The following is a 72,089-nucleotide window of genomic DNA, read 5'->3' as shown; positions in this document are numbered from 1 at the left end:
AACCACTGAGGTCTCCCACTGTTAGTATGCTTTTATGAATGTCTACATGTTCTTCCTCTATATATCTATATATCCATCTCTATAGTAAACTCACACATACACCTGCTTACAAAATCAAAATCCTCCTATAATTAGGAGACGCAGATGCTGTGGTTCTGCTTCTGTGCACCACAAGGTTAAGGCTGTACGCGTTTCACAAAATGACATTTTTAATTATTATTTTTAATTTTTTGGTTCTGCATTCTCTGGTGTGTTTTTTTACAAAATCCATGTCAGATGGAAACAGACGAGTTGATTGATGTCAGTTTTGTATGAGTTGGGTTTGGGAGTTCCCCCCCTCCATTTAACCATACCTGAAAAGCAGGCCTAAGCTGTGGCTTTATTCATCAGCTTTGTGCGGGCAGCTGAATTGTGTCAACTCCCACAAATGGTGCCTGGTTTCCGGCAGATGTCCCAGATGCGAGGCTCTTGTATTCCACCACAAAAAACAGTTGTATAAAATATTATGCTCTCTCTAAGCTGTCAATAGAACTGCTTTCAACTCAGCTGTGTGTTTTTTTTAAAAAAAATAAAATTCAAGGAAGCTTCCCAAATGATTTGTGGCTTTTGTCCACTAAATCTTTTCTGTTTGTGGTACAGCAAAATGCCTCTTTGTTTAAAAAAGAAAAAGATAAGGGGATGTATTTTTCTAATGGCTCATCATTAAAATTCAGCTGCCCGCACAAATGCTATTAATAATTCCTACAGCATTTGAGCCTGCAAAAACCCTTTCCCGGGTCTTCACATTTACAGGGTCTCAGCTCTGGACCTAGTGAATGGTTTGAAGGCACGGCACCTGGGGTTGGACCCAATGCTGCCCTTGTGTGGGTGGCCCAGGAATGAGCATTTCTGCTTGTTTCACTACTTGCCCCTGGAAGCACTGCATCATGGTAGATGCGGCACACATGCTGGCGTGCTTGGGCCAGCCATGCAATGATGGCATTGGTTTAAATACTGAAACAAAGCAGATTTTCACTTTTAAGTTTCCCAGGTGGGAGACTAATTGGAAGGGAATCTCTCAAAGTTTATGAAGATTTGGGGAAGGAAAAAAAAGGGGGTAATAAGTAAGGTTAGCCCTCAGAGATTCCAGTGGTACTGGGGTATATATCCCACCAGCAGGAACTAAGAAATAGTCATTTGATCAAGGAGTGATAACCACATAGCTAGATCCAATCTTAGCACATTTCAGGCTGTGGTACCTTGACAGGCAGTGCCCGAATTCCATCTTACTTTGGTCTCCATTGGAAAGTAGGGCAGGATCTACACTACTGCTTTATCACTTTTATAGTGGTATTGGCAACTGTTGGGGCCCATGATACATTCCATATGCCATTTTTAAACTGCTTTCAAAGTGTTATATCTTGATTGGTGTAGATCTGGCCTAGATTTTACATTCTTAGCTCGGTTTGCCACTCCTTGTCTTAGAGCTTCTCTAAATTAAGGAAAAATCCCACATCCTTACTGGGCTTACTTCTTCTAGATCTTTCTGGGTGTACAATGAGCTCCTTTAGACAATGAACACATGATTTGAAATTGAAAACTTCCCTTCTCAGCAATGCTCTACATGTTCAATAAAACGCTGCCATATATCGGCTGAATTATATGGCACCAATGTGTCGCCATTAACTTTTAATACAGCTTATCTCCAATCTTTTTGAAAGCGGGATAAAGGGGGGAAAGCTCTGAATACATCCTGGAGGTTGCTAATGTTGTGTAAAGGAACTGCAAACTTCCATGACTGGCCAATCACAAGTGTGCAATAAAAGCCTTATGTAGAAATGCTCTTAAAGGGGGCTGTTGTGTCTTTCACAGAATCATAGAAGGGAACTAGAAGGCCCTCAAATCCAATTTAGGGTCACCAGATTATCAGCCTTTCTTCACCCTCACTGCAACGCACAGACCAACATACACAGTCTAGACCATTGTATGCCACAAGCCAAGATCAAGTACATTGTAGAAAAGGCATCTGCAGATTAAACTGCCATTCAATGCAAATGAGTCAAACCTCTTTGCACAGGTAGCAACAGGAGCTTCTGGAACTGAAAGGGAAACTTTCCTAATTGAATGAACTAATGCAATGCAGTGAGCTGTACCCATGATTGTGACTGGCTGTTCGCACATTTGGCTACCATGCCAAAAGTCCTCTCTTTCTCCACTTGCAAAATACGTGGCAATAACTTTGGTTCTGCAATGTTGGATATCAATGAAGCACTGTGATAATCAGCATGACATCATGGGAGCCTGTTGTGTTTTGTTATGAAGCTGGTTTAATAAATGAACTGGCTGCAGGGCTTTCTAATTTGTTCTTTGTAAACAAGAACATCAGCATCAAGGCTACAGTCCTGTACATGCCCGGCGTTCTGTTCCAATGCTGCATTAGCAGAACATGCAGAATTGTGATTGAGGTTTCTATTCTAGATGAAGAGCAAAAGAGCACCATTTGTAATGCATCTGTACCTGCCTCTGTGGCAGTATAAAAACACTATGCAAGAGGAAATATATTTAAAAGGCACTGTATATGGCAGAGTCAATTGTTTGAGATAGGCTAGATCTGATAGCTCATTGCTACAGTCAGGGCTGGGTAACATACGGCTTTCCAGATCTTTGGGCCTACAAATCCCATCATTCCCCACCATTGACTCTGCCCTATTCAGTGAGCTTATTATGACCCTTTAAACATATTTGACACCGGGCAGTTGCAAAGGTACCTGAGAAGAAAGACTTCTTTGCCATAGTCACCATAACAGATTAGGGTTCTCATCTGTGTTTGGTCACATTCGTTTCTTCTGCCATTTGTGCTGGATTCATTTCATTTCATTGTTCCCTCAGAAATCTAAGGCGATGCCCAAACTCTACATAGGATTGGAATACTAGTTCCATTAGAATCAATTCAGCTTATTTTCTAGTAAATGCCCTTAATGCTAGTGTGTAAAAGTACGAAGCTGTATATAGACACCAACTGTACTTTATTGCTGGGTATGGATGGGGTGAATCTTTGTACATAAAACATTCTTTTTCATAGAATGTTGCAATATTTGAAACGGAGGCCTTTAAAACATGTAGGTACAATTGCATTCCCCCCCCCCCCCGCTGTTTTGTTGAAACATATAATTTTAAAAAATGTTTTAAAATTGTGGTTAGGCTAATGGGAGTTGCAGTCCAACAGCATCTGAAGGATCAGTCATTTCCCATCCTGTAGGAATAATCATTTGGGAGTTGACTTACCCTTCATGTATTTTTCCAATAGGAAGTGGCCCTTGGTCCATCTGCCCAGTACTGTCAACACTGACTCGCAACAGCTCTCCAGCGTTTCAGGCAGGATTTCTTCCTAGCCCTTTCTGGAGATGATGGGAATTGAACTGGGACCTTCAGCATACAAAGCAGATGCTCTTCCATTGAGTTACAGACCCAACCATTTCATCTAAGTTAGTGGAAACCACCACATCTTGTAGTGAATCTAAAAATAATTGTGACTTAAGAAGCATAACAAAGGTTATTCCTTACTTCAGGGGTAATGTGTAGCTCTCTGAATATTTGTGTCTGCAACTCCCCTCACCCTTCACCATTGACTATGAGCTTTTCCAGACAAATGTTTTATAGCATGCTCATGACTGGCCTCTCACAGTTGTTCGCAGGTCATTTTGGCGATGCAGTGATCCTCCTGCATGTCTCCTGCTCATCTCTCGCTCCTTCCACCATTTATTTCATTATAACATAATCCTCAGAAAATGCGACTCCTCTGAGCTATAGCGAAATTGCTCGCTATTTCCTGCCATGTGCAGGAGACACTTTGCTCTGAAATGACCACTACAGGGTGCTGTCCCACATGTATGCTGCTTGCTTCTCCTTTCTCCCCTGATTTCCCCCCATCTGAAAGAGCTTTATGTGGCTAGGGCTCCTGGGAGCTGCCACATGTTGCCTGCCCAGCTCTTCCTTACTTTCTTAAGAATTGCAAAGAAAATGGTAATGTTTCTTCTTTCACTAGGCAGATAAAAGTCCCCCATATTTATCAGCTGGAAATAGCATGTATTCAGGGAAGATTTTTCCATCTACAAACTGTATTCCTGTGATTATTCAAAATCCTTTTATTACTATTAATCACTAAACTAATATGTATGTCTAATTATCCTAATGAGATTGAAGTAGCTGTAATATCAGTAACCACCATATTTTCAATTACTCCAACCCATTTATTTTCTTATTTGGTACTATCTCTCCCAAAAAAGTAATAGATGTCAGTAGATGTCAGAGGTCCAGGCCTATCTAGTGAGGGCAGAGATGAGTTGGAATATCTGTAACCAACCACAGCATAATGGACTTAGGTCTAGATGTGGCCTATATGTGATTAACCAGCTATTTCTGGCACAGGGTGAGTCATATGAGTAACTCACATGAGTGAGTCATCCATTCTGACCTTTTGTTCATAAATTCACAAATGGACAGGTTGCATTAATGTATTCCATATTTTCATGGCACTAGAATCAGAAGGCTGGAGGCATACCCTCAAAGTGGCAGCTATTTTTCTCTGGCCACTACACTTCACTTGGAGGCTCAACAAAGACCTAGTTTAGATGTAAACTCCCAGTCTAACACATCATAGTTTGTTGGAACAGAAATGAGCAATAAGTGCAAGGACCCCACTCTCCATTCCTCACATGTGTTTGGGTTCAGATAAGACTTCTTGGCTTGTTAAACCACAGTTTCTTGTGATGTCTGAACTGGGAAATGATAGTTTAAGCATTCCCTTAAATACAATCCCGTATGTAGGATTTAAACCACAGTTTCCTGGTTTGGATCTCACGGGAAACTAGTTTACAAACCAAGAAACCTCTGATGCTGGTTACATGTGTGGAGGAGGGATGCTTAGGTTTGCTGCTCATTCCTATGACTGGTTGGACTGGGAGCATTACACCTGATCCCAACTACAGCATCACATCTTTAAGAAGCATTGTTACACCTTACATGGGCAGTAAGGTACATGGGTAGCACCTCTTTCTGTATTACCCCTCTCCCAGTATACCGCAATTATTAAGTAAAACCATGCTCCAGATACATTTGCTTTCTGTGGTTAACAATAACAAGGAACAGGACCTTTTAGATGATGGCACCTTTCATGTGGAAACCACTCCATGGAGATGCTTGCCAAATCAGCTTTAAAGAAGTCATACAGAAACTTTCTTGATGTGGCAGTTTTATTTTGGATTTCTGCTGCCAACTGTGGTTGTACAGCAATTTATTTGGTCTCTAGAATTATTAATATATATTTTATCGTTACTTTATTGTCTTGTTTTTATAGCTCTTTTTTGTGGACGGCCCTGACAGCCCTGGATGACAGTAGGGCAATTACAAACACAAAATTACATCAAATCTATTGGACATTGTACAGGTGCACATGGCAGACATTGTGCAAATTTAAGACACAATCTAGCCAAATTTAAGCACTTTCTGTTGTCTCACCAAAATCAATGGCAATGTTGACTTTGGCTGGATTGTGTCCTGAGTGTTTATTACTTTTAGCTTTCTTTAGAAAAACCTAGCATACTAGTCTGGAAGAGAAGCCTGGTACCAGCACATACTTGAGCAAGCACCATGGGCCTATGGTTCTGGCAGGGCCCACCACTACTGCTATTGCCTCTCCTGCCACCATTGGTGTTGCTGGGTGGTGGCAGCCACGTCCACTACTCTTGTTGCTGCTGTGCTACCACCAACCACCTGCTTTTACCCACTGCCTGGTGGAACTTGGGGCAAGCCTGAAAGGACCCATGGGCCCCGGAGCCTGAGCTCACCAGTTCTGCTTTCTTAATTTCACTGCCCCTGCCTCAATATACATATGTCAGGGGTAGTGAGTTCAGGTGCATGGGCCTGCTTGGAGAACAGTTTAGTGCCACTGCAGTGGCTGTGCATCCACCACAAGATTCTGTTCGGACCCAAATTTGGCAATGCAGAAAATAGCACAATATGTCTCAGACTGATTCTGAGGCTGACTGGGTTTCTGTGGTCCTCCAAATCAAAATTGCTAATGAAATGTTGGGAGGATTCAGCTTCAGCTTCGTTCTGCTTTGGAGAAGTCCCACTGATCCAGACGCCTTCCAAATCTTTCCTGAATCAGCTCGATTTGGTACAGGATTCCACTGAATCCAAAGTGAATCCTGAATGAGCAGGCTCTCCTCATGCCAACTAGTAAACCAAAGGCAGCTTGCCCCGAAATGGTGGAGTTGGGCCTCAAGAGATGCACAAAGCTGATTGGGCCACCAAGAGGGATCAAAAAGTGAACTGAAACTATTGGTGTGACACAAGTCTTCTATTCATAGAATCATAGAATCATAGAATAGCAGAGTTGGAAGGGGCCTACAAGGCCATCGAGTCCAACCCCCTGCTCAATGCAGGAATCCACCCTAAAGCATCCCCAACAGATGCTTGTCCAGCTGCCTCTTGAATGCCTCTAGTGTGGGAGAGCCCACAACCTCCCTAGGTAACTGATTCCATTGTCACACTGCTCTAACAGTCAGGAAGTTTTTCCTGATGTCCAGCTGGAATCTGGCTTCCTTTAACTTGAGCCCGTTATTCCGTGTCCTGTACTCTGGGAGGATCGAGAAGAGATCCTGGCCCTCCTCTGTGTGACAACCTTTTAAGTATTTGAAGAGTGCTCTCATGTCTCCCCTCAATCTTCTCTTCTCCAGGCTAAACATGGCCAGTTCTTTCAGTCTCTCTTCATAGGGCTTTGTTTCCAGACCCCTGATCATCCTGGTTGCCCTCCTCTGAACACGCTCCAGCTTGTCTGCGTCCTTCTTGAATTGTGGAGCCCAGAACTGGACGCAATACTCTAGATGAGGCCTAACCAGGGCCGAATAGAGAGGAACCAGTACCTCACGTGATTTGGAAGCTATACTTCTATTAATGCAGCCCAAAATAGCATTTACCTTTCTTGCAGCCATATCGCACTGTTGGCTCATATTCAGCTTGCGATCTACAACAATTCCAAGATCCTTCTCGTTTGTAGTGTTGCTGAGCCAAGTATCCCCCATCTTGTAACTGTGCCTTTGGTTTCAATTTCCCAAATGTAGAACTTGGCATTTATCCCTATTAAATTTCATTCTGTTGTTTTCAGCCCAGCACTCCAGCCTATCAAGATCACTTTGAAGTTTGTTTCTGTATTCCAGGGTATTAGCTATCCCACCCAATTTTGTGTCATCTGCAAATTTGATCAGCGTTCCCTGCACCTCCTTGTCCAAATCATTAATAAAAATGTTGAAGAGCACTGGGCCCAGGACTGAGCCCTGCGGTACTCCACTCGTTACCGCTCCCCAGTTTGAGAAGGTTCCATTGATAAGTACTCTTTGAGTCCGATTCTGTAGCCAACTGTGAATTCACCTAATAGCCCACTTTTAGCTAGTTTGTTAATCAGAATGTCATGTGGTACTTTGTCAAAAGCTTTGCTGAAGTCAAGATATATGATGTCCACAGTGTTCCCACGGTCCACAAGGGAGGTTACCTTATCAAAAAATGAGATCAAATTTGTCTGACAGGACTTGTTCTTGACAAATCCATGTTGGCTTCTAGTGATCACCGCATTGATTTCAAGGTGTTTACAGATTGACTTCTTTATAATCTGCTCCAGAATTTTCCCAGGGATGGATGTCAGACTGACTGGTCTGTAGTTCCCAGGTTCCTCCTTTTTGCCCTTTTTGAAGATAGGGACAACGTTAGCCCTCCTCCAGTCATCCGGCACCTCACCCGTCTTCCATGATTTTGCAAAGATAATAGACAAAGGTTCTGAGAGTTCTTCCACTAGGTCCTTCATTACTCTAGAATGCAGTTCATCGGGCCCTGGAGATTTGAACTCATTCAAGGAAATTAGGTGTTCTTTGACCATTTGTTTATCAATCTCAAACTGTAATCCTGCCCCCTCAACTTCTGCTTCACTTTTTCCAGGGGGGTCATAGACTCGCTTTTGAGAGAAGACTGAGGCAAAGTAGGAATTGAGCACTTCAGCCTTTTCTTTGTCGTCTGTTATCAATTTGCCATCCTCGTTAAGCAGTTGAACCACCATGTCTTTCCTCTGTCTTTTACTACTCACGTATCTGAAGAAAGCCTTTTTATTGCTTTTAGCATCCCTGGCTAATCTCAGCTCATTCTGAGCTTTAGCCTTCCTGACGCCATTTTGGCACTTCTGCGCCACTTGTCTGTACTCTTCTTTTGTAGCTTGGCCTTCCTTCCACTTCCTATATGTATCCCTTTTTGTTTTCAGGTCATCTCTAAGCTTTTTGTGGAGCCACATTGGTTTCCTCTGTTGTCTTCTATCTTTTCTCCTTGTTGGAATTGTTTGTAACTGTGCCTTTAAAATTTCCTTTTTAAAATACTCCCACCCATCCTGCACTCCTTTTCTCATTAGGCCCATTTGCCACGGGACCTTACTTATCATAGTTCTGAGTTTATTAAAATCAGCTTTCCTAAAATCCAGAGTGCATGTATGGCTACACTCAACTTTTGTCTCCTTCATAATCAAGAATTCAAGTATGACGTGGTCACTTTCCCCCAGAGTTCCCGTAACTGCCACTTTATCCACTAAGTCATCCCTATTGGTCAATATCAAGTCAAGGATTGCCGATCCTCTAGTTCCTTCCTCCACTTTCTGTAGGAGAAAGTTATCACCCACACATGTCAGGAATTTCTTGGAAGGGCCACTTTTGGCAGTATTGGTCTCCCAACAGATATCAGGGTAATTGAAGTCCCCCATCACTACTACATCACACTTCCTTGAAACACTGGCAATTTGTTTCTCAAAAGTTTCATCCTCATCTTCTCCTTGATTGGGTGGTCGGTAGTAGACTCCGATTATCATGTTCTTTTTATTCCTTGCCCCATTTATTTTAATCCAGATGCTCTCGATGGGGCTCCCAGTCTGATCCGCCTGTATTTCTGTGCAGGGATAGGTATTTTTAACATATAGTGCAACTCCACCTCCCTTTCTATTTCTTCTGTTCTTTTTGAACAAGTTGTATCCTTCAATTGCTATATTCCAGTCATGGGAGTCATCCCACCAAGTTTCAGTTATACCTATCAAGTTGTATTTGCCTTCATGTAATAAGAGTTCAAGTTCATTCTGTTTGTTTCCCATGCTCTGGGCATTAGTATATAGACATCGGAGATCATGTGTTTTATAGTCTGGCTTTGTTCCTACCTTGTTGCAGACACTATTTTGGGACTCTGTTGGAGCTGTTCTCTGTACTGTGGTGCATTGGCCTTCATCCATTGTTGCCTCAAAATTTACGTCTCCCACCCCCGCAAGATTCAGTTTAAAGCCCTCCTGATGAAGTTCTTCATGCTGTGGCCGAACTCATTCTTTCCAGCCCTTGTGAGGTGCAACCCAACCCTTGCTAGCAGTCCATGTTCCAAGTAGCGTAGCCCGTGGTCCCAGAATCCAAAATTCTCACATCGGCACCACCTTCGTAGCCAGTCGTTCATCCGGAGTATTTTTCTTTACCTTTCTAATCCTCTTCCAAGAACCGGGAGGATGGATGAGAAAACTACCTGGGTCCCAAAGTTCTTCAGTTTCCTTCCCAGAGCTTCATAGTCTGAAATGATTTCTTCGGAGCTCTGCTTGGCGACATCATTTGTTCCCACATGGATGAGAAGAAAGGGGTATGTGTCCGTGGACTTTATGAGTTTCGGTAACCCTTCAGTCACATCTCTAATCTGTGCTCCAGGGAGACAGCACACCTAGCGAGTCCATGGGTCCTCACGACATACTTGGGTTTCAATCCCATGCAGCAGGGAGTCTCCCACAACGACTACTCTTCTCTTCTTCTTGGTTGACCCACCTTCTGCCTCTTGTTCATTGTTGCACGGTGTCTCCTGTACTTCTTCCTCTGCAAACTGTCCTTCAGACCCATCCTCCAGAAGCTGAAAGCGGTTGCTTAGCTCTAATGGTTCCACTGGTGCAGAATGCCTTCTAGTTGTTCTGCTCCTAACTGTTACTCTTTTTCAGAGAGTTTCCTCTTCATTGGCTTTCCTCCCCTCAGCATACTCTACTTCTGCTTCAACTGGCTGTTGCTCTTCAATCCCGTGTGCTTCTTGTTGCTGTTGCAGTTCCACCGTTCGGTCTAAGAACTCCTCGTCTTCTCTTATTCTTTTGGAGGGTGGACACTCGCCGCTCAAGTCCTCTCTCTCTGAGCATTTTTATACAAGGCTTTTATTGCACACTTGTGATTAATCACTCACAGAAGTTTTGGAAGTCCTTTATATGATGTAATCAACCCCCAGAGCATCTCCCAGGCTTTTTCAGCTTTATTCCACTTTTTAAAAGATTGGAGATAAAGCGATAAGAAAGGCTAATGCGAGATATTGGCAGTGTGAAATGATGGCATTGCGCTATAATTCAGCCACTAGATGGCACTGTGTAATAAAAGCAATAGGAAGTTTTCAATTCAAATATGTGTCCGCCATGTTAAGAGGCCTATTGTAGTCCTGAAAGAAACAGCAAGCGGAAACCCAGGGTAAGGATGCGGGATTTCAGCCTGGTGTGGTGAAGCCCTCTGTCTTTCATTCCATGTGCACTTTGCAGGCTGTAAAAGTACAAGCTTATGTTGCTGATGTGCTGCAGAGGAAAATGTATACCAGAGTAAGTGAATAGAAGTGAAAAGGCGAGAAATAAAATAGGAACATAAAAAGAGACAAAAGATCGAGATGGAGATCGAGAGAGAGAGATCTATGTCACACTTTATGGCTGAACTCCTTGAATAGGGAATGCAGAGCAGCCATTGTCAGAGCTGCTTGTTTTAGCACATTATGTCCTGCCTGTACAATACTTCAAGCAAAGTACATGGAAATTAGATGATAATAGGACATTGTCCAAAAAAAGCTATTGTACCAGATGAGACAATCAGAGAACATTCTCTGAGAACTCTCTTTTCCATGGCAAATCAATGTTTTGTTTCTGCAGTCAGTGCCAAGCAAATATATCATTTCATAGCTACTAGGGACTGTGGATTCTCCTCTTTGCTTCCTGCAACAGTCGCCTTTCTCCATTTCCACCCCACAGAGCAGGAATAAGAACAAAAATGACTCACAAACTAGCATAAAATGGTTGAAAGTTATCCAGGGTTTTAGAACTCAGCCCTCCATGCCAGTCCTGCTATTCTTACGTCGCTAGCTTGAGATCTTGATTCCCAACAAGATGTAATGATGCGCCATTTTTATTTGTGTACATTAAACATTATCCTATTTGCAGCCAATGTATCCATATTTGCCCTGATCGGGCTGGGAGCCATATATGCACGGAAGCACACTGAGTACTACAAGCAACAAATGCTTGCAAGAGAGCTTTGGCTATTGGGCAGTATAGAAAAGTAATGAATGCGAATGAATGAAAGAAGATCACACAGGGCAAACCAACAGCGGGGGCTATAGGTACACAGCCCTTCAAAAGGAAGTGGAATCTCACCAACCAGCTATTTGAGATAATGAATGGGGGTGACAGGTTCAGTCACCCCCATTCTCTTCTTCCTAGCAAATACTATAGCTGATCAACATGATTCTTTTAAAGGATGATCGATGCATGTGCAGTTCTGCCTGCTGTGTTCATGTACTGTAATGTTGGACTGAGGCTTCTAGTATCAACTGGTTGTTGTTGTTGTTTTTAATCAGAAGCGGGGAGGTCTCCTACATTCTCCAGCATAGATGCATGGGCACAGGGTTCAGCGTGTGACGGATTTATGTATTTACTGAATTTTTATCCCTCCTTTCTAATAAAATCAGTGCTCAACACATCTTGTTTTTAACAACAACAACAACAACAACATTTATATCCCACCATTTTTCCTCTTGCAAAGAACCCAAGGCAGCTTACATGGCCCTCCTCCTTTCCATTTATCATCACAACAACCCTGTGAGGTAGGTCAGGCTGAGAGTCAGTGACTGGCCCAGAGTCACCCAGTGAGCTTCATGGCAGCGTGGGGACTAGAACCCATTTCTCCCGAGTCCCAGTCCAACACTTTTACTGCTACACCACGCTGGGCCTCCACTTGTTTTGAGTACACAGAGGTAGTTTTCAGCACTGGATCCAAGTGGGTCCCGAGGGTCTTCCCATTTGCTGCCTTGGTGCTATAGATCCTTCAGTATGCATCTTAGCTTTTTTCTTTCTCCTTTACATTTATTGAAGTTTCGCAATAGAATCATAGCTGCTTTTAACCCTATTGAGTTAACGCATCACACCATTAACAATTTCATGAGCACTTGCTGGCCCTGATCTCTCTATGGTGCCTCTGTCATGCCTGCCCCCTCCCCACCAGGCACACATCGTGGGAAGCATGTCTGTAGAGGGAGCCTCTAGGTCTGGGTCATTATATAGAACTCTGTTAACACAGGGTTAGACATAGCAGGGTGAGCATAGAGTGGGGGTGCATTTACATGTCATGCAAAAAGAGGAAACGTAGCACCAAAAAAGGGCAGAAATTTACATAAAATTGCATGTGCTAATTTGTATGTATAGATACACATTTAGAAATAATTACTATAATTTATATATAAATTCATTCTTTCTTTCATTACATTTCTATGCTGTCCAATAGCTAAAGATTTCTGGGCAATACACAAAATGGCAAAACATCTCTCTATATAAAGGTGTGTGTGTGTGTGTGTTTGTATGTCTACAAACATTTCCCCACTTCTAGATGAGCTACAAACTTGAAATTTGGGGCGCTGTACAATGTACTCCCAAAATTCAAAAACTGATTTTTTGCAGTTTATTTTTAAATAATTTTAAACAAAACCTACACTGCCACCTTCAACTCCCAGAAACTTCAAGGAAGTGCCTTTAAGGGGACAGGGCTGCCTGCAGACCACTGGAGGCATTCTGGGAGGTGAGTGGCCACATGGGCAATCGCCTGAGATCTCTGAAAGGGATACACGTCCCAGCATGCCTTGCCTGAAGCTGCCTGAGAGCCTCTGCTTTCTACTCCTCGACAATGCCACTCCTCAAGAGAGCAGGGAGGAGCCGCATCAGCGACAAGCTGAGGGAAGCAGATTAACTTTATTCAGGAACCCAAGGAACGCCAGTAATATATGCTAGTAATATAATAAACTTTTAACATACAAGCACTTTAAACAGCTTGAAATAGTTAAAAAACAATGAACAATAAAACTACTAGGATCCTATAAAAAACTACTAACACTAAGAAGCCCCATCATATGCCTGGGAGTAGATACATTGCATCTCCCCATAGTGGTGGTGGTGGGTAGAGGGACAGGACAGGGACCCGGTGACCTGTGCTCAGGTCTGCTGGGCAGGTCTGCTTCTCAGTCTGCAGTCCAGCTGCTAACTGTTGATGGGCAACTTCAAGGTCCCTGCTCTTCTTTCTTAGGGTTCTTTATCACAAGCCTTCACTCAGAGGATTGCCCTCTGTAAAGTAGATCACATGGCCACCCTACACGGTGGTTGGTTGGGAGCAGGGTTGCAACGGTGAAGGTGGGGCCAGCAGGCACGGCCCTGCTTTTTCCATCATGCAATTATTTATTGTGTAATGGGGATATGCCTGAGTAGGACTTTTCTTCTAGAGGGGAGTCAGGCAGAGTTCGGGGTGTGAAAGATTCATGATGAAACCATGCATCCCCCACATATGCTTTTTTTTTTAATGACAGCCATTTGTTGATGTGCTTTCTTTCCAGAACAGACATCAGACTGAGAACATCGCTTTCTACTACTTTCCTCACTCTGAACTGACTTTATTCTGACATTGCAATGTGGCATCCTAATTAAGCCAAATCAGGAGGAGGGCAGGAACAGGAACCAATTTTTTCAGCTCTCAGTGTATTGCCATGTGGATGGAATATATTCAAGGAAAACAGTGCCGAGCAACATCAGGAGGCATAAACAGTGCCACTTGCCAAGAGGGATGAACATTTTGCCCTCATTTGTGTCCTACAGAATCAGCAAAATGCACCCTCCTCAACATTGCAGTCTGCAAAAAGGGTGGTAAAGCTGGAAGGGGGGCATTTCAACCACTCTCTGCTAAGGTTAACAACCAACTAGGGCTGGTTTCTAAGTCATCGTGTATAGTATCAAAAGCCAGCCATGTTATTTTGGCATTAGAAGCAGAAAATCCCACATGTGCCTCTCCTCTCTTGCACTAAATAGTCTCTACCTATAAAGCGGAAAGTATGTGTGTGTCGCATATGTCCTGAAATGTTTACCCACTTCCACATATGGTACTGCCTTAATGCTGTTCACTCAGACAGGTCTTCATGTACAAGGATCAGAAAAAAATCTAAAAACATGAATTTTGGAGGTTTAAGTATTTTTAAAGAATTTAATAAAAACCTAGGTTAACACATACAACTCCCAGTATGCCTTGAGCAGAACTCCCAGCATGCCTTGGGCTGGAGGCCAGCTTTTGGCGGCCATTGTGATTTCTAAGCTCAGCCTTGAGCAGTCAACCCGATTCCACATAAAGGGAAAGAAACCACATAAATGGGCTGCATCCATTTGCAGTGCCTCCTCCCACCTGCCATGTGTGGTTTTAAAATCATAATTAGATACAAAAGCATGTCTTTGAGAGGCCGAACCCTGGACATGCTCAAAGGCACCCCATCCTGATATTGCTGCTTTCTCAGAAACTGAGGGAAGCATACGCGCAGCCTTCACCCTTAAGAGGGAAGGAGAAGAGGGAAGCACTCTGCGCATGCCCAGAAACAAGCTTGGTGAAGAGGGGCAAGTGCCCGGCCCAGTCCTGACCCTTCAGTACAAGCTCCTGATGGAGCACGTTGTGGGTGAGAAGTGCGGGCTGAGGCAGTCCCAGCAGGACTTGGTCAGAGTTGTGGGCATCCACTAAGAGCTGAGGACATGGGAGGTGTAGTACTGGCATGGCACTATCTCTCAGTCCTAACTCAGCCCCCACTTTCCTGACCTCTTGCTGTCATTGTTCTCTTTCTAACTGACTTTCTCCAACTGCCACCAACCCCGCCCACCATTCCATTGTAACCTCAGCTATCAGTCATTCCTCCATTCACTCTTCTGTTTCAATAGTAAAGTCAGGCTTTTACATAAAAATCATAAACTTTATTCAGTAATTCTTGAATCTGGTTGTGGTTTAGTTATAACGGGGGGGGGGACACAGCATAAAAAACACTTGCAGGGTTGTCATGAGGGTGAGAGAGGAAAACAAGAAATGAATTTAATTTGCTTAAAGGTTAACTCACAGGCCTAGCACTGGCCTGCTACTTTAAGATGATTACCATGCAGCCATATACCTTAGGGGGCCCAAGCAACGCTGGGTAGAAACTTGAAATTTGACACACTGATAGTTCTGGCTGTACAGTGTACCAGAAAAATCTAAAAACATTAATTTTTGGAATTTAGGTATTTTTAAATTTAATAAAAACCCAAGACTTATGTCTACAACTCCCAGCATGCCTTGGGTGGAACTCCCATGAGTCTTCTCTTGCCACCAAACTATGACCCATGGTCATGACTAGTACAAATTGCTATTATTCCTTCAGGACATTCCATAAATAAAATTCTTTCAGCAGGAGATATTGAAAATTGCTTGATCCTCTATGTGGCTCCATAGCAGTGGTTTCTTATAAACACTATTCATGGACCCGAGCAACACCAGGCATATCAGCCGGTCAATAATAAAGTAGAGTAGGGAAGGGGAATGTGCGCCTCCCTGAAAATATTGTACTGCACCTTTTGATCTTTCTTCACCATTGGCTATGCTGGCTAGAACTTCTTGGCTCGCCGCTCTGACCATGTAACTCCACTTCTGAAATCTCTTCATTGGCTTCCAATTCACTTCAGAATCCAATATAAACTTCTCCTGTTGACCTACAAAGCTTTTCACTGTCTAGCTCCTTCCTATCTCTCCTCTCTCATCTCACACTATTGCCCCGCTCGTGCTCTTCGCTCCTCTGATGCCATGTTTCTCGCCTGCCCAAGGGTCTCTACTTCCCTTGCTCGGCTTCGTCCATTTTCTTCTGCTGCCCCTTACACCTGGAACGCTCTTCCAGAACATTTGAGAACTACTAGTTCAACCACAGCTTTTAAAGCTCAGCTAAAAACTTTTCTTTTTCCTAAAGCTTTTAAAACTTGATTTTGTTCTGACTTTATACTGTTAGTTTTACCCTATCCAGTGCCTGTTTACCCTACCCAGTGCCTGTTTGCATTCCCTTCCCCTCCTTATTGTTTTATCATGGTTTTATTAGAATGTAAGCCTATGCGGCAGGGTCTTGCTATTTACTGTTTTACTCTGTACAGCACCATGTACATTGATGGTGCTATATAAATAAATAAATAAATAAATAATAATAATAATAATAATAATAATAATAGAACTGATAGGAATTGCAGTCAACAATACTTTCTCCACTACAACTTCAGTGCTCCTTCTTTCCTCACATATTCGTTCCTATGTGGAATGTTTTATGTCATCATTGAATTTCATATTCTGTACCCTATTTCAAAAGTGGCTTTACACACCACCTTGATCTGTGATGGCATCCATCTGAGTCAAGGTTTTGAAGAACAGTCAATGGAGGATTGACCGTGCAGGACTCTGCTCTGATGATGATGCATTGCTTTTATAAAGCATTCATGTATCTGCTGTAAGTTTGCAGCTTGCTTACAAAACAAAAACGAAAGTAACACTGGGAATAAAAAAGTTAAGTACAGAAAAGTAATAATATATATTCAAAGACTGCCATCTGTTGGTCAAATATGTTCTTTACGCTTCACAGCCAGTATACAATTATTGGTATTGATTGTAAGGAATACTTAGGGCCTCAGCCTTAATAAAAGGGACCAAACATGAAAAGTGGGGGAAGGGGAAATTTCCTCTAGATCTTAGGGTCCCCCAGCTTGGGCTATGAAGGAAGAAAAATGTGTTTAAATTGTAGATCATACCAAACGGAAATATATCCCAACCCAAAATCAAGAAGCAATAAAACAATTGGGACAAATAAATATAAGATGAATAATATATAAAAAAAAGTCTGATAACGTTACTGTATCTATACAGGCTACAAATATACAGTCATTAAGCTATAGAAGAGAGTAAAATAAAGTTGTACAAATCTGATCATTCAATGCCAGAAATAACCAAATGCGTTTTGACCAGGGGTCTTCTTCCATGGTCTGGTATACAAAAGGGTATATTAAAAGACTTATATACACACATATATTTCAATCCAAATTTCTGGCACCTATTGACAATATAGAATACTGCAGTGTCTCAAACTGCAATTATAAAAACAAATTAAAAAACTGCTTCCTAAATACATAAAACATACAGATATATTCTATGTTAAAAAACCACAAAAACCCTCACCAATCCAGGCACAAATTCATGGATCTTGCCAACCCCAAAAGAATATATGGACATGTAAAAGCATATGTGTACCTGACTATTGTAAAACTGAAAGGGGGCTTAGGCTCCACTGTGAATATATAATTCTGAAAAAGGCAAGGAACTGTAGTGGTCCTGAAAACAAATTCCTAAAGGAATACCTTAGATACTCGACCACTTAAGAAGACCTATGGTTGATAAATGTATCTCCTTTTGAGACGCGCTGCTTCAAGTTCCTTAGATCCTGCTAGTACTATGAACAGACAGGAGGATCCAATAGGCTGTGGGGTCAAACTGGCAGCAGGAGGGATGCACAAACACCACCATAATGAGAGATCATACAGCTGTTGAGAAGAGCCTCCTCCATAGGCATTGTGGGTCTGTGGGAATGCTGCTAATGCAGAGAACCTACTTACACAGAGCTGTATAAATGTACAACCACCCTTACCAATGTTGTTTCCAGTATTCTAGAAGCGGCATTTCCCTCCTAAGAGGTTTTGAACCCCTTTCGCTGGGACCCCATAGATTCACTATAAATACTTCAGATGCAACAGGTTTTGGAGCTATCTAGGTATGGCTACTGGAACTTCAGTCTTCCTTTCTCTGTGTGGGCCTGTCTGTCTACCTGGCAGTCGGGCACTTGTTTGCAACATATCTGTAGTCATGTTGTCATTGATGAGTGGCCATGAACAGCATAGGGGCATCTACCAGTGTTGCTATATTATCTTTTTTGTAATGGTATTCTTTCACTTTCTCCTTTGCTGCTTGGATTCCGACTATATTATCAGCAAGCATTGTGACTGGCCATGCCCCCCACTCCCCCATTCATGCTCTTCCTATTTATTCTTGCAGGGCTATATACCCTCCATGCTGAGAGAGAGAGAAAGATTCTGCACCAAGCTCAATTCTGTAAGTTGCATACATTATTAAAATATGCAAAATAGAAAAATCATGCTACAATCATCCTGCCATTTTGATTAGTCTGCATACTTGCTGATTTCCTCATCATAGAGAGGGATGAGTCAGGTCAGGGCCCTGAAGCCCTAATTATTACCTGAATAATTACCTTGGAAATTATTCAGTTGCAGCTCAGCAATAGAGCACATGCTGTGTTTGCAAAAGGTCCCAGGTTCAATCCCAGTCATTTCTAGGTAAGCCTGGGGAAGTCCCCTTCTGAAACACTAGAAGACTAGTTCTTGGCAGGATCTACACTACTGCTTTATAACGGTGTTGAAATGCACTGACAACTGCTGAGACCCAGAACACATTCCATACACCATTTTCAAACCAATTCCATAGTGTTATATCCTGCTTGGTGTAGAACTGATCCTTGTCAGTGTAGACAACCAGGTATATGGCACCTTGCAATGTTCCTAATCAGGCATTGCCCACACAGTAGCAGTTTAAAAAATGAAAGCTAAAATTTCATCACCATATGTGGGAGTTCCTATGATATAAAATGGTACTGAGCAAAGAAGCAGAAGAACTAGACCAAGAAAGAGAACCAGTCAGAAAATTAGGTGAACAGGTTTTGTTTTTGTTTTTAAAAAAATCAAAATGTAGACAGTGGGAAACAATACAATAGAAACATTTTCTGTATCTCAGTGGTTGATAAAACAGAACTTCATTTTAAAAATGCATTAAATTATGTTTTTGTATTCATACAGTCTAGTGCAAACATTTCTGGTTGCATTCTAAGGCACTTCTTACACCTAAAAGAAGTCTGTACTGGTAGGGTGACCATATGAAAAGGAGGACAGGGCTCCTGTATCTTTAAAAGTTGCATAGAAAAGGGAATTTCAGCAGGTATCATTTGTATATATAGAGAACTCTTCATTACAACAGTTAACATGCAGGAGCTATACTAGAGTGACCAGATTTAAAAGAGGGCAGGGCACCTGCAGCGTTAACTGTTGTGATGAAGAGGAAATTTCACCAGGTGCTGCAAGCATGCAAATGACACTTGCTGAAATTCCCTTTTCAATGCAACTGTTAAAGACACAGAGCCCTGACCATCTTTTCATATGGTCACCCTAGTAGTACTGGTTCTCCATTTACTACTATTGCAAGAGTGAGCCTCATAATTGTGGAAACTGGTGTGGTAAAAGGAGTACACCTGTTACTAAGGCTTTTGCATGAGGAGGCAGATTACTACAGCACCTCTCCCCCTCCCCCATCTTATACTTACTTGTATTACAGCAGCCACAGTCGTGGCTGCTGTATGTTAAGGCCCGTCAGTAATCTGAGCATTCTACCATTATAATTTTTTAGCGGGGGGGGAAGGGGAATTTAGGGTCCTAAAATGAAAAATATTTCAGGAATCTTTCTGAAACGCGGGTACTGCCAGAAAGAAATGCTGGCTTTACATTCCCTGCGCGTTTCAGGGAGATTCCTGAAATATTGAGGTCTGGGTGGGAGTTTAAAGGAGAAAAAGGGAGAGAAACTCTGTCCGTCACAATCTGCTTTGTTTTGCTCGGGGGGTGGCGACTTTTTTTTTGCGCAGCTGTAGCGCAAAAGGGGAAGCCTCCCGGAGCAATCTATAACGAGGATTAAATTCCCCTATCCATCCGATTGATGGAATGGCCTTTCTTTTTTTAAAAGACCGTTCCATCAATTTTTAATTAATTTTTTAAAATCCCATGTTTCTCAATGGGGAATCTGATAAGCTCACGCATGCGCGTGAGCTTCAGAATCCCCAGAGAGAGACGGAGAGCAGGGAGAGCGCGGCCGGCGCTCATCCCCGACCGGTCAGGTAAGTGGGGTGAGGGGAGCTTGCCTGGAGCCGCTGCTGCATTCGTGCAGCAGCGGGCCCAGGCGTAGCGGGAGGGGGGAAATCGGGGGGGGGGAAGTCGCCCCCCACCCCCCGGTTTCACCTTGTCCGTCGGCTGCAGGCCCGGGTCTGCAGCCGACTTGGGCGGAGGGGGGCCCGCGTCGGTGGGTTGGGGGTGCAGGGGGACCTTCTCTAGGCTCGCCGCCGCTCGAACTGCGGCAGCGGCGAGGGCAGAGAAGGACCGCGCCGCTGGTGTGTGTGTGTGTGTGTGCGTGAGTGTGTGATTGATTACCTGGTCTCCGCTGCTGCCAACTGCGGCAGCGGCCGGAGGCTAGGCAATCAATCAATCACACACACACAGACACACACACACTCACCAGCGGCGCTTCCCGGCCAGGGTAGCCGCCGCCGCCCGCCCCCCCCCCACGCGCGCACGCCGGAGGAGAGCAGGGACTTACCTTGCTTTCTTCCTCGTGGCTGGTCTGGCCGGAAATGTACTTCCCTGCCGGAAGTGACGTCACTTCCTTTTCCGGCAGGGAAGTACATTTCCGGCCAGACCCAGCCACGAGGAAGAAAGCAAGGTAAGTCCCTGCTCTCCTCCGGCGTGCGCGCGTGGGGGGGGGGGGGCGGCGGCGGCCCCTCCTCTCTCCCGGCGCGGCGTGGGGGTGGGGGGCGGGGGGGGGCGGCGGCGGCGGGGGTGGGGGGTGGGGCGGCGGCGGCGGCGGCAGATGAGGGTAGGCCGGGCCGCCCTGCGCCGGAGGGGTTTGGGGCCTTCTCTAGCCCCGCCGCCACTGCCTCCGCGGCGGCGGCGGCTGGGTCAGAGAAGGCCCCAAACCGCTCCGGCGCATGGCGGCCCGGCCTACCCTCAGTGGGGAGTGTGGGGGGGGGGGCGGCGGCGGCGGCTGTAGATGAGGGTAGGCCGGGCCGCATTGCGCCGGAGGGGTTTGGGGCCTTCTCAAGCCCCGCCGCCACTGCCTCCGCGGCGGCGGCGGCTGGGTCAGAGAAGGCCCCAAACCCCTCCGGCGCATGGCGGCCCGGCCTACCCTCAGTGGGGGGTGTGTGGGGGGGGGCAGCGGCGGCGGCTGTAGATGAGGGTAGGCCGGGCCGCATTGCGCCGGAGGGGTTTGGGGCCTTCTCTAGCCCCGCCGCCACTGCCTCCGCGGCGGCGGCGGCTGGGTCAGAGAAGGCCCCAAACCGCTCCGGCGCATGGCGGCCCGGCCTACCCTCAGTGGGGAGTGTGGGGGGGGGGGGCGGCGGCGGCGGCTGTAGATGAGGGTAGGCCGGGCCGCATTGCGCCGGAGGGGTTTGGGGCCTTCTCTAGCCCCGCCGCCACTGCCTCCGCGGCGGCGGCGGCTGGGTCAGAGAAGGCCCCAAACCGCTCCGGCGCATGGCGGCCCGGCCTACCCTCAGTGGGGGGGGGGGCGGCGGCGGCGGCTGTAGATGAGGGTAGGCCGGGCCGCATTGCGCCGGAGGGGTTTGGGGCCTTCTCAAGCCCAGCCGCCACTGCCTCCGCGGCGGCGGCGGCTGGGTCAGAGAAGGCCCCAAACCGCTCCGGCGCATGGCGGCCCGGCCTACCCTCAGTGGGGGGGGGGGCGGCGGCGGCGGCTGTAGATGAGGGTAGGCCGGGCCGCATTGCGCCGGAGGGGTTTGGGGCCTTCTCAAGCCCAGCCGCCACTGCCTCCGCGGCGGCGGCGGCTGGGTCAGAGAAGGCCCCAAACCCCTCCGGCGCATGGCGGCCCGGCCTACCCTCAGTGGGGGGGGTGTGGGGGGGGGCGGCGGCAGATGAGGGTAGGCCGGGCCGCCCTGCGCAGGAGGGGTTTGGGGCCTTCTCAAGCCCCGCCACCACTGCCTGCGCCTTAGATCCAGCGGTGGCGGCGGGGCGAGAGTAGGCCACGCCGGTGCGATGGGGAGGGGAATGGAGGGGGCCCTAGCCGTGGGGGGGGAGAGAGGAGGGACTCACCTTCTTCCTCCTTCTAAGTCTGTCGGGAAATGGAGTTCTCTGACGTAAACAGAAGTGTCGCAAAGGCCTATTGCGTCACCTCTGTTTACGGCAGGGAATTCCATTTCCCGACAGACCTGGAAGGAGGAAGATGGTGAGTGCTGGTGTGCGGCGCGGGTGGGGTGGGGTAGCTTCGCTTCCTGGCCCCGCCACCGCTGGTGTAGATCCTGCGGCGCCGGCGGTGGGGCCAGGGTGGCCCCCCCAGGGTGGGGGGGTTCCCTGTATCTTTAATAGTTGCATAGAAAAGGGAATTTCAGCAGGTGTCATTTGTATGCATGTAGCACCTGCTGAAGTTCCCTCTTCATCACAACAGTTAAAGCTGCAGGAGCCTTGCCTCTTTTGTATCTGGTGAAGACGGCAGGGTTCCTGCAGCTTTAACTGTTGTGACAAAGAGGGAATTTCACCAGGTTCTCCATATATACAAATGACACCTCCTGAAATCCCCTTTTCTAGGCAACTGTTAAAAATGCAGGAGCCCTGTTTTCCTTTTCATGTGGCTAGGGAGGCCATATGCAAAAGAGTACAGGGCTCCTGTATTTTTAATAGTTGCATAGAAAAGGGAATTTCAGCAGGTGTCATTTGTATATATGGAGAACCTGGTGAAATTCCCTCTTCGTCACAACAGTTAAAGCTGCAGGAGCCTTGCCTCTTTTGTATCTGGTGAAGACGGCAGGGTTCCTGCAGCTTTAACTGTTGTGACAAAGAGGGAATTTCACCAGGTTCTCCATATATACAAATGACACCTCCTGAAATCCCCTTTTCTAGGCAACTGTTAAAAATGCAGGAGCCCTGTTTTCCTTTTCATGTGGCTAGGGAGGCCATATGCAAAAGAGTACAGGGCTCCTGTATCTTTAATAGTTGCATAGAAAAGGGAATTTCAGCAGGTGTCATTTGTATGCATGTAGCACCTGGTGAAATTCCCTCTTCGTCACAACAGTTAAAGCTGCAGGAGCCTTGCCTCTTTTGTATCTGGTGAAGACGGCAGGGTTCCTGCAGCTTTAACTGTTGTGACAAAGAGGGAATTTCACCAGGTTCTCCATATATACAAATGACACCTGCTGAAATTCCCTTTTCTAGGCAACTGTTAAAAATGCAGGAGCCCTGTTTTCCTTTCCATGTGGCTAGGGAGGCCATATGCAAAAGAGTACAGGGCTCCTGTATTTTTAATAGTTGCATAGAAAAGGGAATTTCAGCAGGTGTCATTTGTATATATGGAGAACCTGGTGAAATTCCCTCTTCGTCACAACAGTTAAAGCTGCAGGAGCCTTGCCTCTTTTGTATCTGGTGAAGACGGCAGGGTTCCTGCAGCTTTAACTGTTGTGACAAAGAGGGAATTTCACCAGGTTCTCCATATATACAAATGACACCTGCTGAAATTCCCTTTTCTAGGCAACTGTTAAAAATGCAGGAGCCCTGTTTTCCTTTCCATGTGGCTAGGGAGGCCATATGCAAAAGAGTACAGGGCTCCTGTATTTTTAATAGTTGCATAGAAAAGGGAATTTCAGCAGGTGTCATTTGTATATATGGAGAACCTGGTGAAATTCCCTCTTCGTCACAACAGTTAAAGCTGCAGGAGCCTTGCCTCTTTTGTATCTGGTGAAGACGGCAGGGTTCCTGCAGCTTTAACTGTTGTGACAAAGAGGGAATTTCACCAGGTTCTCCATATATACAAATGACACCTCCTGAAATCCCCTTTTCTAGGCAACTGTTAAAAATGCAGGAGCCCTGTTTTCCTTTTCATGTGGCTAGGGAGGCCATATGCAAAAGAGTACAGGGCTCCTGTATCTTTAATAGTTGCATAGAAAAGGGAATTTCAGCAGGTGTCATTTGTATGCATGTAGCACCTGGTGAAATTCCCTCTTCGTCACAACAGTTAAAGCTGCAGGAGCCTTGCCTCTTTTGTATCTGGTGAAGACGGCAGGGTTCCTGCAGCTTTAACTGTTGTGACAAAGAGGGAATTTCACCAGGTTCTCCATATATACAAATGACACCTCCTGAAATCCCCTTTTCTAGGCAACTGTTAAAAATGCAGGAGCCCTGTTTTCCTTTTCATGTGGCTAGGGAGGCCATATGCAAAAGAGTACAGGGCTCCTGTATTTTTAATAGTTGCATAGAAAAGGGAATTTCAGCAGGTGTCATTTGTATATATGGAGAAGCTGGTGAAATTCCCTCTTCGTCACAACAGTTAAAGCTGCAGGAGCCTTGCCTCTTTTGTATCTGGTGAAGACGGCAGGGTTCCTGCAGCTTTAACTGTTGTGACAAAGAGGGAATTTCACCAGGTTCTCCATATATACAAATGACACCTCCTGAAATCCCCTTTTCTAGGCAACTGTTAAAAATGCAGGAGCCCTGTTTTCCTTTTCATGTGGCTAGGGAGGCCATATGCAAAAGAGTACAGGGCTCCTGTATCTTTAATAGTTGCATAGAAAAGGGAATTTCAGCAGGTGTCATTTGTATGCATGTAGCACCTGGTGAAATTCCCTCTTCGTCACAACAGTTAAAGCTGCAGGAGCCTTGCCTCTTTTGTATCTGGTGAAGACGGCAGGGTTCCTGCAGCTTTAACTGTTGTGACAAAGAGGGAATTTCACCAGGTTCTCCATATATACAAATGACACCTGCTGAAATTCCCTTTTCTAGGCAACTGTTAAAAATGCAGGAGCCCTGTTTTCCTTTCCATGTGGCTAGGGAGGCCATATGCAAAAGAGTACAGGGCTCCTGTATTTTTAATAGTTGCATAGAAAAGGGAATTTCAGCAGGTGTCATTTGTATATATGGAGAACCTGGTGAAATTCCCTCTTCGTCACAACAGTTAAAGCTGCAGGAGCCTTGCCTCTTTTGTATCTGGTGAAGACGGCAGGGTTCCTGCAGCTTTAACTGTTGTGACAAAGAGGGAATTTCACCAGGTTCTCCATATATACAAATGACACCTGCTGAAATTCCCTTTTCTAGGCAACTGTTAAAAATGCAGGAGCCCTGTTTTCCTTTCCATGTGGCTAGGGAGGCCATATGCAAAAGAGTACAGGGCTCCTGTATTTTTAATAGTTGCATAGAAAAGGGAATTTCAGCAGGTGTCATTTGTATATATGGAGAACCTGGTGAAATTCCCTCTTCGTCACAACAGTTAAAGCTGCAGGAGGCTTGCCTCTTTTGTATCTGGTGAAGACGGCAGGGTTCCTGCAGCTTTAACTGTTGTGACAAAGAGGGAATTTCACCAGGTTCTCCATATATACAAATGACACCTCCTGAAATCCCCTTTTCTAGGCAACTGTTAAAAATGCAGGAGCCCTGTTTTCCTTTTCATGTGGCTAGGGAGGCCATATGCAAAAGAGTACAGGGCTCCTGTATCTTTAATAGTTGCATAGAAAAGGGAATTTCAGCAGGTGTCATTTGTATGCATGTAGCACCTGCTGAAGTTCCCTCTTCATCACAACAGTTAAAGCTGCAGGAGCCTTGCCTCTTTTGTATCTGGTGAAGACGGCAGGGTTCCTGCAGCTTTAACTGTTGTGACAAAGAGGGAATTTCACCAGGTTCTCCATATATACAAATGACACCTGCTGAAATTCCCTTTTCTAGGCAACTGTTAAAAATGCAGGAGCCCTGTTTTCCTTTTCATGTGGCTAGGGAGGCCATATGCAAAAGAGTACAGGGCTCCTGTATTTTTAATAGTTGCATAGAAAAGGGAATTTCAGCAGGTGTCACTTGTATGTATGCAGCACCTGGTGAAATTCTCTCTTCATCACAGCAATTAAAGTCACAGGAGCCTTGCCTCTTTTGTATCTGTTCAAGATGGCAGGGTTCCTGCAGCTTTAACTGTTGTGACGAAGAGGGAATTTCACCAGGTTCTCCATATATACAAATGGCACCTCCTGAAATCCCCTTTTCTAGGCAACTGTTAAAAATGCAGAAGCCCTGTTTTCCTTTTCATGTGGTTAGGGAGACCATATGCAAAAGAGTACAGGGCTCCTGTATCTTTAACAGTTGCATAGAAAAGGGAATTTCAGCAGAGGGGAACCTGGTGAAGTTCCCTCTTCATCACAACAGTTAAAGCTGCAGGAGCCTTGCCTCTTTTGTATCTGATGAAGACGGCAGGGTTCCTGCAGCTTTAACTGTTGTGACGAAGAGGGAATTTCACCAGGTTCTCCATATATACAAATGACACCTGCTGAAATTCCCTTTTCTATGCAACTGTTAAAGATACAGGAGCCCTGTTTTCCTTTTCATGTGGCTAGGGAGGCCATATGCAAAAGAGTACAGGGCTCCTGTATCTTTAACAGTTGCATAGAAAAGGGAATTTCAGCAGAGGGGAACCTGGTGAAGTTCCCTCTTCATCACACCAGTTAAAGGTGCAGGAGAAAAATATATTTTTTACTTAATTAACATTAAAGAATGCACAATGGTTGTGCATTCTTTAATGTTAATTAAGTAAAAAATATAATTTTTTTACAGTTATATTTATAAATATAAATTTCAGCAGATATCATTTGTATATATGGAGAACCTGGTGAAATTTCCTCTTCATCACAACAGTGAAAGCTGCAGGAGCCTTGCCCTCTTTTAAATGGAGTCACTCTAGTACAGCTCCTGCAGATTTCACTGATGTGATGAAGAGGGAATTTCACCAGGTGCTGTATGAATACAAGTGACACCTGCTGAAATTCCCTTTTCTATGCAACTGTAAAAGAGGCAGGAGCCCTGTACTCCTTTGCATATGGTCACAAGGTGGGGCTGGTGACTCCGACGTCAGTGGGTCTATGAATCCGTGGGTATATGCATAGAATTGTAGGATTTTATGTCTAACCTTGCATAGGATTGTAGGATTTATGTACCCATGGATTCACTGACATCGGAGTCACCAGCCCCCTGCCCGTGACCATATGAAAAGGAGCACAGGGCTCCTGTATCTTTAACAGTTGCATAGAAAAGGGAATTTCAGCAGGTGTCATTTGTATATATGGAGAACCTGGTGAAATCCCCTCTTCATCACAACAGTGCAAGCTGCAGAAGCCCTGACCTCTTTTGTATCTGATTACTCTAGTATAGCTCTTGCAGCGTGCACTGTTCTGATGAAAAGGGAATTTCACCAGGTGTCATTTGTATATATGGAGAACCTGGTGAAATCTCCTTTTCATCACAATAGTGAAAGCTGCAGGAACTATACTAGAGTAACCGCATTTAAAAGAGGGAAGGGCTCGTTATCCTTTATAAAAAGCCATGAAATTCAATGAACAAAAAACCTACGGTTTATAAAACAACGTTAAGGCCCTACACTTTTCCACCAAGCACCAAAAAGCGGGGAAATTGGGAGTTAAGGCTCGCCAGCCTTAACGCCACATCCTCCCTAAGGAGGCAGAAAGTACCAGTGAAATTCTCATTCTGCCAAAGCAGATAAACCATGAGGACAGGATGGAGAATAGGATATGCAGAGGTGACTGTGGGGTTGTGGAAAACTGATGACGAACAACTTAGAGCCACCTACTTCTTTTTTTGTTTAGAGCAGCCCTTCCCCAACCTGGTGCCCTCCAAAGGTGTTGGACTGTGACGACGGAGCAGGTAAGAAACCCCACCCCCTCCTGCCTGGCTCTGCTGCCAGGTAAGCCCCAACCCACTTATGTGTTCCATTGTCACTGGGCCTGGACTTGAACTGAGCACCCTGGTCCATCCAGAACCTCAATTCAAGCCTGGGCCTGGGGACGATGGAGCAGGTAAGCAACCCCCTCCTGCCTGGCCCCTTACCTAGACCCACTGCCACTGCTGTGCAAACTGCAGCAACGGCTCCAGGCAAGCCCCCACCCCAGCCCACCCCACTTACCTGCTCCGTTGTCGCTGGGCCCCGGCTTGAATCGAGTGCCCTGGTCCACCCGGAAGCAAGTCCGCACCTGCAGCCTTGCTTCTGGGTGGACTCAGGGGCTCGATTCAAGCATGGGTCAAGCCATGACGGAGAAGGTAAGTGGTGGGGTGCAGGGGGGGCTTGCCTGGAGCTGCCACCGCAACAGTTTGTGCAGTGGCAGCTCCAGGTAAGGGGCCAGGCAGAAGGGGGGTTGGCTGGAGCTGCTGCACTTTGTGCAGCGGTAGCAGCAGGTCCAGGTAAGGGGCCAGGTGTGTGTGTGGGGGTTCTTACCTGCTCCGTCGTCACCTGGCCCAGGCTTGAATTGAGCCCCTGGGTCCACCCAGAAGCAAGGCTGCAAGTGTGGCCTTGCTTCTGGGTGCACCAGGGCGTTCTGTTCAAGGCCGGGCCCAACGACGACAGAGCAGGTAAGCGGGGTGAGGTGGGGGGGGCTTGCCTGGAGGCGCCCCCTACGTTCCCCATCCTGATGTCCCAGCATTCCTGACCATGGGACATACTGACTTGCAATGATCGATCGTTGCAGTCCAACACCTTTGGAGGGCACCAGGTTGGGGAAGGGCTGCTCTAAACAAAAAAAGAAGTAGGTGGCTCTAAGTTGTTCGTCATCAGTTTTCCACAACCCCACAGTCACCTCTGCATATCCTATTCTCCATCCTGTCCTCATGGTTTATCTGCTTTGGCAGAATGAGAATTTCACTGGTACTTTCTGCCTCCTTAGGGAGGATGTGGCGTTAAGGCTGGCGAGCCTTAACTCCCAATTTCCCCGCTTTTTGGTGCTTGGTGGAAAAGTGTAGGGCCTTAACGTTGTTTTATAAACCGTAGGTTTTTTGTTCATTGAATATATTTAAAGCCTGTTTGGTAAGTATTCCAGCAGGAAGAAGTTGATGATGAATGTGAGTGTGCATACATCTGTTTATGGGGAGAGAAGGTCTCCTTTTATTCCTTTTCTGTAAGTGAAGCCAAAGGCAAACGTGGTGTCCTGTTTCCCTGTTGAAGTACTGGGAAAAAAGGGGGAAATCTGGGAGATTGCTACATCAAGATGGGTCTGGTTTTGCATAGTAATATAAATTCTATATGACCACTGAATTGTCTTTGAGATGCAAAATGAGAAATTCTGCATCACCTTATCATGCATACTCCTATCCCCAATGCACAGTAAGCTGAATTCTGAAGACTGTCCTGGACTGAAGTCTAGGATTGTATTATGGATGTGATTAACACAAATATCTGAGTTAAAATCCCTTTCAAAATTGCTAAGGTAGGCAAGAAATATACATTTATATATCCCTCCTTTAACCTAGCTACTTACACAAAACTTTCAGAAGTAGAAATCATGGATTTTGACCACTGTCATATGGATTGAGATGGCAGGCCTTCATTCGAACTCCATGTGGTAGATTTATATCCCATCTATATGCACATAAGAATTGCATTGATAGTTTCCTCCCACTAAGAAACTATGGTTTACACACTGATCACATTTATTATACAGAAACTACAAGTGCTTTTGAATTCTGCTACAACATCACCATTTTATTTTGCTATGGAAACAGATGTAGCCATCTATTATTTGTAGCCATCTAGCTCTTGTAGCCATCTATTATGATTCCTGAGAAGTATATAAAAATAGCAAAACAGTGTAATTCAATTCAATCACTCAAAGGCTTATTCAATTACTATAGAATACTTATTAATAATCTTGTACATTCCTAAAGAAATACAAAAAACATTAAGTTGAATGCTTCATTATTTAAAAAACCGCATGTACCTCTGTAGTATAATTTAGTCTCTTCCTATTCTCAAGTCTTCGTAACAGGACATAGGGCTACAATTATGCTGGACTGCATGGATACAATTAAGATAACAAACCTCTAAGAGCTTTAAAAGAATATCAAGTACAAAGTCTTCCAGAAAAAACAGCAGAAGGCTGCAGAATGGATCTGGCATTGTTTATAGGCAGGCAGTGCATAAGCTCAAACATCCCAGGAACCTCCAGCCACTGAAGGTGCTTCCAGACAGAGGAATGGTTACTAGTGATACCAGCTACTCATCTTTTCTTCCTTAATGGACTTTCTGTGGTAAGGAAAAAGATGGAAACAGTGGCCAAACACAAGAGGGTTACAAATGCAAGGCTCCAGGTAGGGCAAGAAAAGAATCCTGCCTGAAACTTAGGAGAGCCACTGCTGCCAGTCAGTGTCGACAATACTGGGCTAGATGGGCCAACGGTCTGAATCAGTATAAGGCAGAGTCCTATGTTCCTAAATGGAAGAACTGATGCCTGGAACCCCCTTGTAAAATTCCACGAATGAGGCAGAATAATTGCACAGTAAAAGCCTTGTCTGGAAGCACCCGAAATCCAGAGGCTCTATTAGTGGTAAGGAATGGAAACCAGAGGAACTTTGTCTGCTAGCCAGCACTGTGGAGGTGAACAGTAGCAATAAGAGGGACAATTTAAATGCTAGACTATATATGGCCCAGGGGGGGGGGGGAGGCATTTAAAAACCTTTTTGTGTGATGGGTGCAACTTTTGAAAGCCCTTACTTTATTCAAGCTCCCCCAGCCTCTCCTTGCCAGAGCGAACCAATTCCTGTGCAATTGGATAGATGCTGGGGTGTTTTCTTATAGAAGTACTTTTTAGCAGTCTGCAATTTGAGACTATAACATACAGCATCTCTAAAAGATATGACTTCCAGGGTCTAATGCTGGCTTTTGAATATAGGGCCTGATACTAGTGGAATTGAGCTTTAAGTGCTGATGCTAGTTCATCTATTTTTCTTACTGTGAAAGAGATTTACTCTGCAATCTTAAATATGTATACTCAGAAGTAAGTCAATGGGACTTACTCTCTAGTAAATATGCTTAGGATCACAGCCTTAGATATACAGATCAAGGCAGAGGTTGTAGTATGTTGTTATTGCAGGAAACAGATTCCAGAATCAATTCTTGCTTTGATGGTCCCAAGAAAAATGGCAGTATCAATATCCCATAAAGAGCAAGTACAAAGGAAAATGCTGAAGATCTCCTGACCTTATTTTGGAAAGCAGGAAATGTTCCTGGGGACAGCCTACAGGAGGATTTAGACCCCCAGCAAAATCCATACCAGCCTATAGTCGATTAAAAACACAACTAACATACAAAACCCTGACTTGAACCTTTCAAAATGTTACTTTAGATGTGGAAATACTCTGAAAATCAGCACGGCAATTTTACAGCAAAGCTTTTTCCCAACCGTTATGACGGAGACAATCTTAGTACTGACACAGGGAAACAGATTATTTTTTTCCTGTCTCCTGTGTTGTCTTCTTTTACAAACATCAATATAAGTCCGCAGCATGCTTATTGTGCAATGTCATAGTAGAAGTTGCGCAGCCTTAGCTCAACCGCAGAAAACAGTGGCCGATCATCAACGCTGAAAGAAAAAGACAAATATTTTAGTAGGCATGTACACCTCTTTGCTTCCTTGTTATTTAAGGCTTCTTTGGCAATTTCCAGGTGTATTTTACCTCCTTTATACCAGCATTTACTGCACAGTATTTGGGGATCCTGTTGTCACACAACGGCTTCATTTAATGTGCATCAACAAACTCTTTATCAGATAACCCAGTATTTCTTCCCCAGCAGTGATATCAACAGTGGCTATGCAAAATACTATATAGTAGATGGCATACTTTGGAGGTACTGGAGTGGATCTTTGCCACAAATGTGGATACATACTACAAACTGTGCTTCTGTTTAATGTAAAAACAGAGAGAAAAAATCTCACTGACCAGCATGTCATGGAGCTACGAGATGGGGCCAGCAGAGGACAAGACACAAATCCTGCCACTAGTCCTGAGCCAATGCAAGCTGCCACTACTGCTCCCTCCCCACCACATGAAGAAGTAGATAATGGGTATGATAAGATGACATATCTGAAGAAAATTAAATATTTAAATTCACACTTAAACTTCAGCGGAAGATAAAAACAATAGGCTCTTCCTGACATTCTTGGAGAGCGCTTAAGATGGGTAGAAGGCATGAGCCAGTTCTTGGGCCTCCCCTGAGCTGCATGAATGGAACTGGAGGTGCAGCCATAGCTTTCCCTTGCTTTAGGCAACTTCTTTCAGAGAAATACATAGACCTCAGCCTAAACACTCGAAGGGCCCCTTGACCAAGGACTATGCTTCAGATTAGTCCATTCTAGGCAGGCATGTAACATTCATGCAATAAATAGTCCACTGTCTACCTGGGGTTGTCTCCCATAGCCTCAGCTACTGTCACCATGATGGCTGTGCTCCCGATGCCCAGTTGGAACAAAAGCTGAATTGCAATTTCACCGGTCCAGATTTGGTGAAGTGATAAGAAGAATTGTAAGACTCCTATTGCAATGATTTAAGACCCCACTGTCACTGATAGAATGGATTTATGTTTGTGTGCTGATAAGGGGAAGAGCACCACTGTAGGCTGGCTCAGATATAACCCTAAACCATAGTTTAGCATAACGCGAAAGAGCCTAGGCAAGCCTCAGGCTTCCACTCTCTGCTGCCAGAGTGACTGTGAGGAAGAGTTCAGAAGCTTTCGCTTCTGTCTGCAGTGTCGTCCAAATCTGGATAAACTGGGGTTAATCTTAACTATGATTAGTGGAAACAAGCCAACTTCATAGCCCATGAAACACAGAGGGTGGGAAGAGAGAAACAAAAGCAGAGTGGAAAGAGAAAATCTGAATCAAACCAACCAATGTTTTTCACTGGAAAAAAAATATGAATATGATTATACTCACTTATATGTCCAACACATTTTCATTAACTCGTAGATCTCAGGTGGGCAACCTGATGGAGAATCCATTCGCTCTCCTCTTTCAATCATTTGAGCAACCTCTCCTCCTTTCATACCCTGCAATAGGATAAATGTGTTAATAGACATAGGCCTTTGCTAGACCTACCTGTTGTTCCGGGATGGACGAGGGGAGAGCCTGCGGTACAACTATTGCAGGCTCTCGACCTCATTTACACACGAGATGCGACGAGCTCTGGAGGAGAACCGTCTCGCCTGCCATTTTTCTTTAAATTTTTAATGGGGAAGCAGCACAGGAGCGCTCCAGCGACTGAAGGGTGAGGGTTTTTTTTTTAATTACTTTCCCTGCTCCCTCCACCCTGCCCTTGATGGGCACAGCTCCCGGCTACGTGTGAGTAATCATGAGAAGCCGCTTCAATGGGCCACACGCTGAGCCCAAGACCGCGAGAAAAACCAGGCCCAAAGTGGTGCCCATTATCTCGGGGCCAGGGAGGGTTGATCCCTGCCTGAGCCCAGGATCCCCTGTGCATCATCTGGATGCACTGGGGTAATCATGGGTATACGCCTGGAATAACACCTTGTCTAGCTAAGGCCCAAGAGAAGTATCAGGATGATAGCTTTGGCTCTAATTGAAATAGGCAGAACACACACCTGCTTCTCTCGTAAGTCCACGTGTACCATTCCTCTGGTAACAGGATGGGAAGAAGGGAGCAGATCTGGCTGCATGGCAGTTGGACCAAGAGGCTGCATAGCCATGCAGCATGCTAAGAGCTCCTCCAGAGACTATCAGCAGTGCTGTTTGGTTCCTGGGGGCAGGCCCAGGGGAGATGACTTCAGAAGTTCCCTCGCTAGTGTGCTTCTAGGGCATATAACGAGAACCTCCATGTGGCTTTAGTCAGTGCCAGACCAGATATCCCGAACCTGCCCTCCTTAACTTTTATGCACCACTTTTAGACAGCGATTGATGAGGTATCTGTGGGCATGGTTGGCTGTTAGTCCTCAGGGTTTTCACCTTCCTTGTAACAATAGGTTTGCAAGCATGAAATGGTCCAGATCCATTTCAGGGATTAAGTGGGGAGTGGGCACCCCACTCCTGAAGAGGAGTTCTACAAGTCTCCAGCCCACCTTGGGGACTGGTATGATTACTGCTTCAGGGGGAGAAATGCTGTTCCACCAAGGGTGAGCTATTCCACCTGCTCCCCTCCCCCCCCACCTGGAGACTTTAAAAGCAAGGCTGGAGCTGAAGGTTGGGAGGCGCTGCTTCAGGGGGAGAAACGCTGTTCCAACCAAGCTTTCTTTTCTTTTTATCTTCTTATCTGGTTTGTTTTGCTGTGAACTTGTATTTAGTATATTTTTGAGTATTATTGTGATGTTGTTGATTAGTATATTGTTAAATATTGTTGTAGTTCTAATTTTTGTAAACCGCCCAGAGAGCTTCGGCTATTGGGCGGTATAAAAATGCAATAAATGAAATGAATGAAATGAAATGGTGGGAACTCCAAAAGCCTTCCTTTCCCTCTGTTACCCAGCATGCAGGCTGCAGTGGAGAATCAGCCAGCAGGTGGGCTGGCCAATGACTGGATCTATACCCTATTCCATGCCAAAACTCTATGAGCTGTAATCAATAATGTGGCCATCTTGACTGCACATGACTTATTGCTACCACCACATCCAATATGCGCTGCTGGCACAATTTCTGGATTATTTTTCTCCCAAAGAGATGCTGAAATTGATAGTTTTAGATTTATCTCCATGCAGTTTTTTTTTTTTAAAGAACTAGATTGCTTTGAGTTCTGTTTGGAAGCTAGGAAGAGAAGTTTAATGGTGAAAAACCTACCTTATATGGCTTTTGTCCATAAGAAAAAGCCTCCCACATTAATACACCAAAACTCCAAACGTCACTCTTGCTTGAAAACTTGAAGAAGTTCATGCACTCTGGAGCATACCACTTGACTGGCCATTTCCCATAATGTTCTGCCTGCAATGATCCCCAAAATTAAAGAAGACAAAATCAGCCTATTATATTTTGTTAGCTACAACATACAATAATAATAAGAAATGTGTATATATTTTGAGTTATTAAAGCCCAGCTTGTCTTGTCCTTGCATCCACAGTGAGGAGAGGAGAGTTCACCACCATCAGATCCCACTTTCTTTAGTGCAGAACAATGCTGTGAACCAATTATATCATTTGGAGGCAAACTCCTAGAGTCACCTGAGCAAGTGAAGCATAAGCTGTACCTGCTGGCTCTTAGCTTCCTGCTTCACCCAGCTCCCAACAGTTCTGGCTAGCATGTTTGTTTGTTTTTAAAGAAAAACACAATGTTTAACTATTTTCAGATGTGTGTGCCAAGAAAAAATGCTTTGCAGTAGCATCGGAACTAGCCAGATAATATTTTATATCAAAAGGTGGCATATACATTTATTAAATAAATAAAATAAACAACATGATAATGTTTGAATAGGCCTGATTATAAGAATTTCCAAGAAGAGATATTCTTAGCTTGTCTGTTTTTTCCTGAATGAGTTTGCGGAGGACAGCATATCCTGGTGAAACATCACAATACCCAATGACAACATGTTGAGAAATCTCAGTCAAAGGAGTTAAAGGATGAAATATTACCTTGTAATAATCATTAGAGCCAAGAGCTTTTGAAAGTCCAAAGTCACTGATCTTAGCATAATGTTGTGTAACCAGCAGCACGTTTCTAGCTGCTAAATCTCTGTGCACAAAGTTGTTTTCTTCCAGGTATTTCATCCCCATGGAAACTTGATGAACCAGCTCTATAAGATTCTTTTCTGTGACATCTCTGGGGGGTAAATGAAAAAGAGCACATTTTCATTTCTCATTATTTCATTCCTCTCTTGTATTGTATTTTAATTGGGCTTTATTGTGTTTTGCCTGTGATTTTATGTAGGCTACGGAGTGGGGGCTTTTTAGGGCCAAAAAGAAGCACATGACTTCACAAATAAATATGAACCTGTATTACTGGTCCACTATCTCCTTACACTTCTTAAGAATGCAGTGTCCCACTCTCAATGGTCACCCAAGTAGGAGAGAGAAACCAATAATGCACAGAGAAATATCCCAACTTAATTTGCTTTGTCCCCCATGTATGCAGAGTAGAAAGGCTACTGGGAGTCAAAACCTCAAGAGGAAGTGACCAACCATGACAACAGGATATTAATTACCCACTTTCAGATCACCATCCTCCTGCCCAGTCAAGAAAACCAAACTAAGCATGTGCCCTCTTACATGGGTTGGGCCGATCACATGTTAAGACAGCTCCATGGTTGTCCTGAGCAGCCCTGGATACAGCAGCCTTGGTATGAAAAGATCCATCATTCTAAAGGTCCTCAACCCCAAATCTAAGACGTCCTCCATCAGCTCAGGCAAGGAGACTAAAGGGTAGCAGGGTTAGCAGTACACCAGCAGAGTCCCTAATCTGTCCCAGCTTCCTGAATCAAACACTCCAGATCAGCATTCAAATGAACAGGAAGTCTAGAGAGGGAGACAGAGTTCCTATAGCCAACAGCAACCCTCCCTCTATGCAGCATGTTAGTGCCACATGGAATACCAGGATGGCACACCCAGGTCTCCAGAACACACACCAGGTTGGCCCTCTCACCCACAATTAAATCATGGGTGAAGAAGTTTTTGTTTTGGACCGACCTGGCATTCAGCGACACCATCAGACCTGAGGGCAAGTAGTAAGGTAGCCAGGAACTATCTGGTTGGAGGAAAATCTAGAAGAGCTGATAGGTGTGAGCCCCCTTCTGCTCAACTAGCCTGTTACTCCTCCAGTGCTATACTTCCCCCTACCAGTGACCACACTAATAGGGGCATGCTCTTCCCCGCTAGATTATCCAACGAATTTTCCAGGCACATGTTAAAATAACGGTATTCAATAGAGAGCCCTGGCCCTCAGATCAACAGCTAACATAGAGCAGGTGAATGTCTGCAATTTCTCCTCTATTGCCCTTTGCTGCTGTTGGTTGCTGGAGTGTAGAGCTGAATGGCTGTGAAGTGCCCACTTGTGCTGCTATCAAGGAGGCAGACAAGGCTCTGGAGGCAGAAGATGATAACGTCTCTCCGCCTGCAATGTTCGAGTTGCCCAACCTGTTTTCTCTGGTGATGCCACAGACTCTTTTTCTGTCATCTCATATTGCTAAAATTTAGATTAACCTATTAGTCATCTATGGTCTAGCTCAGCAGATTCCAGAAGCTTGACAGCAACAACTGAATGAGCAGAGTTTCACTGGAAAGTTAAGATGATGAACAAATGCATGGAAGTCAGCACAAGCGAAGTATTGCCCAAAGTGGGCAATGGGTGTACAACTGGCAGAAACCCACTGCCTCTCATGGCTCTCTGTTATATGTGTCTACATGACTAATGGGTACGTGTGCATTTATTATACAAGAGTTTTCCATATGTCAGTGATGGCTGTGTAGGAAATTCACCTGTGGACTGGATTGCAAAATAGCAGTCAAGTCCAATGGGCTCCAGATAAACAGGGATGCTTATGAGCTTAGGATGGCCAATCAAGGTGCAAGAGAAAATGCTCTTTATAGAGCCAGGTTTATTAGCAGTATCAGTGCTTTCTTAATGCTTCAATAAACTATGTTATACATCACATACTTCCCCATGTATCATAAATTACGAATCTGTAGAATCCATTTTAGTGATTAACATAAGCCTTATGCAGGCGTGTGCAAAGCATGTAAGCTCTACACTTAACGATGGACAGTGGGCATGAAGATGCAAGCTCTGCCACCTCACCACCCAAACCCAGGTCCCTGCTTTTGTCACCCTCTAAAAGGCAAGGGAAATTGTCTACAGCGGAGAGACTCCTCTATCCATGGAGGCCCTCTGTGTGATTTAGTATCATCTACATATAGAGATCAATGGGGACGGGGAAGTTAGTGCCCTTCTGTCTGCACCCCGCTAACATGTAGAGCTTACATGCTTATGTAAATCTGTGCATAAGGTTCCATGCATTTTGTTTGTTAATGTTCAAACAGTCAATAAAGGATAATGTCACTAGAGGCCCAGGTGACCACAGTGGCCCAGAACACCCATTACCAAATTTGCTTGGTGTGCCAATTATGTCTGTTCTTGGATAAGAATTACCTAGCCACAGTGATCCATGCACTGGTAAGTTCATGATTAGGTCACTCTAAAGTGGTGCTCTATGTGGTGCTGCCCTTTTGCCTAGTTTGGAAACTGCAGCAAGTACAGAATGCAGCAGCTAGGATGCTCAGGGGAGTTTCTGGTTATACACGTTATATCTGTGTTAAAAGAATTGCACTGGCTGCCTAGTAGCTACCGGACCATGTTCAAAGCCCGAAAGAACTCAGGACCAGGATACTTAGCAAACCCCTTTCCCCTGTATACATCAAATCAACCCCTAAGTTCTTCTGAGGAGGTCTTGGTGGTCATCCAATGACCAACAGCATCTTGTCAAGTAATAGCCTATAAGCAGGCCTTCTCTGTAGCGGGACCCACCCTCTAGAATGGTCTCCCATGTGTGGTTCAAGAGGAGGAAACTGTGGTGAATTTTAGAAGATGCTTGAAGATGCACCTACTTATTTAGGCTTTCTCTGATGTACAATTGCACTGTTATGCTTTACTCTTTTTATTGTATTTATTATTTTATATTGTTTTTATATTATATTTTATGTATTTCTTATGTAAACTACTACTAGGCTAGTAGCTACTAGGTGGCTACTAGGAGGAGGGCTTTCTCCGCTGTGGCACCCCGGTTGTGGAACGAGCTCCCCAGAGAGGTCCGCCTGGCGCCTACACTGTACTGCTTTCGTCGTCAGCTGAAGACCTTTTTATTCACTCAGTATTTTAGTACTTAATTTTAACTTAAATTTAAATTTTACTGTTTTAACTCTGTATTTTAATCTTATATCAATTTTGCTGTGTGGTTTTATCCTGGTTGTGCTTTTTATACTGTATTTCGTAATTGTGTTTTTAACCTGTTGGCTGTTTTATTGTGGTTTTAATTTTTGTGAACCGCCCAGAGGGCTTCGGCTATTGGGCGGTATAAAAATGTAATAAATAAATAAATAAACCACTTAGAGATCTTGTGATATCAAGTGGTATATCATTAGGTCAATCAATTAGTTGAATTAATTGAATAAAATAAAGGCTGACTCACCTATGTTGAATCAAATATTTATTCAAGGGGCCAAGTTCAGCCATTTCCATTACCAACATCCAGGATTCAGCTTCACATATTCCAATCATTCTGACAATGTATGGGTTATCCAGTTGTTGCATTACATTTGCTTCTCTCAGGAGTTCATCTTTGACAGCTGGATCATTGCTTTCATTCTTGAGAATTTTCACAGCTACTGTCTTCTTCCCCCTTCAAAGAAATTTCCAGGAAACTTAATAATATGCAGTGCTTTTAGGTATTCTTACCTCTTTCACATTTGTTCAGTCTATCCAATATTCTGCTTGAAAGTGTGCCTATGTGCGACACCTCAGAGGAGAGGCAGGCTACGTTGCTTAATTCATATGCTGCATTCAGCCTAGCAAAGCTCCCTAGAATAAACTTTGGCCGGCTTGAGGGAGCCCTCAGGCTTAGCATGACCAAAGCTTTCATAAAAGGGGAAAATGTACAGGGGAAATTTCTTGTCAGTTACATAGGTTACTACCAAGGCACCAGATAAAAATTGAGAGGAAGTGCTACTTTTTCTTCCTGTCTTTCTGACAACCACAGATTAACTCTTCTTTAAGTGCAAACCGAATAGCCTTTCTATGCTGTGCAACAAAACATGGTCATGCAAAATAGGCATGATTAAATGACAATAAACAAACTCCAACAAGTGCTAATTCAAAGGATGGGACTACTAACAAGTTGTTTGTTATTTGAGACACATTTACTAGGGAGTAATCCCCAATGAACCCAGTGTGACTTACTTCTCAGTAAACATACAGATGACTGCATGGTAAGGCTACAATCCTATGCACATTTACAAAGAAAATTCAGGCTGCAATCTATACCCACTTACAGGAGAGTAAGTCCGATTGAATTGAATGAGACTTATTCATTTATTTACTGTATTTCTATACTGCCCAATAGCCGAAGCTCTCTGGGCAGCTACTTGTGAGTAAATCCATATAGATTGGACTGTCAGTGGTTTTACTTTTGAGTAAACAAAGCTAGCTTGAACTGCTCAGCTGCAATCCTATGCAAACATCTGGCAATAAACCTTTCTAAATTTAGTGTAACTTCTGTGTAAAGATGTATACGGTCTAGTTTAATATTTTTAAAATTGAGTAAAAACTACTCTATATACCCTTAAAATAAATGCATTTGTAAATTACAGTATATACAAATTAATCATTATTTGATGGGACATGCTCCTTATCAAGTATATAACAGACTTGTGACAAAGAATAAATAGGAATCAAAATGAAGGAACAGCAAGATGACAACATTTCAAAACTTACTTTTTCATTTCATAGGTGCCTTTTTTTACAGTGCCAAAATTACCAGAACCTAGTTCCTGGTCATCCAGAGTCAGCAAATTTCTATCAAGGGTGACATTTTTAGCCTTCACCTCTTCTGGATCTGCATATGGACTTTCATAGACCTCTGTGTCCATGGGCAGGGCTTCCCTCTGATCACCTGTACATTGAACAGCAGAGCATATTTTACTACCACATTCTTCGTGATCTGAATATGTCTGTTCTCACTGCCTTTAAATTATGAACTCCCAAATATTAGCACTCTCTGTCTCCTTTCTCATCCCCTATTTGGCAGACCCCCCTCACTTCTCCTCTCTACTTTTTCAGCAAATCGTTTTTTTTGTCTGGGGGGGGGGGACTCTCCCAGTTTATTTTACTAGCATTTCCATTGCTACATAACTCCCTCCTGAACCCCATCTCCACTACCTATCTATTATCCCTTAACCTCTTCCTTCCAATCCCCCCACCACCACCACACATTTTGTTGGTTATTTAATATAGATCTTGAACCTTCTGAGCAGGGCCTCCGTCACTTCTATGTTTCATATATAGTATCTAGCACAGCCTTTCCCAACCTGGTGCTCTCCAGATGTGTTGGGCTACAACTCCCATAATTCCCAGTGCTGACTGGGAATTATGGAAGTTGCAGTCTCACACATTTGGAGGGCATCAGGTTAGGGAAGTCTGAGTGAGCACATTATTAGGAATTGTTAAATAGTGGTAATAAAAGTAGCAATGGGAAAAGGATGGAAAGAATTTAAAATGTTAATCCAAGGTCATTTAATGTAAATTAGTGATTATATGTTGCACCTGGCCTGGGCGAAGTCCCCAACCATTTGGGACCCATGGGCACATTTGGTAATTTGAGAAACTACTGTGGGCACTATCACAAAATGGTTCCCATGGAAGCGAGTCACATAATGGCTGTTGTGGGTGCCTGGCCAGTCTAACGACAAGTAATTCAAACGACAAGAAACTGAGTAGAAAGAGAGATTGAAACTGAGTAGAAACTGAGATTGTCACTTCACTTGGTGTCAGACAAGGATGTGTTCTCGCCCCCATCTTGTTCAACCTTTATCTGGCAGACCTCCCTGTCTGGTTGGCTTCATTACCATCGCATGCACCCAAGATTGGTTCAACAAAAGTTTTCGTTCTTCTCTATGCTGACGATGCCGTTTTGATCTCCCAGACTCGACTGGGCCTCAAGAGACTACTAAATGGTTTTGCCAAATACTGCGAGAAAAACCTGCTGACAATTAACTATTCAAAAACCAAAGTGGTAGTTTTTGCCAGGAGGAAGGTAAGATTCCCCTGGTCCATGGGGGGAAACAGAATCAACCAAATTGACGCATATAAATACCTGGGCATATGGTTTCATGAAGCTCAAAACTGGAGGGCACATGGCAAACACACCAAGAGTAAAGCTGAACAAACTATTGGTGCGTTATCCCGATTCTTCTATGCGAAAGGTGGGAAATATCTACCGGCAGCCATCCAGGTTTACAAAGCTAAAATAGTGTCTCAGACTCTATTTGGAGCTCCAATATGGTTCCCACACTTCAAAAGTTCTCTTGAAGGAGTGCAACATCTCTACCTCAGGCTTATATTTGAAGTCCCTAGATGTGTTTCTGGTGCTGCCCTCAACTTGGAGGCTGGACTAAGTACACTTAAATGCCAAGCTTGGATATTCACCATACACTACTGGCTCCGCTGTCACCTAATGCTCACCCCCAACTCCTTGGTTACCAAAGTCCTGTTAGAACCCTCCGAATCTCACTGGTCTAGGGCAGTGGTGCAAAAAGTAACCTCAATAGGGCTATCCCCTTTTTCCCTGCTATCTCTGGACTTGGACAGCGCTAAACAGATCACCAAACAGAGACTACTGGATATAGACCACCAAGAGCTCCGGGGAACTGCCTGGGGACCATGTTCCCCCCAATCATTGGGTCTCCCAGTCCCTTCTTGCAAAGACGGAATGCCATACCTGGGTTGGTTAACCATTCCCAAATACAGGAAAGCATTCACCCTAGCAAGATTTAACGTCCTCCCCTCCAAGTTGCTGGAGGGCAGATATAAGAAAATTCCATCCAAAAACAGATACTGCCCATGTAATAACATCGAGGTGGAATCCATTTTGCATGTGCTCTTCCATTGCAATTTTTACCAACAGGCAAGAAAAGACCTATTATGTCCTATTATGCAACGTCTCCCTGGACGATCCCCTGAGTCACTCCTGATTAGTCTACTTCAGGGCTCCAGTAAATCTACCACTGAGCAGGTGGCCAAATTCCTGAATTTGGCCATCCGCACCAGATCGCTTATGGATGTTGATTGCGTTTAAATCCACAGATTAGCAATTTTATTATCTATATATCCCTCCCTTTTTCACTATGCTAGGCCCCAATAACCCAATTCTGTTCCCTTTTCAGAAACCAACAAATAACCATCTAGTATCTTTAGTGATTTTGTAACACTCCTTCTTTTTATCCCTACTCTGTATTGTTTTATATAATGGTGTATCTTCTTGTTTTATATTGGTCTGTTGACTGTAAATAAAGGAATACAATCTGGACTCCAAGTAATTCAAACGACAAGAAACTGAGTAGAAAGAGAGGAAGAATATGATCTCCAAAGTCAATCTACATATTTGACCCCACAGAGGCTAGGAGAGGGGAGAAACAGCCAAGTGTGGAAGAGAGAAATAGTGAGCTAGAATCTGGGAGGGACGTGGCAATAGACCCTTCTGGTAGAGTCACCTCCTAATATATAGATAAGATGTTTAACAGAGAAAGTAATGATATAAAACTATTTTTTTCCATTTAACTATCTGAGAAGCTAATCATATGTGGAAGCCATTTTGCTAAATTCTTTAGGCATACCTTCAGCAGCTTTCAAATTTCTATAAGCTAAATTTGGAATGTAAGCATAAAAGGTGAAGCTGATCTTATTAATTGCTACCTAGCACACATCCATCACCACAGGGAGGATGTTAATACCACAGCTGCTGCTACTTAGTATTATCATATCTTTAGCTAGACTTTCTAGAAGATGAGGGCTCATGAGATCATGCTGTGGTTTGGGCCTTTAAAGCGATACCCAGTGAAAAGGTTACTGATTTTCAGTTCTATCAACATAAAATGATGTTAGTTCTTGTTCTTGGCCCTAAAAGGTGACTTGGGAGAAGAACACCTGAACCAGCTTCTTGGCCAAACCTTACTAATTAATTAGAATTATTTCACAATGAGCGCTCATACAGATGCTACAATAATCTGGCAGATTTAATATTTGACACTGATACTGTAACTCCACTGCTGCAGACGATTATATGGAACCCAACTTCTGTCCAATTCCAATTTATTTATCTGTCAGTGAGGAAATTATAAGCAGCAGCAGTATGCACAAACTCTTGTGCAAGCCAGCCGGGGAGCTTAAGATTGGGGATGCAAAACTCATTGAAAGCAAGGATATCAAGACCTTCGGCAGCATTTCCATAGACATCCAAGACATCCAATGTAAAAATGTCGGAGTAAATCCCATTTCTGAAAATAGGGTGTCAGATTTTCAAAAATCCCCTCAAAATCAGGGGATGCTTGGATGTGCTTGAGGCTTGGCATGCATGTGTATACATGGATAATCTATCATGGTGCTGAGTTTGAGGTTTCTAACGTTAACAGAAAAAAAGTTGAAGGCGTTTTTGGATTTCAATGCAAGTCTATGAGGGGAAAAGCCGAGCTCCGATTTGGATCCGGAGCTCCGCAGCAAAGTGGAGTGGACCATAGGTGGAGCGGACCCGACCTGGAAGTTGCAAATCTGGAAGAGAAGCGGATCGGGGGGTCCGTGCACAGCCCTATTATGTGCATGTATGTTACAGTTTTGCTTTGTCAAATAGATTCTTTTATAACTCCTAGTAATTTGTAAGTTTGAAAAGTATTTCTGGAGTGCTCATTACTTTTAGAAATTGCATGGAACTGAAACGTAAAAGGGAAAGTGAAGGTTTTCCATAGGAAATAACCCTTACTAGTAAAACATCAGCATTGGAAGCGGGTTGATTGGTTTTACCTTATAGCATGTTATTTTTAACAAGTAGGCTTGCTATAAGAAGGCAAACCAATTCCAGGATATTTTTTTAAAGGCTTCTACATTATGAATCATCACAATTACTCACAATCCTTTTAGCCTCAGTTTTCAGCCCACAGCTATTCAACCCAAATTAAAAGGGGGAAGATGACACCCCTGCAAGCTAAAATCTGCTACCTAGCTCCTGGGTGGAATCCAATGGGGCAGTTAGCCCCACACAGATTCTCTGTGACATGTAGATTCTGTTGTGCAAGTGGTGGGTCTCACAGAGTAAGCCCTGAACGGAGCAGAAACAGTTATTTTTCTATTGGGACAGGTTGTGGAGCTCTGCTGACCTGCCCCATTCCAGAAATGAGCATTTTTACGCATTTCTGGTTGCCCCAGAAATGCTAAATCTTTGTTCCACAAGTGACGGGTGCGGCTTCTGAACAGGAATTGGCAGGGCACAAGAAAACTGATGGTCGCATAAGTGCTCCATAATGTTGGGCCCTATTTTAGAATAGTACGGAAAGGACAGGCAAAACTCCAGGCTTCCTTTTTCTTAGGTACAGAGTTCAAGATTGGGATGGAGTCTTTCTATGATGTAGCAAGAGTATTTGGGCATGGGGAATATGGCTAGAGAATCTTGGGCTCTTGATTTCAACAGAAGGGTGTACATGTATAAGATATTAGTTTTAGAGTGAAAAGGAAAGCGTTGTAATACCAGATAGCAAGCAATAAGGAAAAGATCAAGTAAAGTCAAAATAGGTTTTTAAAGTCTACAGTATACAAGGGACTAATGTGAACAAAATCATGTATGTCTACCTTTAACTTTACAAATTGGGCCTCCATGGAGTAGAGTGGAGGGAACACTAAGACCGTCATCAAGTAAGATTTGAATCTCTACCCAAATTTGCAAGTGCTTTGACCAACATGGCTCTGACAATATGCTGAATAAGCGAGAACAGCTTTTTATTGCCCAAATTATATAATGTTTATTACCAGAAGTGAGATGATGTCGTTGCTTACCTCGCTTTGCCCGTGATGGCACATAATTGTTAAATGACGAAAATGCAGAAGCAACACTCCGGCTAGAAGAACCAGCTGAAGGGGACTGTGACACACAAACAAAATTTTCTGTTAGTCAATTTTTGGGTTAAGACGAGGATTATAACACAAAAGTGAAGCAATGAAAGACGTAGGCCAGGATTAATGCATGAGGAAAAGTTATTTCTTGCATTATATATGCCAGCAAAATAAGAGTCATGCTGCTAAAGCATAAAAGGATTCTGCAAATATTTCAAAGCATTTTCTGATAAGGGAATTAATTATTGGCTTTTTATTCAAACTGTAGCACTATAGAAATATTGATTTTATTTCAGAATCCTGTATCCTCTCAAACTGGAGCTACTCTGTATTTTTCTTCCAATCTGTTTTATATTTTCAATCTTTGTTGTTGTATCTCTAAATGTTTCCTATTGCACTGACCCTTTGATGTACATTCCTGGCCTATGGCTTTATTTTCAGCATGGATCAATAAAAATTCACATATAATATTTTCATCTGCCTGCAAACAGTCCTGATATTTGATGAGTACACATTCACCTGGATAAAGTAACTGATGAAACAGGCAATCTTAGATAAAATCCCCAGAATTCATGTATCTGTCTTCATTTGGTTTACGTATGTTACAGGCCAGTGCATACTTGAGCAAGAACTGCCTGTGTAAATTGTGTATAGAAGAATTGTGTATCTTGCGGGAACCAGTTCTAAGCTTATAGGTCCTCTTACTGTGCTACCAATCAAAAGGCACTGTGCAACGATTCCGTTTTCCCCTCCTTAACAGTTTTTTTTTCTAGAAAGAAAGATGGAATATTCCATTAAGAAAACATGGCTGAGTTGGAGACAGCCACGTTGTCCAGATGCCGTGTAATATTCATTGAATGAGGCAAGGCGACTGCACAATAAAAGCCTCATCTGGAAGCACCGTATGTCAAGAGCAACAAAAACACTCGTCCATTTTTGATTGGCTTTGTCTGCAAATTCTATTTTTAGAAATTGCTAGAATTTTTTTTAAAGGGAATATGAGTTGAATAATATGTGGCTATGGACTTCGTAACTATGCGATAATTCTACCTCCTGTTTCCTCCAAAGCCCCTGATCTTCTATTCACCAATGAGGAACTGCAAGAAGATGTCCCAAATGATCTTAGAATTTCTTTTAAATATATAGTTTGATCATATTAGAATTCATTAGTTTTAACATGAAGGAGGGAGACATGCAAGTTCGCTTTATCCTTCCCATTCAGTAGAGAAAAGATGAATATGGAATTGATTTGGTCTATGCAGTGGGAAAAGAAACAGGCATGTATCAATTCACTTTACAAATCTGGAAGTGTTGAGATTAGCACTTTTCATGTAAGACACAAAGGATCAGCAAGATCACTTTCTTTCACTTATCCTCAAAGTAGCCTCTTTAATTAACACAAGCAACTGAATTTTTATACATTTAGTTAAAGGTAACTAAGATTTAACTATCATTTTAGTTACCCTTCTTACAGTGCAATCCTACACATGTCTACTCAGACATAAGCCCCACTGAATTCAATGGTACTTATTCCCAAATAAGTATGCATAGGACTGCAGCCTTATACTTTAATACTCCACAGAAAGAGAGAGACTTTATAACACACAAAAAGCCCATGAAGAATTTTCTCCTTATCATATTAGAATTTGCATGGGCCTGATCCTGAACTGCTTGAAGGGCTTGTAAGTGATTAAAAAGTAACCCTTGAGAATGCTCAGTATGATCACCAGCATTATTATCATAGGCTGAGAGATAATCAGTATAACTGAGTACAATGCTTTGAATTATTTAAACCACCCCAAGGGCTCACTTTCTGGGACAGTGACTGTGTTCAAATGACCATATCTAAGTCATTCATGAGCTGAGATATGAATGACCATTTTCGGCATGTATGCAGCTCCTTTCCTCTTCCATTTGCATGAGTGAGTAGGAGTCCCCCAGGAAGTCTTCCAGTAATTATTTTGTCCTAACTGGGAAACTATGGTTAGCAGTATTGGAACAAGCCACATATTTAAGCTATGTGCTGGATCCAGAGTTGCCCTCTTGCTCTGTTAGAATTACAAAAGACTGATATTGGAATTTTTTGATGAATGGTCCATAAAATGACAGAATCCTAGGCTGTTACAAGAGCCTTTTTCTGTGTTTGGTCTAAATACCATGGGCAGAATCTAATGGGGCACGTATACCTCTGCTAATTCTCTTGAGCCCCCTGAGTCTGTTGTGCAAGTGGGGGCTCTCACTGATTCCGTTGTGCAAGTAGGCCCCACTGCTTGCACAACAGCGATTTAGCGCTTTCCGGTGGAAGCCCTGAAATGAGTAAATCATAGAATAGTAGAGTTGGAAGGGGCCTATAAGGCCATTGAATCCAACCCCCTGCTCAATGCAGGAAGCATCCCTGACAGATGGCTGTCCAGCTGCCTCTTGAATGCCTCTAGTGTGGGAGAGACCACAAACTCCCTAGGTGATTGGTTCCATTGTCATACTGCTCTAACAGTCAGGAAGTTTTTCCTGATGTCCAGCTGGAATCTGTCTTCCTGTAACTTGAGCCTGTTATATATTGTTATATACATGAAGAAATGTATATGAAAATTTGCCTCTTATTTTCCCTAAAAATAAAACCAAAGAAAGGCATCACTCATCATACGGTACTCATCAATCAAACTCAGTCACAAAGAGGAAACAGGTTTACTCTTGGATAGTTTCAGCTTGCAGTTGCATGACTACATATTTCTGTGTTGTTTTATCTGGTCATTAACCATGTATAAAATGCATGAAAAAGAGTACACATGTTTGACCATTTACTTCCAGATCAGTCACATGTGCTGGGAGTGCTGATTCTCAAGGTGTCAGCTGGTTTAATAGGCACAGAAATCCCCAAAACATAGGTGGTGGGGAGAAAAATGGACAGAACAGCTCATTTAATGAAGCAGGGCATTTCTTTCCCCTACGTCAGATAATTTTGTGCAAGGAATGGAGCACTTTCTCTGTGCTCTTGTGTTTCACTGAAACACAAACGTAGAGATTTTAAAATTAAGATGCACACGTGTTGCAGGCATACTGGAATCAAACTGGATTTTAACAATGTACAACATCAGACAGAAGGTGACATCAAGAAGAAATCGGAAGTGCAGAACAAAGACATGGAGAACAAGTTTGGAATGAATAAAGTTCATGACAGCTTTAAACATAATTTACAGGTGTTAATGGCCGAGCCCTTAAGCTGCTTCCTCCTCAGCCTCTTCCTCAAACACGCCCTCCTCCTCTGCCGTGGTAGAGTTTAATTTTTATTTACCTTTATAGCTAGCTGACATAATATTAATAATATGAGATCACTGCATATCCATAATACATAAAATGCTATCTTTCTATTTGTTGGTAAATAAAGCGTGGGTTAATTCTATAAAATAACGTAGAAGCTGAAGGAAGTTGCCAAATGTGCACAGAGGATTAGCAGCAAGACACAGAGTAAAATAATCAAACGAGTTGTGAGGTGAGTGAGGGTAAGTTCTTCCACGCATTTATACATTTATAAAACACTGTGTTTATGCACCTTTTTGCTTCCTGGCTTTGGGAAAGTGTATGATTTGATTCTGGTGATAATTCCACCTGTTGACCATGTCTAGAAACCATAAAGGATATCAAAAGGATAAATAAGTGTATCAGGAAAATACAGGAAAAAAAATATTTAACACACGTCTTCTACAATAGTGGGTATTCTACATTCTATGACTCAGTTGTGCACTTTTGTATTTTTCTCTAGGATTCACATGTAGAGAACCTCGTTTTGACTACTCAGTTGAACGTTTCCTGAAGAATTTTTGTTCCCCATCTGTAAACTCCATTTTTTCATTGAGCTACAGCCCCCCAGATTATTTCCGCTGAACAGTGGTGGCTGCCAAACAACCATTTGGGGATCAGTGGCCTGCTTTGTATGTCATAGAATCATAGAATCATAGAATAGCAGAGTTGGAAGGGGCCTACAAGGCCATCGAGTCCAACCCCCTGCTCAATGCAGGAATCCAATGTCATGACAACCAGGATTTTAAAAATACCTGGATTGTTATGAGCGAGGAAACATGCTGGTGCACACTGCCCAGTTCCTTCTGCTGCAAGTGGGAGCAAGTTGTTTAGCACTGTGAGAACCATGAACTCTGGCTTGCTGAAGAGAGACAACCCAGAGTTGGGGCCCAGGGGCGGGATTTCCATGTCACACTTTAAAGACATAGGTGTGATTTCTCAGAATGTTCCTATGTCTTTAAATTCATGAAAACCACACTGACAGAAAAGGTGTTGGGATCTCAGAACACTTCTAGACTGAGGTTTTTGAAGCTCAAGCCTGCTTGGAAGCCATGCCATTATGACAGGGGTAAGGGAACACTTTCAGCCCAAGGGCCAAATTCAATTTCAGATATGCTCTTGGGAGTCACATTCCACTAATCAGTGGGGCAAAAGCGGTGGAGCCAAAATTAAAAATATACCAGGATATTTTAGCTTAAAGGTTTTACTGCCAGTAACTTAGGGGAGGGATTTCAACTTTTCAGAATGTGTAGAAATGCAAAAGCTGGAAAATCACTGAATGACTGGCAGTTGTGTGGGGGAGAGGGCATGTGGCCAGGGAGAGGGAGCATAGCTAGCTAGTAAACCAGATTGGGACTGCAGGCTTTATGTTCCCCTCCACCCACCCCTATCATCAAGAAGACCGCCTCCCTCTCCAATTCCAGTCATGGGAAAGCTACACTAGCCCAGTTGTATTAAAAGCCCATCTTCAGAGATTCAATAGCAAAACTCACAATTCAGATATACTAATTTTATTTACGAGATGAAAAGGTCTATTCTAGGTAGAGCGCATTTTGTGCAGTACGTGGCAATATCGCATTTTCTTATGCATTTTTAATTTTGCTTTTTGAAGCTGCAAAAATTCTTGCCGCCAACAATATGTGGTGCATTTTAATTAGGTAATTTGTCCTCCTAATCAACTCGCCAAAATGCTTATTTCAAAATCTACGAGTTAGGAAACCATTTTTATGGCTATAGAACTGGGAAAAATGAATAGAGAGAGATGTCAAGAAATACCACTGCATGGAGAGATATCAATTTCCTTTTTAAAAGATTTAAAAAAATAAATAAAAAAAATCTTGACCTTGGAAGTAGAATATTTAGATGCTTTTATCTCAATATTACGTCTCTTAATATCCCTCCCCTAGGATGTAAACCAAAGTGATCCTTTATTTATTTATTTATTTATTTATTTATTTATTTAAAAAACTACTCTCTTTGCCCATGTTCACCCATGAATAGTAGGCATATTAGCAGCTCCTTTGTACCCAACTGTGTAGAGACTGCCCCATATACAAAGCTGCTTATAGGACATGCTTCCCCTCCCTCCCATGGGTCACCAACTTCAAAGGTGCAACAAGTGATGCCAGAACCACTTGGGAATCTGCTTCCCAGCTGTAGGTCAAACAAGCACCCATACAGTTACTAGCATGGATGAATCTGGCTTAAAGAAGAGAATAAGAGTTATTGTCATTTGAATAAGTGCACAACCTTAAAATTGAGTGGTAATGGCATTTTTAAGTCAATGCCATGCCCCCTCCTGCACTGATGTGAATGTCAGAAACAGAAGCATAGCCCAGCCTTCCACAACATGGTGCTGCCCTCCAGAGGTGTTGGACTGCAACTCCCATAATTCCCAGCCAGCAAGGGAATTATGTCAGGAGTTATGGGAGATGCAGTCCAACACGTCTGGAGGGTATCACCAGAATGGAGAAGGCTGGACTAGCTTTACAAATAAGGGAAGGTATTTTCTTTTCATAGTGTTCAGCGCTTGAGACTAAGAGATTTTGTGTTCTATTTCTTTCTCTTCTTCTCCAAATGGCTTTAATGGCCCTCAGTAACATCCTGGCTCCTACACTATTTAAGTATGCTCCCCATGATTTTCTTTCTTTCTGCTCTTCCACTGTGCCTTCTCCCACTCCAGTCTTTGTCAATGGATTAAAATCCTTTGTGTAACTGGATTTTTGGATGGAGGACAATGATTGCAGAGCAAGTAAATATATGTGCAGAACTTGTATTAATTAGTTATTTTGAACTGTGTTTTAGTCTCAGAATTTTGAAAATTATGGCAGCTCATATACCCTACTCTGTATATAGCAGATAGAGCCAATATCAAGTTTGGCACACACTATTGCTGTAGTTACTTTCACATGAATTAGTTCATACAATGCATAAGACAGAACAAAAGTATCCATGTAATGCGTAATGCTACTCGAAAATACACCCCCAAAATATCAAATTTTCAATACACCCATTTAAGAAAATTATAGTGATTTACCTTTAAACAAGTACACATATTATTAAGAACTCAAATTATCATCATCATCATCAAAAACCATCATGAGACTTAATGATGTTTATTTGGCCAGTATATTTTCTTACCATGCCTGGACGCGCAGGAAGTGTTGGAGTATGGATAACGCCAGGTTGACCTAAAATAATTAGATATATTAATTATTACAAAAAATATCATTTGTTGTTTCTAGGAGAAAAGACAGGTGGAAAATATTCTCAAGTGAATACATGCGTAAAGGTCAGTATAATTCTGTCTGTATCCCATTGAAATAAAACTAACAAGAAAGGAGCTAGATTGCCCATTGACAGTTGCAGCAAGTTGTCAAATACAGACTTACTATACATCCTGTTTTATGCTACTATTAACCCCCATTTGCCTAATAGAAGAGGCTGATTTAGCTTCTGCTTTCATTCACACTGCTACAGGTAATTTGGCAAAATAAAATTGGGATAAATGGTAACAGCACATGTTCCATTTTCTAAAACACTTATCAAACTATTCTTTGTTCTTCACATGGGTTCTAGTATATAATGCAAAAAGTATTAATCAGTGATGATTCAGAAGGGGTGAAAGGCCATCCTTTCAAAAAGAACATTTGTTAGTCCTTCTGGCTCAAGAGTGCTTCATGGCTGACATCAAAATACAGCAGTGAAAAAAAGGTTGTGAACCTTAACGATAACTATGAAAATTCTAAAGTATTACCATGATAGCTTCATGATTCAAAATCAGACCTTTTTAAAATATCCAATAGTGTTTAGATTAACCAATACAAAATCTTGTGAAATAAAATGAAATAAAATAATGTATGTGTAGGGTATGTGCAAAAGTAAGTGAACCCCTGGTTGCATCAGGCTCCTATTTGAAATTTCCCACTCGTTGCTTAATGTGCTTTGTCTCATCAGAAAGTACATAATCAACTCACTACTGCATTTTGGGACAAGCTGTATGAAATATTTCAATGTCTTTTCAGATGACCCAATATCTTATTTTAAGCATGGGCCTTTCAGAGATAATTAGGACAATCATACCTTTAACACCATGAATAGTTTCTATTGAGTTTCAGTATTAGGACTTTATTTGGAATGCAAAAAGATAATGATCCATGATAAGTAATGATGACGTATGCATTTACCCTTCCATGTTTTAAAAATATCAGTTGCTCACCTTTTGAATTTGGAACTGGTTCTGTAATTATTCTCAGAAGTCCATCTGCTTTGTAGGAATAATGTTCCACTAGCTACCATGAGAAGAAAATAAAATAAGATTAGAGAAGGAAGTAGAAGAAATAAATGCATGAACAAGCTAGTGAAGTATTGCTAATGGCCTACAGCCAAAGTTATGGTCAATCATCTCCAGTTAATGTGTGAAATTCAGCCGCCTATCCTAGGTTCTTGTCGATCTCTGATCCACCTCTGGTGAGGCGAGATTTGGGCCCTCTGAGGAGACTTGGACTTTTCTGGGTACCATCTGCACAGCCTCACTGCACAGCCGGCACCCAGAAAAGGGTCTCCCCCACCCACCCACCCACCCCACCAGTCGCCTTACTTGCTGCCTCCGCTGCCATCTTTCTTCTGGCAGCTTCTGGTGCCGCCAGCGGAAATGACCAGAAGTAGGCCACGCAATTTTAAGATATCGCACAGCCTTTGCTGATTAGTACCTCTATGGCCAACGTAGTTTGTGACCACAGAGGTACTAAACGTTTAGTACCACTATGGCCACAAACTATGGTGGCCATAGAGGTACTAATCACAACAGAGGCCACACAATATCTTAAAATCACACGGCCTACTCCCTTTCATTTCTGGTGGCAGCACTGGAAGCCGTCAGAACCAAGATGGCAGTGGTGGAGGCAGTAGGTAAGGAGACTGGTGGGGCGGCACCTCTGAAGCACCAAGGCGGCCCAAAGCTTCGGAGCCAAATGGCTTCAGGCTGCCTCGGTCTCCACCCGAACCGCTTCAGATCAGTGATTCGGAGGTCCGAATCACCCCGATCCACTTCGGATTCGGGATTCGGATCCGAGGCGGTGCACAGCCCTAGTGTGTTCACCCCACTCTACTAATACCAATGGTACCACTGTTTTCCTGTTCCTAGGCTGTTCAACAACCTATTGACTATGTCCCAATCTTCAAGACACATGCATTCCATAGGTCCCTACTTACCAGGAAGCAAGGGATTCTGAGGTTCAACTTGGAGAGGGAAAAATAATTTTTAGAGCTCCTCCCTCCTCTGAGGGAGGGAAAGGTGTTCTTGCGGTTAGCAAAGGATTGACTGGAATTGGGTGGGCAGGAATTGGTGAGATTTCACCAGGAGAAATAGGATGGAGGAAAATTGCCTTCTCCCCACTTATGCCAACAAAAGTATGTTGTGAGCAGAGCTTTTTGCTCATGGGAATTCAGGGTCCAAGCCTGAATACCAAACTGCAGATAACTATTTTAGAGGTATTCAGATCTCTTCTAAAGTGAACCGGTTCTTCACCAAAACAGTCCTAATTGAGGTAGTCTCAAAGCTTTGAAGTGCTGTAGGGCATTGGGGCCTCAGGGCTTTGACAGCTGACTGATACGTGCAACTTCAGAATCTTTATTCTCCCCCTGCAAGTTAATGGAGACAGCATGGTCTCCATTGACTTACGTAGCGGGGAAGACAACTGAAGCAAGGCTCTGCTTTGTTCCAAGTTGAAGCAGGTCTGGCATGAATCAAACTGAGGCAAAAAGACTTCCATCCTCTATTGTTGGGGTCTTCAATATGTTGCACATGGACTTCTCTTGGCACACGCCAGGCTTCCTGCCACTCCCTATTATTATTTTAAGATTTTTTAAAACTTAATTTTCATTCTTCTTTTTTTTTAAACTGGGAGGCTGGCATGTGGCAAAATAAAGCACAATGTTTATTTGGGTTCAGAAGAGTGGTTTTGTGCTTTTGTGCACTCTCCCGCCTTGCACTTACGTTCTTGGACAAGTTACTTTTATTTTAGTCTCACCACTTTACCTTCTGGGAAATGAGTGTTTTGAGGCTGATCATTGCCCACCATGGGTCAGATTCCTTAGCCCTATTGCGACCCCCTATATTATGCACAGCATTTTTTTCTGGGCCCACCTCTAACACACTGTCCATGGTGAGGCTTCACTGTCACAAGTGCAGTAGAGATTGGGTTGTAGTTTTTTATAGCACTTTGACTGTAGCATTAACAAGAATAATACGAAAATGGGTGATAATATTCAGGTTTGGTTATACTATATGTAACATATTTTCTGGCTTCTTTAGGCTATGGTTCCATTCTATTCAGTTTACTTGTTATTTATTTGTTTAAAAATACATCATTTTAAAAACCAAGAAGACCTACATAGATGAATTCCTACAACGATATGCACACAAATCACAATGCAAATGAGGTTTAAACAAATATGTGTGAGGAGCGTGAAATGCAGCACCTGCAGCTTATACAAAAGTAACGTACATACTACAACTTCCAAGTCTGGATGTCCTCCATGTGACATTAGACAGGCACAGCGGCAGTGTAACCTAAAGTGTGGTTCTTGATGAAGGTAGAGTTTGCACAGTAAATTTTGATAGGAATAAGTCAGACAAAGAGCCAAATCAGACATGTTCAAGTTTGTTAAACATACACTCACTAGTAAAGCAGAGGTGGGAGTTCTACGTTTATTACTAAATGGAGTGTGGGGTGGAGGGGGTGAAACCCACCCCTTTCCTCTGCTCTGCTATCTGAAAGTTCCCCACCCCCAAGCCAGTTCACTTCCTGTATTGGGTCAAAGATGGAGGGGAAAGTAAAGAGGTGGAGCGCAGGGAGGTAGGGTGGAAGAGGGAAGCAGGGTTTATTTCCATCCCCCTGCACTCCATTTAGTGATAAGAATAGACCCTCACCCTTATTTATAGCCATATCTGCAAATATGCACATGCCTGGTTTGGCCTTCGCTTATCATTCTCTTGTAATTAAGACACAGATTAATATTTCATCACATTATAAAAACTAGTTTGACAACACTTGAAGTATGACTCATTTATAAATGGGTATTCCTTCATAAGAAAATGGTTCACTATTCATGCAGATGTCCCCATACAATCTTCTTTCTAAAGTTTGTGAATCTAGTTACCTTATCACCAGGTGATGTGTGTGCAAATGTAGAGTTCTAGCAGTAATACTGGTTCCTTTCAGCTATACTTGCCTGTTGCAAAGGAATTCCCTGTGAGTTTTTGTTTTATGTTTTTGATAGATCATTAAAAGAAACAAGCCAAGTGTTTCATTGCTTTTATATCACTTTGCCATTTTTGTGAGAAAATGAGCTTTGGCTGTTGGGCAATATAGAAATGAAATAAATAACATTCTAGGATTGCTGCAATCTGCTTAATCACAAAAATAACCCAAATTAGCTTAATTGCCTATTAAAATGGAGACCTGAACAATTTATATTAACTTTAGCAAGCAACCTTTGGGGAGAGGCTGAAGCTCAGTGGTAGAACACCTGCTTTGAATGCAGATGGTGCCAGGTTCAATCCCTGGCAATTCCAGGTGGGTCTGGAAAAACACCTGCCTGAAACCCTGGCAGAGCTGCTGCCAGTCAGTGAAGACACTGAGCTAGATGGACCAATGATCTGACTCACATAAGGCAGATTCCTGTGTTCCTCTTTTTTGCCACAACCGATGATAGCCAAATATGTGACTATGCAAAACATATTTAGTTTGCAGACCCCCACAGCATAACAGCATTGCATTCCATTAACCATTTTGTGGTTAAGCAGCATGGTTTAGCGTGTTGTCTGAACGGGGCCGCTATTTGTTGTGTCAATATGCATGAAGCTCAATGAAAAACACTAGACAAACCTGGCAGAGAGTATCAAACTTCTTTCCATCAGGGATTGAGAGTTTCCCCTTCTTGTCTTTATCAATGCGATAATGTGCAACCTTTCCTTCATTGAGCAGGCAAAGAGCATAGGATCCATTGTTGTCTCTTTCCCTGATTCTACAAAGATCAAGAAAAATAAAAAAATGTACTTTCAAACTGCAGGGAGAGTCAGTTTTACAAAGACAAATGTGGGACTGCTGCACTGTTTTACATTAGCTGTGTAAAGTTCCAAATTCTCATCTTTCTATATTCTTCTGAATTACAGAACTTGTGTAATAGCTGCTGGAGATCATTGTTATACCAGTGGTTCCCAAACCTTTTCAGGTACCCGCCCCCTTGGTTCCACAAACTCATGCCCAGTGCCCCCTACCCTACACTATAAAAATCGTTATTCAGAATAGCGGTTTTCAACGACCCACTAAGGAAGATAATAATAATAAAATTCAAAACAGTAACAATTGAATATTTATTCAAAAACCAATTACATTTTTTTAGTTTATTCAATTAAACATAATTGATGAACTTGATCGAGTGATATCATCTTTTCAAAGTCTGATAGTCATTTAGCAAGTATATTAGGTATCACATTTAGTAACTAGGGTAGATTTGATTTGATTTATTGCATTTATATACCACCCCATAGCCGAAGCTTTCTGGGCGGTAGAGTACCACACTATTCTGTAAATTCTTAATGTGATGGATGGGCTTGATGAAGTGATACCAGTTTCCCAATGTCTGGTTTAAAGTCACATAACACGAGTCTTAAATCACCACGTTTAGTAATCTGTTTTGCAGCCGGCGTGGCGGGGCACACCAAGCAGGGTACATCTCTTCATTAGAGTTTTGATGCTTTTGAAACATTTCAATTCACCGTTAAAAGGACGCTTCTTAAATGGTATTAATACATGTGTGGATTCTTCCCCTATATAGCTTGGGACCAAACTACCTTCTCCCATAAAAATGTCCCTGGGTTTTAAGACCTTCTCGAGAGGTGGTTCTTGGAAAAGACCACCTCGAGCGCCCCCCTGCCGCCCCTTTGCCTCTTAGCGCCCCCTGCCTTTTAACGCCCCCTATGCAATCACACCACCCCCAAGGGGGTGGTAAGGCCCACTTTGGGAACCACTGTGTTATACTATCCCATTCCCAGCTATTTTCTATAGTGAAATTCCACAGCATTTGTAAAAAAAAACCACCCAGTTTTTTAATTGGGTCTTGCAGAACCCCAGGTCCACATTACTGGGTTCCTACTTTCTGATGAAGCAAACCATCCTTCTCAGCATGCACAAATTTTATTGTTATAAAACCCCTGTTATTTCAAAATATTGCTTTACCATAAAAGGAGATGTGCTCAGGTCTATAATGTTCCTTGCAACAGACACAAACATTTACAAATTCTCCTCTCCATGTCTGCAATAGAAAGATGTCTAAGGTGTGGCTTCAATATATTGCTTACCAAAAAGCATCAGGTCCTTAAATTCAAGTTTTTTTTGTATACAATTATCGACTCTGAAATGAGGTACAAATCTATGGTAACAAAAAAAAAGGGGGGGGGAATCTATTGGCATGCTTCTTTTATGAAGCAGACTGAGAGGAAAGAAAGGGGTGGGCAGAACAGCTAATACGAACTTGTCAAGTCATTTCCAAGCTACATGGATGAGGAGGATTTTCCAGTTCCTGAACTGTTAGGACAAGAAGTGCACAGTGCACTATCTATAAATAGGCTTGATAGTTAACAGAAATAAAGGAAGAAGTCCATTACAAATGTTGACATCACATGGTACAGTCAGATAAAAGATGGGAGATACCTCCCTCCAAAGTAGGATGTAAATGAAAATTGGAGGGGAATGCCAGTTCATTTATTCAAGCATAAAGAAATACATGGTCTTTAGTACCTTTTAAGAGCAATGATATGACAAATAAATATCCTCAGAATAGTAAAAAAAAAATCCTTTTGGAGTAAACTTCAATAATTTCTGTTGGAGGTACTGTGTTGCAGGAGTACCGCTTTTACTTGGATGGCCAATTTCAGAAGGCTGTACTGGAGGACTATTGCTCTGTGCCTTTGCAGTTATGCTATGGGATTCCATGGGGCTCTATTCTATCTTCCATGCTGTGCAACATCTACATGAAACTGCTAAGGGAGGTTATCTGGATATGAGAGCTGAGGTGTCTCCAATAAGTGGATGATACCCAGGTTTATTAATCCTTTTCATATAAATCAGTTGAGACAGTGGGTGTTCTGAATCAGTGCCAGGGTGCGGTAATGGATTTTATGAGGGCCAATAAGGTGAGAGCATGTAGGATACAGAACACACCTTGTTTTTTCCTGTTTAGTCCTCTAGACTCAGCCATTAACTGCAACAAAATGAGTATCTCAATTGCAATGAATGACATAGAAAACATGCAGAATCCCTTATTCAGAGAACATATTTCAAACCAACTCTGAACTTTGTGACATTGCTTTCATGTACCATAGGTGGAATATGAAAGTTTAACAAGTGGTATCTAGTCTTCAAATCATCAATCAATTAGGTACGTTTATTTCCAGTGAGATTAAAGTGCTTGAGAAAATAAAATAGAGAAAAGAGTTTGAAACACTGTTAATGTTTTTATCACACTGAAGAACAGATAACCATTGCCTCTTTTGGAAACTGGTAATAAAGTTAGTTAATAAAGGTTAAAGTATAACTCACTATTAGCTTAACAGCCCTATTTTCAATACACAATTATTTTTGGGTTTTTTACCACTTACAAGAAAAACTTGCACAATTCCATGTTCCACAAAGAACAGTGCAAATAAGCCATATATTGCTTTTAATGGATGAGACAGACAGATATGTATTTGATTAAAGATTACAACTCCCCTGTTAAAACAACTTCACCAGCTTCCGGTCTGCTTCCGGGCACAATTCACAGTGCTAGTTATCACCTATAAAGCCCTCTACGGCTCAGGTCCAGGTTATTTGAAAGACTGTATTCTCCCATATGAACCTGCCCATGATCTGAGATCTTCTGTGGAGGCCTTTCTCTCTCTCCCACCAACATCCCAGGCATGCCTGATAGTTACGCGGTGGCTGATCCAAGGCTCTGGAACTCCATTCCCAGGAAGGCTAGGCTCTCTGTGCTACAGGCTAGGCTCTCTGTGCTATAGCTCCCTCTGTGCTACAGTTTCGGAAGCAGGCAAACCCCTTTTTGTTTCAGCAGGCTTTTGGAACTATACTGGACCTTTGTAAATGTATTGGATTCTCCCTCCTCCCTTTAACCTGTTACAGTTTTTTTAATTTTTTAACATGTTTTTAATTTTACTGTAGGTTTAATTCTATTTTAACTTTTGTAATTTATATATTTTAATTGTACATGTTTTAATTTTATAAACCGCCTTCAGTCCCAGTACTGGGATAAAGGCAGGATATAAATAAATGTAGTAATAATACATGTGGCAAACGCTGGAATGGTTAGAAACACTAATGCATCATGTGGCATTATTGAGTTTTCCTCCTACTCTTCAGGTTGTCAGCATTAACCTCTGGAAATTGCAGGGGAAATATTTACTTACAAAAATTTCCCATTGACCTTTGTTCCTAGAAGGACAAGCTGCTCCGATTCCTCCCGAGATACCATTCCATGGAACCAAGGCATCTTCAAATGTGCTGTTGTCGCAATCAATTTCTCTAGCTGTGGTTTCTGACTAATAATCGCTTGCTCAAGGGCATGTCCCTGCACAATGAACAAAATGGGGAAATGGTGTCAGAATCTAATATAAACAGTTCTAGAATTTGAGGTAAACACTGAATGCTTTGGACATATCCAAACTACTAAACTTACAATACCTGCAAGTTCCATGTTCGTTTGACGTAATCCCGGATTAAATTCTCTTTTAAATCCTCAAATTGACTTGTTTTTGGTTGCACGCCTGGTGGCCGATTACAAGGTTTCCTGAGTAGGCAAACAAGGCCATCAACTTCATCTGAGTGGTAGTTAATGAGTTCTACAGGACTCCTGTGGGATTTTCCTCCTGTAATGGCATAAGTGCCACTAATTTCCCTCTCAATGGTGTAATGATAAACTTTGCCACCATGCACCAGGGATAAAGCAAAACCACCTAGATAGTTTCGGCTCTGTCGCAGTAAGTAGAGTCCATTGCTCAGCCCACCTTGGATCAGGTGATCTTCAGCTTCTTCACGTGTGATGTTGCCAAAGAAATAAGTGAGATGGCTAATAGAATTAACATTTGCCATTTTTCTTCCACTTCTTTATTTATTGTAGTAGCTATTTTATACCTGGAAGGAAAAAAGGAATATGTTGTAAGCTCAGAAGATAAAACAGAATGAGTAAAGTTTTCAAACAATATTGAATTATTTTATATGCCACCCTGAGGACCTTCTGTGGAGCCATAAGGTGAGATATATGCCACACAATGGAATGTGAAAATGAAATACAGTGAAGTGGTATTTTGTGTGCTATCACACCTCTCAATGATCTGATGAAAGAAGCCCTTTTAGAGAAAGAGCCATGGTTTTCACTGTTCTCTTACAAATATGATCATTCTTACTGGCATGAACTCCTTTAGACTAGAATGTTTTCCAATTGATAGGCGAAACACACTTGAAAAATACACCCTTAATCTTACGGAAAGTTCATTATAGTCAGCTGTTGAACTAACTTTTGAGCAGGGATGTGAAATGTGTAGCCCTCTAGCTATTGGTGCACTATAAATCCCATCAGCCTCAGCTAGCCTAGCTAATGATGATGAGCTGCAATCCAATAACATCTGCACAGCCATACATTCCCCCATCCCAGGTGGAGGTGATGCTTAAACTAGGCTGACTGCATATGTAGAATTATCCCAACAAATTTTATATTATCACCATCCCTATATTGCAGAAGTGTGGATGAGACTGAGGTCATAGCTAGACCTAAGGTTTATCCCTGGATCTTCAAGGGGTCAAACCTATTCATCTAGGTGACACACAGGGGATCCAGTGCTCAGGCAGGGGCGAACCCTGGATGATCCCAGGATAAACCTCAGGTCTAGCTGTGGCCTGAGAGATAGTGGCTTACCTAAGGTCACCTAGCCAGTTCATAGCTGAGAAGAATTGAACCGGGGTTTTCTGGTTCACAATCTTAGCCATTTCACTGTACAATTACTTGCATGCAAACACAACCAAAGAGTTGGCCTACACAGCTGCTTACAGCTCAGACATACAGGCCATTGGTTTTTTTGGCTTGCCACCTCCAATTCAACTGCCTTTTTCATCTTTCTAAATGCTGCTGAATTAAAAGCAAACTCTGAATATAACTTATACTTCTGTAATATGGCCTGTGCCATGCCCAAAAACAATTTCTAGACTCTGTTCTTCTCCTCCACTATTCCTTCTGATCTAGGGTTTTCTAGACTGCAATGCACTCAGATCATCCCTTTTAAAATTATTATTTTAATCTTACACAGGAAGCCACAAATGCTCGGCTCTTCAGCATTTAAGTATATGTTCATCTTTAGCTGAAACCATCTAACCTGTCTTTCTGTTTCCTCCTGTGGCTAGTGGACATTCAACGGTTGCTTGCTTTAACTAGAAGTAACCTTTCATCAGTATGCAGAGGACTGAATGACAGAAAAGAGACACAAGCATAGAACTATTGATGCCTGTAACACCCCTCCCACAGAAAAACCCAAGATGTAATAACATACTCTTAGATGTAACTTCAGAATAATAATAATAATAATAATAATAATAATAATAATAATAATAAAAATAATAATAATATATTTATTTATTTCTTATTCGCCTCTCCCTTTGGATTGAGGCGGGGAACAACATTAGTGCAGGAATCTATACATCTTTTTTTAAAAAAAGATTTTACATTGATCTGGATAGGCCTGCTGGAAAAGGCTAGTCTTTAAAGCTGCCTTAAAATCACACAGAGAGTTAATTTTATGACTCTCCTCCGGCAGGCCACTCCACAAACTAGGGGTGACAGAAGAAAAGGTCCTCTGGGAAACTGATGTCAGCCTAGTTTTAGCTGACTGAAGTAAGTTCACCCCAGAGGACCTGGGTGTGCGGGGTGCACTGTATGGGAGAAGGCGATCCCGCAGGTAACCTGGACCCAAACCATTTAGGGCTTTAAAGGTAATGACCAACACTTTGTACTTTGCCCGGAAACTAATTAGCAGCCAGTGGAGTGATTTTAATGTTAGGGTAATATGCTCACCCCTAGAAGTACTGGTGACCAACCTGGCTGCCATATTTTGAACTAGTTGAAGTTTCCGAACTAGGTACAATGGTAGCCCTATGTAGAGCGCATTGCAGAAGTCAAGCCTTGAGGTTACCAGGGTGTGCACTACTGTCTTTAGGTCTTCCAACTCTAGAAAAGGTTGCAACTTTACTTCTCTCATCTATTAAGGAGAGTCACACGCAAACTCACCAATTTAGGAAATGTTAGATAAGAATGATACCCTGGAGAGAATTTTATTTATTTATTTATTTAAAGTATTTTACACCCACTCTTGAGCTAAAAAGTTTCCCAGAGTGTCTTATAAGTATCAGAAGACAGACAGTCCCTGCCCTCAGGCTTAAAATCAAAAACATGTAAGAAAAAAGGGTATGGGAAGGAAAAAGTAAAAAAGTAAACCCAGGCACTAGTTGTTAAATGTTCTTGTAATGACCATCTGGGATGTAAACAGTTAAGAGTATGGCTGCTGTTAAGAGATAAATGAGGAAGGCTAAAAGGAGTAGGTCTCTCAGCATGGGCAAGGGAATAGCTCTGGTTTTATTTTCTCCCTCTGCTTAGCAGCCTGATGGAATACATGCATAATACCTGCACATTTTCTAAAGTCAGTAAAATATCTCCAGTCTGACTAAAATATTTGGCATCCTGATTCCTAAGAGAAAATTCTTCCTTTATCCTTATATTACCGGAATATTCTGATTTTTAGTGTCTGCTCTCTCTTTTCCTCCACGAAAGAAGAACTCTGTTGACTGGAACCTAGTTACTTGAGATATGAAATTACTAACTCCAGCCATTTTCTTAAGTGAGGCAATTAGTGCAGTTCCTTTCCACTCTCCACATTGCAAACCCTAATTGCTAATACCATACCACCACATGGTAATGTTGAAGCAGCTCAGTGATTATTACAACCCATCCTAGCAACTTATTTACTTATACAGTGCCTCATGAAATATTAAACATATCCACGAATAGGGGAGTGTATTTTTTTCAACTTCCTTGAAGTATTTTATTATATGCAGCTACCTGCAATAGGATAGCTGCACTGTCAGAGTGTGTGTGTGTGTGTGTGTGTGTGTGTGTGTAAACAAGCAGGGACTAGAACAACCAAAATACTAAGTGGGGATATATTGCATTATATGTAATGTAATACACAGCTAAAAAGCCAAATAATGTATTCTCTGTGGGCTATGTAACAAGAAATACAGCTGATCAAGAGAAGCATTCTTTAGTCAGCTCAAATAGTGAGAATTTTTATTAATATAACAAAAAGCAACAAAGAGCTAGTCTGCTTCTTTTAGGTTAAGAAACGAGGTGTAACCTCTTTGGGTTTAACAAACTACCAGCTAGCAATTTTCTGTTGAAATCCTGCTGGGTATATTTCATCTTCCTAACATCTGTGGATTTTAGGAAGCAAGTTTTTTCTGTTCAGACACATATGAGGAAAATAAATATACTACAAAGATACCACAGTTTAGCAGAAAAAATATATTTACATGTGGTACTACATATTATTATTGCATTAATTGTTGCTCTAGTCATAACTTCCCCACTCCACTGATGTCTTTTTTTATATACCCATTTCTTTTCTTAAAGGTTGTGATCCACTGAAGTCAATGGGACATGCACAGGACTGCACTGCTATACATCAAGGTCTTGGGCACAGCTTATATGGTTCATGTAAGTATAACTTAATAAAGGTGAAACTTAATGAAGGACACATTGATAGGAACCATCGAAGTATATTTAAAGGAGAAAACATTTTAAGGGAACTAATTCAGAATGAGAAATAAATGCTGAGCTTCCAGTTAACAGAGTTCTTCTCCAGCAAAACTCAGAAGGAAAGGAAGAACAGATCTTCCCTCTTGCCAAAATCAATTTAAGGATCAAGGAAGGTGAGTGAGCCTGAAAGAAAGGAGAAGAATCTGGCCAATAAGAAAGGCTTACAAATAAATCTACAAAAGCACTTAGGCTACAGTCCTATGCATGTTTAGACAGAAAAAAGTCCCAGCATTCCCCAGCCAACAAAAGCACAAAAAAGAGCCAACAGCTTTTTTTCCAACAGTGTAGGAAAGTTTTCAAGTCTGAGCAAGACACTGTTATGTTTTGCTGTGCCACAACTGCCTTATGAGGTGGGCCAGTTGTGCATGTTTCTATCTTACTAGTAGGATGTTATAACTTTTGCCTTTAACCCTGGGTAGGTGAACCTCAGAGCTATGAACTAATTAACTGCTTGTGGTGATCAGCTAAGTCCTCCCATTACTGAGGGCAGGCAGCCTGCTTTCCCTCTTATTTCCCTGTGGGCACAAACAAGCAAATGCAGGGAGATGGGCCTGAGTAGTTAGGCAGGCGGGGAGAGAAACTTCTCTTGGAATCACAAGAAGCTCACATGGAAACCTCCAGTTCAAATTTAAAGAAGATATTTATTAAAGGAATGTAGTAAGAGACAAAAAGAGGAAGCGGAGTGGGTACTTGAAAGAAGACATAGTTTAAAAAAAAGAAAAGAAAGAGCTTGTTAAACCCTTTAAGGTAAAATGCTCACAATGCAGGGATCTCCTGGAGGGTTGCAGCATTAACAACATCTATGGAAGGTGACCAAAGGGACTAGAGAGATGGGAGGGACAAAGGAATAAAAAACCATATTCCAACTTTATTGTGTTTGGCTGTGAAAGAAGGGACAGCCTCACTCCCTAACCTTTTTGGATCTAGGAGCTGAACTATCAAAGTGTTAATGAGATGACTTTAGCAGACTACATCAAAAGGCTTCCTTTTTTCGGGATCTGGAAGCCCCCAGAAATATGTGCGCTAATCCAAGTGGCTATGCATGGCATTATCTGAGTCAAGGATGTGTGGACCTTTAAAGAAATAGACACTGAAGGGTAGGTATGCACCAAAAAAGCTATTTATATAAACCTACAATGTAGAAGATACAAAGGAAACCACGACTATGGAGTGTTTACCCACAAAATAGGTAAACGTGCATGGCAGACATTTGAAAGTAATCACGTCTGAAGATATATATTTTTCAAGCCATATATTTTCAACAAACCAAAATACTGGTTGCTAATAGCTTTACTCAAATATAAGGATTTCACCAACCTGGTAACATTATTTTGCATTCTGATCAGAGTAGCATTTGCTAACTCAGAAGAATCAAGTTAATTCATGGGCTCATCTACACCAAGCAGGATATTGCACTATGAAAGCGGTATATAAAAGGCAGGAGCCACACCAAGCAGGATATTGCAGTATAGAAGTGGTCTATGGTATGTGATAATGGGCCCCAACAGTTGTCAGTGCACTTCAATACAGCTATAAAGCTGTAGCGTGGCTCCTGCCTTTTATATACCGCTTTCGTAGTGCAATATCCTGCTCGGTGTATATGAGCCCCAAATCTTGTTAATCAAATTCAATGTGTTTGCTTCTCTCACCTATTAAGGAGAGTCACATGCAAACTCACGAAGTTAGGAAATGTTAGATAAGTATCACTGTTTTATTTGTATGTTTTGTACAGCACCAAGTACATTGTTGGTGCTATATAAATAAATAATAATAATAAATCAATATTTCACAAAATTTGAACAGAATTCAACCCAATACTTAACAAGAAATGTTAATTAGTACAAGTTAAAAGATCTTACAGGTTTATATGAATTAGGGAAAAGAGAATTGTGTGTGTGTGTGTGTGTGTATTACTGTGTATATATAAACACACACCTCAGGTTCTCTTATATATGTATTATAATAGCCCAGAAATGACTAATTATTTTGCAATTTGAAATAAAACCTTTAATTAGTTTGGTGATACATATATACCTGTTCATGCTGACATAGGACACTAGGGCAAGGGTTTTTCTTTCTGGTGAAAACTTTCTAGATTACTCCACCAAAAGTTAATAATAATTAACCCACATTGACAGCAATGGAATGGGATGTTAGTTATGACTCCACTCCACTCACTTCTATAGGATTTATTCACTAATAGATTATGCTAGATTTGCACAGGCTGTTAGTTTGTTTTCTCTCTCAGCTTTTTAATAGTACTTTTCCCAATCATGCTAGCAAAGTGTTACAACAGGAAAATTATAACGGTAGAACCTGTAACGAAAAAAAATGTAATGATCAGCCCCACATACATTTGTTTATCTGTGGTGCTGTAATATAGTAGACCTAAAACTGGTTATGCTATATGGTTATGAATATAGCATGCTCTGAATGGCTGCTCAGAAAGTTTCCTTCAGAAGTGTGTACTTTGTATAGAAATTGCTCTTCCTAACCTTACCACTATAAGTATGCTAAATGTCTTCCGTAAAGCCTGGAAATTTAGTGATTAAAATATTTCTGTACTTACTAATATTTTCATATGCATAATTTTATAATGTGTCTTCCTAGTAAAATGTTAATTCTATCCTTTCATTTTCATATTGTACCCCTTTATCTCTGGGATTCATGCCAACTTAAACTAAATAATTCTCTTAAATGGCTCTGGAGCAGTGCTGGATATATTTTATACTATTTCTGCCAAAGTGAAAAAAAAAACACCTCATTCTGCTCTGCAAAAGATAAGATACAAGGCAAAAGTAAGGGCCTATTAATTTGTTGACAATATTTGTAATACCTGGTACTAAAAGTTGTTTTTCCTTTCACTTTTTCCTGCAATTTGCTAAGTGGTTTTCTACCAGAGAGTCACAACATTTAAAGATCAAGCAGGGAATCATGTGACTAGCTTTCTCAGTTTTGAAGGGCAGTTACAATAAATACTAGCAATTCAGTTAGAAGAGCAAAACTAGGCATTTAGCACCAAAAGAGCCAGAGTGAAAACTAAAAATAATGTAAGATTTATTGAAGGGCACAATTGTGAAGCTTGCAAAATGCATCTGGTCAAAGCCTTAAATCACAGTTTTTAGGGTTTTTCAACAGAAAGTCTTAAGAATCTTAAAATATTATAATCTTTCTAGTTTCCTACTTTGATGTCAAATGAGACATTCAAAAGTATCCACCACTGTACGAAATTTACTACAGGTTTTTGCACGTCACCAGCCATGACTCATAACGAATGTACACTACAAAATAGTTTAATGGTACAACAGGGCAGAAAAACAAGTGACCCAGAAAACACTGTGTGGATTGCAGGGCTGCAGTAACATGTGGCTGGATTAGCTGTAATAGAGACAAATTGGAGGGAATGGAGGCTAAATTATTTATTTATTTATTACACTTATATACTGCTCCAATAGCCAGGGCTCTCTGGGCGGTTTACAATAAGGACCAGAGATGCATGTAGAAGTGATTGATTAAAATTATAACCCCTTCTGAGATTGCTGGTGGATATCAGAGTGCAAGGCTGTAAAACTAGGTTTCCTAACCAAGCCTAATCTCCAATTCCCTTCCCCACAAAAGAGTTTGGAGTTCCAAGGCTTGGTGGACCCTCTCAACATATTCTGCCTAGCCTCGGCTTTTGAAGCCACGACAATCCCAAACAACCCATACCTTATACCTATCCACAGTCAGCTTCCCTCACCATCCTGCTCAGCGAAGTCTCAAACTCACCTCCTCACATTTTTGCCACACAACAAACACTGTTGCTCACCAACCCGGTGTTACAGTAAAGCCATTGAAATGCATCCTTTTTAAGCTGCTTAAATGCAATGTGGGTCAAGGTACTAAAACAAAGCAACAACTAAGAATAAAACAGAGTACACTAAAGCAAACATAATGGTGCAAGTTAAATACTACTTCTTATTTCAATTAGAACATTAGAAGAGCCATGCTGGACCAGACCGAGGGTCCATAGCATTCTGTTCACACAGTGGTCATAGAATCACAGAATAGTAGAGTTGGAAGGGGCCCACAAGGCAATCGAGTCCAACTTCCTGCTCAATGCAGGAATCCACCCTAAAGCATACCTGACAGATGGTTGTCCAGCTGCCTCTTGAATGCCTCTAGTGTAGGAGAGCCCACAACCTCCCTAGGTAACTGGTTCCATTGTCAACCAGCTATTGACGAGAAACCCACAAGTAGGACATGAGTACAACAGCACCCTCCCACCCATGTTCCCACAACTGGTGTACATACTGCTACTGGAGGTAGCACATAGCTATCATGACAAGTAGCCACTGATAGCCTTTTTCTCTAGGAATTTATCCAACCCCCTCTTAAAGCCATCCAAGTTGGTGGCTATCACTAAAAAATATTTTCCAAGTTTGCCTTTAGAAACATTTAGTGTAGCTTTTACTTCAGTTTTGTTACTCACTCACAATAAAAAGTGACATGAAGCACATCTACGTAATATTCATACTCCCATCACTTTTTAAGCATTATTATACTATCATTCTAACATTTGGCTCTGGCAAATCAAGTCCTGTCAGGAGCATCTATTGTTTATGTTTTGTTGAATTTGATTTTTTCCACCATATAACAACTTTTTGTCCCAACATTTTCCTATATCACATCCACCATTCTCTTGATTTGCCCTGCCCCCATGCGAGACAAAAAAAGGAAGGGGAATGAGAACAAAAAGTGTGAGAATCTTTTATACACAGTGATGCTGGTTTCTGTAAAATAGCCTCATGAATTACTTTCAGTAATGATTCATTTATGACCTCATTGTGTCACAAGCATCAATCATCCTATGGAAATATGGAAATTAGCATAAACTGGAGTGAAATTTGCCTATTTAGCACACAGAAGACCCCAAAGGTATTAGATACTGTAAGGATGAATATAAACAGATGAATGAAGCATCAGCAATCATTAGAGAAAAATATGTCTAAAGTATTGTGTAAAAATAGTTTCAATTAAGGAATCTGAATTAGGCTTCAACTTTCTGATACTGAAGTGACACCCTGCAATAGCGGAAAGAAGCCATAACTCTTTATTCTGTGGGGCTTTAAGTTATCTCTCTCCACTTTATTAAATAAGGCCGTTCCACATTCCAGTAAAACAGTATGGTGGCTCCATTTTGCACTAAATTGCATTCTTAATACCAAGGTTAACCAGCCATTGTGGAAGGATAAGACACAGACATTCAAGTCCTTGGACTACAGTATAAAGTATAAATTGAGATGAAGGAATAATACTCAAAGTGCAAAATTTATCTTGTTTTCAGAATAAGTGAAAATAATGTTGTTGTTTATTCGTTCAGTCGCTTCCGACTCTTCGTGACTTCAATAATAATGCTTCTGTGCAATATTAATTAGCTGTAAGATGATTTTGTTAATTCTTATTTGTAAGGTATGTTTTAATTGTCAGTAGTTTAGAAATTTTTACACTGCAATCCTTTATATATAAATACTCAGAAATAATGAGACATACTCCCAAGTAAGTATATGTTAGATTGTAGCTTAAACTGTTTGCAATCCAAAACATTTAGACTACAATCCTATACACACTTAACCTGAGAGTAAGCCTCATTGTATTCAATAAGACTTATTTTTGTGTAGACCTGCATAGCTTGCACCATTATTTACTCATTTATTATGCTTGTACCTTAATCTTCCTCTGGAAATCTCAGAACAGTCTCCCATGTAAGCTCTGGCCAAGCTAGGACCTGCTTAGCATGAACAATGAATGTCATTTGTTCCCCTTATCAGAAATGTTATGATTCTTGAGCTCAGGGATAAAAAATAATAATAGTCACACTCATCCAGTCTGCATCATTAAAAAAAAAAAAAAGTTTGAAAAGTTTCAAGTGTCACCCAGAACTACAGGATGGATGCAAATTTGTGTTCACAATGCCACTGCATCAAGTACAGAAACACAAAGAATTTTTGGAAAAGGATCCTAGTTTGGCGAATGTGACAGATTGTGTTAATAATAAATGCAGCATATTGCTTAGGATGTTAAGGGTGCAACGCTATGAATGTTTAGACTTTAGATTAAAAAAAACTTCTACAACTCTCAGCATTCTTCAGCCAGCAATGAGAAAGTAGATCTCAACAACTTCAATTCCAATATTATGAGAAAGTGAATCCCATCAACTCCATCCATTTGTGTTTTCATAAATATTTATAGCACAAAAAAGGAAAGTTTTATTAATATTGGTGCACAGCCTTAAAAGCAAACCAAACAGAAGCACATGGAAATAACCCAGTTTAACCATGCTGAAGTCAACAGGACTACATTTATTGTAATGCAGCACAGGTTGTGGATATCTGTCATGGAGTGTGACAAACTCAAACGGATCTCCTAAAAATAATAATTTGATGTTTCAAGTCTACAGACTGTTTTGAAGGAGGAAGAAGCAAGATGTTTCTTTATTCTAGTACTGAAACCTGAAATCTGTTTTGCACCCAGCACAAGCTTAACTGAACTACATCGCCATAGTACCTCCTGCATTTCATTTTATAACGAACTGCTGGTTTACATTTTTTAACAAACTGCTGTTCCACCTCAAATCTTTCTTCTTAACAATATCCAGTTTGAGGAAGAGTTCTGGGGGATTTGAAATCTTGTCCATTATACTTTGAGATTTTAGTATAAATTTTACCCAACTGGAACTAAAAGAAAATATTCTTGTTTCTTTTAAGATGAATAATCTGTGTTGCTGTTGAGAAAACCAAAACCAAGAGAAGACATTATGAAATCCTCCCAAGTGTTAAGTTATTGTTACTGAGATTTTTCTGTAGGAAACTACAAGGAGGAACAACCAACAAATGTAATGGCCACAGACTACCAAAGAAAAACAAGACTGGGGCAGGATCTACACTACTGCTTTAAAACTGTTTATAACAGTAGTGACAACTGTTGGGGCCCAGGACACACTCCATATACAGTTTTCAAACCGTTTTCAAAGTGTCATATCCTGCTTGGTGTAGATCTGACCTAAGTGCATTCTTTGGTCGTTTCATAGTTTAATAGTATCTTCATCAATTTAGATGGAGGGGTTGAAAAAACAGCACTTTGACTTTTTTTTGGTGTTCGATCCATCTTCATCAAATGCATTTGCAATCTGAATGTATTCCAAACTAGATAGAGCAGTGAAACATTATAACGGTATAGGAAACTCCATACTCAGAGAACAGGGCGGGGGGGGGGGGGAGGGAAGAAAGCCTCCCTTTAAAAGATTAGGGCACATTATTAAAACATCCATTGTACAAGATGAACCTAAGGCATATTTATTAAGTGTGCCAAAGACAGGAGCCCTACAGCTTGATTCAGAAATGCATATTTACTTAGAAGATCCCACTGTGTCCTCCTCTTCCATGTAAGAAAAGTGTCTACAAGGATAGAACTTTAGCTTATAATGTTTTAACCCTATT

General features: G+C 42.2%; 1 protein-coding gene across 1 annotated transcript; it reads right to left on the bottom strand.

Moving 5' to 3' along the window:
• Nucleotides 1-29,578: 29,578 nt before the first annotated feature.
• Nucleotides 29,579-60,842, bottom strand: SYK (spleen associated tyrosine kinase). The gene is made up of 13 exons (XM_063128764.1): nucleotides 60,435-60,842; nucleotides 60,161-60,321; nucleotides 56,583-56,721; nucleotides 52,910-52,982; nucleotides 51,832-51,881; nucleotides 48,944-49,012; nucleotides 45,337-45,421; nucleotides 40,234-40,411; nucleotides 38,933-39,142; nucleotides 35,388-35,574; nucleotides 34,603-34,743; nucleotides 32,752-32,864; nucleotides 29,579-31,401 (listed from the first exon to the last, which is right to left on the bottom strand). The coding sequence occupies exons 1-13, from the start codon at nucleotides 60,840-60,842 to the stop codon at nucleotides 31,329-31,331; spliced, it is 1,887 nt and encodes a 628-aa protein (XP_062984834.1). The 3' UTR covers nucleotides 29,579-31,328.
• Nucleotides 60,843-72,089: the final 11,247 nt, after the last annotated feature.

Source organism: Elgaria multicarinata, chromosome 6, assembly GCF_023053635.1.
Source record: "Elgaria multicarinata webbii isolate HBS135686 ecotype San Diego chromosome 6, rElgMul1.1.pri, whole genome shotgun sequence".
NCBI classification, from domain to species: Eukaryota; Metazoa; Chordata; class Lepidosauria; order Squamata; family Anguidae; genus Elgaria; species Elgaria multicarinata.
Note: the sequence above shows the minus strand (reverse complement) of the source record. Positions and strands in the feature narration are given on the sequence as shown.

Excerpts from the sequence above, each read along its gene's own strand:
- SYK (XM_063128764.1), bottom strand. The coding sequence starts at position 60,842 with ATGGCAAATGTTAATTCTATTAGCCATCTCACTTATTTCTTTGGCAAC. Across the intron at positions 35,575-38,932 it reads AAATATTTGATTCAACATAG|AGATGTCACAGAAAAGAATC; the intron begins GTGAGTCAGCCT and ends TTTACCCCCCAG. Across the intron at positions 31,402-32,751 it reads AAAATGTGTTGGACATATAA|CGTTGATGATCGGCCACTGT; the intron begins GTGAGTATAATC and ends TTTTTCTTTCAG.